Source organism: Trachypithecus francoisi, unplaced genomic scaffold, assembly GCF_009764315.1.
Source record: "Trachypithecus francoisi isolate TF-2019V2 unplaced genomic scaffold, Tfra_2.0 Lachesis_group15, whole genome shotgun sequence".
Lineage (NCBI taxonomy): Eukaryota > Metazoa > Chordata > Mammalia > Primates > Cercopithecidae > Trachypithecus > Trachypithecus francoisi.
In genome coordinates this window covers 29,208,495-29,280,583 of record NW_022681460.1, presented here as the reverse complement: position 1 = coordinate 29,280,583, position 72,089 = coordinate 29,208,495, and the positions used below count along the sequence as shown (strand labels likewise).

General features: G+C 39.2%; 2 pseudogenes across 1 annotated transcript; both read right to left on the bottom strand.

Annotated features, from left to right (window-relative positions):
* Positions 1–42,473: 42,473 nt before the first annotated feature.
* Positions 42,474–43,004, bottom strand: LOC117097999 (annotated as a pseudogene).
* Positions 43,005–67,953: 24,949 nt separating this feature from the next.
* Positions 67,954–69,640, bottom strand: LOC117097049 (annotated as a pseudogene). Its single transcript, XR_004442786.1, has one exon. The product of XR_004442786.1 is annotated as a keratin, type II cytoskeletal 8-like (transcript).
* Positions 69,641–72,089: the final 2,449 nt, after the last annotated feature.

Below are 72,089 nucleotides of genomic sequence, written 5' to 3'. Positions count from 1 at the left end.
CTTTGTAGACTGTGGATATTAGCCCTTTGTCAGATGGATAGATTGCAAAATTTTTCTCCCATTCCGTAGGTTGCCTGTTCACTCTGATGGTAGTTTCTTTTGCTATGCAGAAGCTCTTTAGCTTAATTAGATTCCATTTGTCTATTTTAGCTCTTGTTGTCATTGCTTTTGGTGTTTTAGTCATGAAGTCTTTGCCCATGCCTATGTCCTCAATGGTATTGTCTAGGTTTTCTTCTAGGGTTTTTATGATTTGAGGTCTAATATTTAAGTCTTTAATCCATCTTGAATTAATTTTTGTATAAGATGTAAGGAGGTGATCCAGTTTCAGCTTTCTACATATGGCTAGCCAGTTTTTCCAGCACCATTTATTAAAGAGGGAATACTTTCCCCATTGTTTGTTTTTGTCAGGTGTGTCAAAGATCAGATGGTTGTAGATGTGTGGTGTTATTTCTGAGGGCTCTGTTCTGTTCCATTGGTCTATCTCTCTGTTTTAGTACCAGTACCATGCTGTTCTGGTTACTGTAGCCTTGTAGTATAGTTTGAAGTCAGGTAGTGTGATGCCTCCAGTTTCGTTCTTTTTGCTTAGGATTGTCTTGGCAATGCAGGCTCTTTCTTGCTTCCATGTGAACATTAAAGTAGTTTTTTCCAATTCTGTGAAGAAAGTCATTGGTAACTTCATGGGTATGGCATTGAATCTATAAATTACCTTGGGCAGTATGGCCAGTTTCACAATATTGATTCTTCCTATCCATGAGAATGGAATGTTCTTCCATTTGTTTGTGTCCTCTTTTATTTCCTTGAGCAGTGGTTTGTAGGTCTACTTGAAGAGGTCCTTCACATCCCTTGTAAGTTGGATTCCTAGGTTTTTATTCCCATGGTAGCAATTATGAATGGGAGTTCACTCATGATTTGGCTGTCTGTCTGTTATTGGTGTATAGGAATGCTTGTGATTTTTGCACACTGATTTTGTATCCTGAGACTTTGCTGAAGTTGCAAAGCTTAAGAAGATACTGGGCTGAGATGATGAGGTTTTCTAAATATACAATTATGTCATCTGAAAACAGGGACAATTTGACTTCCTCTTTTCCTAATTGAATACACTTTATTTCTTTCTCTTGCCTGATTACACTGGTCAGAACTTCCAGCACTGTGTTGAATAGGAGTGGTGAGAGAGGGCATCCCTGTCTTGTGCCCATTTTCAAAGGGAATGCTTCCAATTTTTGCCCATTCAGTATGATACTGGCAGTGGGTTTGTCATAAATAGCTCTTATTATTTTGAGATATGTTCCCTCAATACCTAGTTTATTGAGAGTTTTTAGCATGAAATGCTGTTGAATTTTGTCAAATGCCTCTTTTGCACCTATTGAGATAATCATGTGGTTTTTGTCATTGGTTCTGTTTATGTGATGGATTGTGTTTATTAATTTGCATATGTTGAACCAGCCTTGCATCCCGGAGATGAAGCCAGCTTGATTGTGGTGGATAAACTTTTTGATGTGCTGCTGGATTCAGTTTGCCAGTATTTTCTTGAACATTTTTGCATCGATGTTCATGAGGGATATTGGTCTAAAATTCTCTTTTTTTGTTGTACCTCTGCCAGTGTTTGGTATCAGGACGATGCTGGCCTCATAAAATGAGTTAGGGAGGATTCCCTCTTTTTCTGTTGATTGGAATAGTTTCAGAAGGAATGGTACCAGCTCCTCTTTGTACCTCTGGTAAAATTCAGCGGTGAATCCGTCTGGTTCTGGAATTTTTTTAGTTGGTAGGCTATTAATTATTGCCTCAATTTCAGAGCCTGCTATTGGTCTATTCAATTTCTTCCTGGTTTAATCTTGAGAGGGTGCTTGTGTCCAGAAATTTATCCATTTCTTCTAGATTTTCTAGATTATTTGTGTAGAGGTGTTTAGAGCATTCTCTGATGGTAGTTTGTATTTCTGTGGGGTCAGTGGTGATACCCCCTTTATCATTTTTTATTGCATCTATTTGATTCTTCTCTTGTCTTCTGTATTAGTCTTCCTGACAATCTATCGATTTTGTTGATCTTTTCAAAAAACCAGCTCCTGGATTCATTGATTTTTTGAAGAGGTTTTTGTGTCTCTATCTCCTTCAGTTCTGCTCTGATCTTAGTTATTTCTTGCCTTCTGCTAGCTTTTGAATTTGTTTGCTCTTGCTTCGCTAGCTCTTTTAATTGTGACGTTAGAGTGTCGATTTTAGATCTTTCCTGCTTTCTCTTGTGGGCATTTAGTGCTGTAAATTTCCCTCTACACACTGCTTAAATGTGTCCCAGAGATTCTGGTACATTGTGTCTTTGTTCTTATTGATTTCAGAGAACATCTTTATTTCTGCCTTCATTTCGTTATGTACCCAGTAGTCATTCAGAATCAGGGTGTTCAGTTTCCACGTAGTTGTGCAGTTTTGAGTGAATTTCTTAATCCTGAGTTCAAATTTGTTTGCACTGTGGTCTTAGAGACAGTTTGTTGTGATTTCTGTTATTGTACGTTTGCTGAGGAGTGCTTTACTTCCAACTATGTACTCCATTTTGGAATAAGTGTGATGTGGTGCTGAGAAGAATGTATATTCTGTTGATTTGGGGTGGAGAGTTCTGTAGATGTCTATTAGGTCCACTTGGTGCAGAGCTGAGTTCAAGTCCTGGATATATTTGTTTACTTTCTGTCTCATTGACCTGTCTAATATGACAATGGGGTGTTAAAGTCTCCCATTATTATTGTGTGGGAGTCTAAGTCTCTTTGTAGTTATCTAAGGACTTGCTTTATTAATCTGAGTGTTTTTGTATTGGGTGCATATATATTTAGGATAGTTAGCTCTTCTTGTTGAATTGATCCCTTTACCATTATGTAATGTCCTTCTTTGTCTCTTTTGATCTTTGTTGGTTTAAAGTCTGTTTTATCAGAGACTAGGATTGCAACCCATGCTTTTTTTCAATTTCCATTTACTTGGTAGATCTTCCTCCATCCCTTTATTTTGAGCCCACAAGTGTCTCTGCACGTGAGATGGGTCTCCTGAATACAGCACTCTGATGGGTCTTGAGTCTTTATCCAATTTGCCAGTCTGTGTCTTTTAATTGGGGCATTTAGCCTATTTACATTTAAGGTTAATATTGTTATATGTGAATTTGATCCTGTCATTGTGATGTTTACTAGTTATTTTGCCTGTTAATTGATCCAGTTTCTTCATAGCATTGATGGTCTTTAGAATTTGGCATGTTTTTGCAGTGGCTGATACCGGTTGTTCCTTTCCATGTTTAGTGCTTTCTTCAGGAGCTCTTGTAAAGCAGGCCTGGTGGTGACAAAATCTCTCAGCTTTTTCTGTAAAGGACTTTATCGCTCCTTCACTTATGAAGCTTAGTTTGGCTGAATATGAAATTCTGGGTTGAAAATTCTTTTCTTTAAGAATGTTGAATATTGCCCCCACTCTCTTCTTGCTTGTAGGGTTTCTGCTGAGAAATCCACTGTTAGTCTAATGGGCTTCCTTTTGTGAGTACCTCGCCTTTTCTCTCTGGCTTCCCTTAGCACTTTTTCCTGCATTTCAACCTTGGTGAATCTGACAATTATGTGTCTTGGGGTTGCTCTTCTTGGGGAGTATCTTTGTGGTGTTCTGTGTATCTCCTGAATTTGAATGTTGGCCTGCCTTGCTCAGTGGGCTGCACCCACTGTCCAACCAGGCCCAGTGAGATGAACCAGGTACCTCAGTTGGAAATGTAGAAATCACCCATCTTCTGCATCAATCACACTGGGAGCTGCACACCGGAGCTGCTCCTATTTGGCCATCTTGGAACCTACTTGAGCTTTTTATCTTTTAAAAGCAACTTATTTTCCCTAATAAAGTATTATACTTTAAGATACATATCTTTGTAATAGACAAACAGCGAGCCAAATTATGAGTGAACTCCCATCATAATTGCTACAAAGAGAATAAAATACCTAGGAATACAACTTACAAGGTAAGTGAAGGACCTCTTCATGGAGAACTACAAACCGCTGATCAAGGAAATAAAACAGGGCACAAACAAATGGAAAAACATTCCATGATCATGGATAGGATGAATCAATATGAAAATGGCCATATTGCCCAAAGTAATTAATAGATTCAATGCTATCCTCATCAAGTTACCATTAATTTTCTTCACAGAATTAGAAAAAACTTCTTTAAATTTCATATGGAACTGAAAAAGAGACCATATAGTCAAGGCAATCTTAGGCAAAAAGAACAAAGTTGGAGTCATCACACTACCTGCCTTCAAACTATACTACAAGGCTACAGTAACCAAAACAGCATGGTACTGGTACCAAAACAGATATATAGACCAATGGAACAGAACAGAGACCTCAGAAATAACACCACACATCTACAACCATCTGATCTTTGACAAACCTGACAAAAACAAGAAATGGGAAAGGATTCCCTATTTGATAAATGGTGCTGGAAAAACGGGCTAGCCATATGCAGAAAACTGAAACTGAATCCCTTCCTTATACCTTATACAAAAATTAACTCAAGATGGATTAAAGATTTAAACATAAGACCTAAAACCATAAAAACCTAGAAGAAAACCTAGGCAACACCATTCAGGACATAGGCATGGGCAAAGACTTCATGACTAAAACACCAAAAGCAATGGCAACAATAGCCATGATTGATAAATGGGATCTAATTAAGCTAAAGAGCTTCTGCACAGCCAAAGAAACTATCATCAGAGTGAACAGGCATCCTACAGAATGGGAGAAAATGTTTGCAATCTATTCATCTGACAAAGGGCTAATATCTAGAACCCACAAGGGACTCAAACAAATTTACAAGTAAAAAACAAACAACCCCATCAAAAAGTGGGCAAATGATATGAAGAGACACTTCTCAAAAGAAGACATTTATGCAGCCAATAATAATGTGAAAAAAAAGTTCATCATCACTGGTCATTAGAGAAATGCAAAACAAAACCACAATGAGATACCATCTCATGCCAGTTAGAATGGTGATCATTAAAAAGTCAGGAAACAACAGATGCTGGAGAGGAGGTGGAGAAATACGAATGCTTTTACACTGTTGGTGGGAGTGTAAATTAGTTCAACCATTGTGGAAGACAGTATGGCGATTCCTCAAGGATCTAGAACCAGAAATATCATTTGATCTGGCAATCCCATTACTGGATATATACCCAAAGGATTATAAATCATTAACTATAAAGACACATGTACATGTATGTGTGGGAACCATCATTCTCACCAAACTAACACAGGAATAGAAAACCAAACACCCTATGTTCTCAGTCATAAGTGGGAGTTGAAAAATGAGAACACATGGACACAGTGAGGGGAACATCACACACTGGGGCCTGTTGGGAGGTGGGGGACTAGGGGAGGGATTGCTTTAGGAGAAATACGTAATATAGATGATGGGTTGATGGGTGCAGCAAACCACCATGGCATGTTTATACTTATGTAACAAACCTGCACATTCTACACATGGATCCCAGAACTTAAAGTATGAAAAAAAAAAAAAGATGCATACCTTATAAACATTTTCATTAGTAAAAGTTTATTGTGGTTTCTTTTAGGCAAGTCTTGATTTCTCTTCCTAGGTGATTTTTGCCTTCATCTTGGCACTGTAGAAAATCATTTGTCTAATCTAAAATTATTCTTCCAGTATGAATAATAGTATTCAGATCTACTGCTCCCTCAATAGCTGAAGGACTTGGGATTTCCTAAATAATGTCTTACAATGAAGGCTTTAAAGCTCAGAATATGTACTAACCAACTTTACACAAGTTTAACACATACTGGATAGACTTACAGAGATTACATTATTCAACGGTGTCCTGAATATAGCTTGCGACTTTTATCCAAAACATATTTTCAGAATTCAAGGTCCTTCAAAAAAACTGTTGTGAGAAACAAATCAGATAATCTCTGCAAGATAGATTAGAAATCATACTATAATGAAGTTACTGATATTGTGAAAATATTAAATACAACAGTAGGCTTCACCATCAATAGTAATAGTGGTGATACATTTGTATTCCTATTGTTAATAATAATAGCATGGCTAGCACTTACTGAGCACTTACCATGGACTGGGACTATGCTAAATTCTTAACAGAAACTAATACAATTAATACTCACAACAACTTTTTGAGTAGGTAATACTGTTATACCTATTTTAGAGGCAAAGAAACTAATGCAGAGAAACATTACATAACTTTCTGATTAAGGGTCATAGTGCTAAAAAATAAAGTAATATGCCATGAGAAAAGATAAGGGTAAAGGGGCACATCAGGGAACTACTGCTGTGGGATTAGACTGTACCAGACGTAACTGGTATCTGTGTCAATTTCCCCTCTGCTACTCTGTGTTCAGGAAGCAGTTATGGGTTCTGTGTGGGTTTAGACTAAGCTCTACTACTAGCATCCTGCTTCAAACCTGGGCTTCTTATCTTTTCGCATTCTGTCCCAGCATCTTCTCCCAGGCTGTCTGAGGTCATTAGGTTCTCTTCCTACGGCAGCAGAGAAGTTAATACTCTTAGGGAGAAACCGCAACCAGTGGAAGACAGAACTGGCAGACAAATGCTCTGGCCACCATCTTTCAGGTGGCCAATCTGGAAGGCTTTCTGTACATTCCAGAGGTCCCAGGAGGATCAAACCTTGTGGCCTACCACAGAGACAGGTAAGCTACTATAACCAGTTATTCCTCCTTCCCTGCCTCACTTTGCCTACTCTCTTACTCCCGTTTTCTGAATTACCTCCCAAATAAACTACCTCTCCCGCAGGTGCTTATCCCAGGCTCTGCTTTGGAGGATCCCAAACTATGAAACATTTAACCCTCTTAACTAAATGATGTAGGATACCTAAACATACAGGTTTAATCCTTTCACTTTATCGAAATTACGTGGCATTCTCATTATATGGTGCTGATAATTTTTAATAATTTGTTTTTTAAATCCTAGGAATGAGCAGATATATTGTGAGGCTTTAAAAGAGACTATTTTTTAGTACTTGCTGAAATGTTTCACACTACAGAGAAAATCCTTTCACTCAACAAGATGCTGATTAGCTCTTCAGGTAACTGTTCCTATAGCAACACTTTACTCTGCAATACACTATTATTTTTCAAGTCCATCTTCTCAACCAGAGAGTAGAGTTCATTACACATAGCCATCTTTTCCAACTCTGCCACTCAGTGACATGCTTCCCATTTTTTAGCTTATTTCACAAGTTTTCTTTATTTCTTTTATTTCAATAGTAAATTTAACTAATTGAAAACAATTCACTAAAGCTAGTCTGTATATTCTATATCTTGGTATAAGATGTTTAATGACACAAAAGTAACAATAATAGCCATTTCTTAGAAACCAAATATTCAACAAATATTGTACAAATGTGTTCCAACCTACCTCTACTGGTAGAGAGGGTGAAGAATGTGACAACTCACAGGAGTGGAAGGCTCTCTACCCAGGATGATCAATTCATACATTCATTTATTCAGTAAATATTACTAAGCACTAAGTGTATTCCAGTCAAAGTGGTAACATCCAGTAGGAAGTTGGATATATAGTTCTAACGCTTTGGTTTCTCTTTAGAACAAATAAATAAATACTTCACATTTTACTAAAGACATATAGGTCTGGAGTTCAGAGGAGAAATCTGGGCCAAAGATGCAAATTGTGAAAGTGACAATATATAGATGCCAACTACAGTCATGGGAAGGAGTGGCACCCTGAGGGAAATGCATAACATGAGTCAGAGCCCACAGAAAAATAAACACAGCATAGGAAACATGTTCTCCTCTCTCAGTCCTCAGTTTCTCCACCTACAAAATGGAGAAAATAATACTCCCTAGCTGATAAAGTATTCTAAGAATTAAATCAGATTATTCAATTTAAATGTTCATGTAAATATTTAGCACATTATCTAGTATAGAGAGAGGGATAAGTAAATGTTTCCTGTTTTCATCAACCTTGGGGTTGAAAACAGCATGTGGCACTATGCACAGTGGCTAACGCCTATAATCCCAGAACTTTGGGAGGCCAGGGCGGGTGGATCACTTTGAGCTCAGGAGTTTGAGAACAGTCTGGGCACATGACAAAACTCCATCACTACAAAAAAAAAAGTACAAAATTTAGCTAGGTATAGTGGCCTGAACTTCTAGTCCCAGCTAACTGGGAGGCTGAGGTGGGAGAATAGCTTGAGCCCAGGAGGCAGAGGCTGCAGTGAACTGAGATCATGCATTGCACTCCAGCCTGGGAGACAGAGTGAGATTCTGTCTCAAAACTCAATAAATAAATAAATATAAAACAGCATGCGACATCATAAAAACTAAGGAAAGAGAACATTTCAAGAAGAGAGGTGTTATTTACAATGTGGAGAGTGGCTAATAATTAAAGTTCTGTATGAGTCCTGCAAAAACCTCAAAGAAACAGATTTTGTCCCCCTTAATGCCTTCCTTTAGTCTTCTGTCAATGCTGGATGCTCCTGACAACACAGCTGGTACATGGACCACTTATGTGTTTCCTGGGCAGTGCAGTATCCTGACTGTAAGTGGAAAGGCAGAAGTGGAAACAGCCTCAGAATATTTGCTTGGCTGATTTGACTGCCTAGTTTGCAATGAATTCCCCTCCTCTTGCAAATAACTGTCTCCCAGCATGTGAAATAATCTAATTAAAGGGGCCCAGAATCTAATTAAAGTAAGGCACTTTAAAGTAAAGGCACTCCTATGGCCTTGTGATTGCCACAACCAGTGAGCAACTGACCCCATGTTTGACCAATTAGTGTCCTATTCCCAACAACTTAAAATTGAAGTGAGAATGAGGAGCGGTTGCTCTTTCTGGAGGCAGGAAACTTGAGCTGTAAGATATACTTGTGTGCTGTTAGCAACTGTGAACCCCGAAAATTTGAGACCGGTCTCAGTTAATTTAGAAAGTTTATTTTGCCAAGGTTGAGGATCCACACCTGTGATACAGCATCAGGAAGTTCTGACGACATGTAAACAAGGTGATCGGGGCACAGCTCTGTTTTATACATTTTAGGGAGACATGAGACATCAATCAATATATGTAAAAAGTACATTAGTTTCATCCAAACAGGTGGGCACAAGTCAAAGAAATCCCCCCCTCCCCGGGGGGCTTCCAGGTCACAGGTAGGTGAGAGACAAATGTTTGCATTCTTTTGAGTTTCTGATAAGACTTTCCAAAGGAGGCAATCAGACTATGCATCTATCTCTGTGAGCAGAGAGATGACTTTGAACAGAATAGGAAGCAGGTTTGCCCTGAGCAATTTTCAGCTTGAATTTTAGCTTCATGATTTTGAGGGCCCAAGATATTTTCCTTTCACATATCCCATCCCCCGGCAACCATTTCTTTTTTAAAATGTTTTGGAGAAAGTATTTTAGAAGAAAATGAGTCTCTGGTCTCAGGTTTTACCTGATCTATCATAGTTAGGATGGTTTATTCCTAGATGGGTTAGGTCCCAAGGTTTTTAGCAGGTTGTGAAGTGTCATGTCATATGAAGAGAAAATAGTGGGAAGAAGGGAGAAAAACAACAGCAAACAAAAGAACAGTCCTGGAAAAATTGATACAGGCCACATTACTCTGGAGTCCGTGCATTAATAGGCAGGTATGAAGTCTCACATGTATGTAAATAGGTTGCTGTTATTTTCTTCTGAAGTTTAAGTTGTCTGGCTTCGGTTCACAGGGCTTTAAGAAAGCACAGCTTAGTTTTCAGTGACTCCAAATTAGGAAAAATGGGGAAAAAAGAAGAAAAAACCTTTATTTTGAAGATGTGTAGCCAAGAAAAATTAAAATTTGCTCAAAAAAACCAGAAAATAATAAAAATTGAAAACAAAATTAGACAAAACTAGAATCTACCAACAGGTGTACTATATTTTGAAACATAATTTTTCTCTCTCCAGTTTCCCATTTTTACTAAAGACAAATTATGATAGGACTGGTTTGCTTTATTATACTTGGCCTAATTATTTCTATACAGTGCAGCCAGAATACTTTACATAGGCTTTCAAAATTGGCTTTGGTGGAACTTTTTCTGTAAGAAGAATCTCAGATAAGACTTAAAACTGAGCCTAGCCATGAATTTGTGTCATCAAATATCTATGAGTTGGGTGAATTTCTTCTCCTCTTGAGGTTTCAAGATAAGCTTGGGGCTTCTGGGCCCATCAGAAAGTGACATTCTTTACTTACTGCAGGTTAGAAACCCTGTACAGGGACTGTGCACACAAAATATGAGGCCAGTTTTTCCAAGGGCTTTATTGGCTACATAAGTCAAGTTTGATTCCTTAAATGAAAGCACACCATTTCAGTCAAAGCTTTGGTAAAATAACCAATTTATCTGATTGTATCCTGTCACAAATGGAAACATTCTTACTGCACTTATGCAAATAACTGTATTGCCATAAGTTAAGAATATCCACAGATAGTTTCCAAATTCTGGAGAAATCAGGCAAAGGGAAAAAGTCTGCTCCAAATTTTGTTCATGGGAGTATACTAAATTGTTAAAAGCTGTGAATAACTCAAAAGAAGTTTCAAGACTCTAAAACAACAAAACAAAGGATTAGCAACATTTAAAGCAAAAGTCAAAAAGATTGATTGAGTCTTCTATCAGTTCAGTTTAGGCAGTTAACTCCTGTTTTGTTTGATATTCATAAACATTTCAGCTCTCCATGAGTCCTGAAAGTTTTTTCCCTCTATTCTAATGTCACAATCTCCAAAGTTATCAGAAACTTGCATTTCAGAACACTTGTCAGAGTTCTGTAGCTGATTATAGAACCACCTCATAAAGAGGACCAAAACAAGACAACAATTGTCCATGGATGAAAAGTTTTAGGGCAGCCATAGTCAAAGACACAATTGACAAGGAAATCTGTTACCTCTGTGGCACACAATAATTATCATAACAATTATAATTATTACTAACAATGTAAACTAAGTTATATCAGAATTATAGGAGTTTCCCATAATTCTGGAACACATATCAATGACATCTGTACAAATACAGCCCAAAGAAAATCAAACACAATTTTATATTTGACAATGCTTCCTATATAATTTTTGTACCCAATAAGCCAACTTGTGTCATCTTTGGACTTTAGGGAATGTGATATCTTAAAACATTAATTAGGTCAGAAAATAATTTATAACTTAATTTTGGAAAGTTTGTCAAATATCAAAGGCTTAAAACACAATATCACAAAATAGGATCACAGGTCATTGCAAAATAAGTCATTCATTTAATCAATGTGATAACGCAAGGATTTTAAAAATAATGTGAAAACCTTCATTCTTTGAGAGAGGAGACTTGATTTTCCAAACAATAAGCCCTAATAAAAACAGCATGAAGCCAATAAAATTTGTTTTTCAAAATTTTATAAACAATCTGCAAAATTTTGATCTTGACCATAAGATACATCTTCCATTATATAAAAGTTTTTGTGTTTTTTAATAAATCCTCTTATTGTGACTTACACCGACCATTCATGACATGCTTGGACTTTCTGGTTTGACCTGAATATCCCGGCATCTTAAACAAACACTCATTTTATTTTAGGACTAAATTTATCATACAAAATTATCTCTCTCTCTTTTTTTTTTTTTGAGACAGAGTACCCCTCTCATTACCCTGGTTGTAGTGCAATGGCACAATCTCAGCTTATTGTAATCTCTGACTCCCAAGCTCAAGCTATTCTCCTGCCTCAGCCTCCCAAGTAGCTGGGACTACTGGAGCCTGACACCACACCCAGCTAATTTTTTGTGTTTTTAGTAGAGACAAGGTTTCACCACGTTGGCCAGGCTGGTCTCAAACTCCTGACCTCAGGTGATCCACCCACCTCAGCCTTCCAAAGTCTTGGGATTACAGGAATGAGCCAGCACACCTGGCCACAAGATTCTTTCTCATATATAATTATTTGTCTTTAAGCTTTCTTACCACACCACACCCAAAAATACCTCTTTATTTTTGTAAGTTTCTTTACATCTCTTTTATTTCCTGGTTCCTTTAACCTTGTTTTATACATAAGCTTATATAACTTTGAATTCGACAGAACTTGTTCACCTTTTCTAAAAGGACTTTTTTTTTTAGCAAGAATGTTTTCCTACAATATATATTTATTGGAAAATAGTCAAATAATAAATATCTGTTATTTAATTTAACTTTAGATTCTAAATTATGACGGTTTGTCTACAAATATTTATCCCATTACATTTATCTAATTATTTTAATTGTCTACCTAGATTATTAATGAAAACTGTGATAGCCATGATTTAAAGTTATGAAATTGCCATTGCAAAAATATAACTGAGACAATAATAAAGATGTGACCTAACTGACTCCATCTTGCTTTTAACCTCCAAGCTATTCCAGTTCATTCCTGAACTTTGGGAGGAACATAGTTTATAGTTTAACTTTGAAACAAAGTTGATAACTAGTCCTTTTCCCAAAACAAACCTCCTTACTGCCTGTGGACCAGACTGCTGAAAGCTACAAGACTAGAAGTTTTGGTAATTTTATTAAATAATTCAAGGTGCAGCTATTTTCATTAAACCAATATCAATGTCTTATTTATTAAAGATTACATGAGCCAAGATCATTCTGTCTTGGGGTGAGTATATAGTTTTGTAATCCCTGTGCCAAATTGTGATACCTTATAGTATTTGGCAGGCATAAGGATGAAATTGCTTGATTAATAAATGCAAACAAAAAATGTATGTTGGCAATTTTTAAGACATTTCTAATATTACTTTACCAATAATTTTAAGGCTAGCTTATTTATTAACAATTTTACTTAAGTTACATAAACTTGAAAAAGCATCTGACTAGCCTTTTTGGTGCCTGATTTCAGTGCTTTTATTTTATTTTTTAAGCCAACAAATAGAGCTCTTTTATAGATTCTTAGTAGTGAAATATTGTGTACATAACACAAAAATACATAGATGCATTAGGCATGCCAATAGAAGTACATTTTATAGATTCATAAAAACCTTTTTTTCTCTTAGACTTTCAGATTCTTGATAACCTGTTTTACCACCCTGAGCAGTTGTCAGCTAAATAGCGTTAAATTTGCATATTAAAGGAAACAACTCAGGTGAAAGTCAAATAAAATTTACATTATAAGGTGCAGAGAGAAAAATTTTGGTGTACTAGAGGGAAATTAAGATAGATTTAATTGCCAATTAAACATAAAATTATAGAAATTATAAAGGCCTTTTGAATATATACATATACACATACAGAGAGAGAGAGAGAGAGAGATCCTATAGCTTTTACTTCAGAACTTTTAGCCACGAGATAAATACCAATTCACCAGGTTGCAGAAAGAACTCATTGGATCTAAACAGCGATTTTTTTATCTTAATAGAAAAATAACAGCAGATTTAGAGCAGGCAGAAAAGAAAAAGAAAAATAGAGAAAAAGAGGAGTTAGGAATTCTATAGTTTGCAGACTGACCTTAGGGCTCTTTTTCCTTAATGTAAGTGTGCACAAAACCCATATTATTTCCATTTTACATAAACTTTAGCAAGTAGAGGTGCCATAAAACTTCCTGAGTGCTCAAAAGGGGGTCATTCTCCTTGTTTTCTCCAAATTATTAGATTATTTGTTTCCTGCTTTTTTTTTTTTTTTTTTTTTTTTTTTTTTTTTTTTTTTAAGGAGGAACTGAGCTGTAACCTAGAGCTTTTGTATGGTGGATCAATATGTGCTGCTTGTGGGCAGGACTGCACAGTGTATCACCACTGAGTCATTTCCAACCTCTTACATATCTCAGGTTCCCTCTCCAAAGGTCTATGACCTCAGAGAAGGCTGAAAATGCCAGGTGATTAGCTCTTATATGTGTTGTCTGAACAAGCCATTTTTAAAATTAATTTTTGTTTAGGATTTCCATGCAGAGACGCTGCAAGTCAGGGGGACTCAACCCCTCAGACACTCTGACAAGGCCCTTGGTCACACAGGAGCACCTTTCAGGTGGGAGGAGTAATCAATTTCTCTTCAGAGCTGAGAAAACTCAGTTTTTCATCAACATATGAAAATAGCAGTTCAGTTCCTCACACAAATGCACACAGACAAACCGAATTAAGATAAGATTTGAGAGAAAAAGAAATAAAGAAGATCCTTTAGAATGCATCTCCATACTAGAATTAGGATCCTTAAACAACAACTTCAGACCAGAACAAACAATAACACAACAAAAAACTCCAACACATAATCACTGAGCATTCTATTGGTAAGGACAAAATAAGACCAGCTTGCTGTTAACCTTAACTTTATCCGAGACAAACCTTAATTCAGTTAAGGTTACCTAGGGATTGGTCTCAGGCTGAAAACTTCTCTCTACCATCCTAGAAGCAGGAAAAAAAAAAAAAAATCTTTCCTATTGGAAGTGAGCTCAAACTCCATAAAAGAGTTACCTACCTTCCACTGTCACGGAAGCAGGAAAAAAAAACATGTCTTCCTTGTGTTGGAAGCAAGTGAAACTCCAAAACAAGATGAGTTGTACAGCAAAATAAATTGTAGGTCTCAACCAAATTTGGGGAGATCAGGGATTCTCTGGAGGGGGTGCTTTCAGACCTCAGCAAATTGTCCTATTGGTTTGAGCCATAAAGTTACCTCATGCTGGTACCAAGCACCAATAAGAGATTTGTCAAAGGTCAGGGGCATCTCCACTCAGAATCCCCCATGGTTGCCAAAATGTGAACCTCCAACATTTGAGACAGATCTCAGTTAATTTAGAAAGCTTATTTTGCCAAGGTTGAGTATGCACGCCCATGATAAAGCATCAGGAAGTCCTAATGACATGTGCCCAGGGTGGTCAGCACACAACTTGGTTTTATACATTTAAGGGAGACATGAGACATCGATCAATATATGTAAGATGTACATTAGTTCTGTCCAGAAAGGCAGGGGCAACTCAGAGAAAGTCCCCCCATGGGGGGCTTCCAGGTCACAGGTAAGTCAGAAACAAATGGTTGCATTCTTTTGAGTTTCTGATAAGCCTTTCTAAAGGAGGCAATCAGAATATGCATCTATCTCTGTGAGCAGAGGGATGACTTTGAATAGAATGGAGGGTCCAGCTTGAATTTTCCTTTTAGCTTAATGGTTTTGGGAGCCCAAGATATTTTCCTTTCACACAGCCATATTTTCATTTTTCATTTGGACCAAAAGTCAGAGGAAGTCAGTCAGCAACCAGAGAAAAGAATGAGGTAGTCAAACAGGAGCAAAGAAAAACGGTTCTTAGGGTGTCTAATTTCTGGTTCCAGTTCTAACTTAAGGCGTGGGTGCAGACATGTTCTTGTAATCCATAAGTCACTTTTGTGTCCTTTCTTACTAAAGTAGTGGAAAGAGTTTATTAGTTCACCAAAAGAGTCTAACCTAACACAGGAGCTCCAGGAAAGAATAAATCTACAGCGAAGAAATAATTCCTTCTAACATTTGCTTTGATAAATCCTAGATTTAGTATCAGATAGTTTCTACATACAAAAAAGTGCTGGGAGCTGTTTTCTAGGGCTTCAGGCACCAAGAACTGGTTTGTTATGAATTGCAATTAGTAGTTTGTTTGAGGGGAGGAGAATTAGAAGTGAACTAAGGAAATTAGATTAGGGAATTGTAAAAAACAAAGTGAGGAAATTATTGTCCCAATTTATTTCCTCCCAGTTTACTCTTCATCAACAATTCCAAAGTAGCACCTCAAGTATAATCATTCTCAGGTCATTTCTTCAGGCTGCACTATATCACTTCTTGGAAATCAGTTATTTTGTGATTTTCAGAGAAACATGATTTATTAATAAAAAATGAAAAACCAAGAGGTCCTCTCAATCTTCTCTGCAATGAATATTCAAAACAAATAAACATAATAAAGATAATGTCCTACTATACTATCAACACCACAACAGAGCTGAAGGAAGCCAATTCATAAAGACAGTTGAAGCTCCCATTTCTGTCACTCGCTTACAATGTTATTCAATACAGGGCTTAAATTCTCTAGAACTAGTTTTTTTCATATTTAAAATGAAAGTTGGATTAGATAATCTTTTAAGGTACCTTCAAGCAATAAAAATTACATTCTACTTAAACTCATTAGTCAAACATCAGTGTCACACACTGTGTTCCTAGAGAAGCTAATAATGATAGAGTGTTGACACATAGAATATGCTTTATCACAAGAACCTCATTACTCCAGTCAGGCTGCCCCACATGGTGGACAATGCAAGATGAGATTTTGGTGGGGACATAGAGTCAAACCATATTGGTGCAATGTATGCACAATAGGAATGCAAGAGGTAAAAGAAAAAAACAGAGAGAGAGCAGGAGGAAGGAATGAAGGAATATTTTGATTCATGTACATGAAAGTGACGGGGAGAACGAAACCAAGTTAGAAAACACTCTTCAGGACATTATCCAGGAAAACTTCCCCAATGTAGCAAGTCAGGCCAACATTCCAATTCAGAAAATACAGAGAACACCACTAAGATACTTCTCAAGAAGAGCAACCCCAAGACACGTAATCATCAGAATCACCAAGGTGGAAAGGAAGGAAAAAATGTTAAGCACAGCCAGAGAGAAAGATCAGATTACTAACAAAACGAAGCCCATGAAACTGATAGCAGATCTCTCTGCAGGAACCCTACAAGCCAGAAGAGTGTGGGGTTCAATATTCAACATTCATAAAGAAAAAATTTTTTCAACCCAGAATCTCATATCCAGCCAAATTAAGCTTCATAAGCAAAGAAGAAATAAAATCCTTTACACATAAGCAAATGCTGAGAGATTTTGTCATAAACAGACCTACCATACAAGAGTGCCTGAAGGAAGCACTAAACATGGAAAAGAAAAACCAGGACCAGCCACTGTAAAAACATACCAAATTGTAAAGACCATAGAAACTATGAAGAAACTGCATCAAGTAACAGGCAAAATAACCAGCTAGCATCATAATGATAGGATGAAATTCACGCATTTGGTTACCTTTAAGGTTAACCTTAAATGTAAATGGGCTAAATGCCCCCATTTAAAAGATACAGATTGGAAAATTGGAAAAAAAGAATCAAGACCCATCCCTGTGCTATATGCAGGAGACACATCTCATGTGCAAAGACATACATAGGCTCAAAATAAAGGGATGGAGGGATATTTATGAAGCAAATGGAAAGCAACAAAAAAAAACAGGAGTTGCAATCCTAACTCTGATAAAATGGACATTAAACCAACAAAGATCAAAAAAAGACAAAGAAGGGCATTACGTAAATGGTAAAGGGATCAATGAAACAAGAAGAGGTAACTCTCCTAAATACACATGCACCCAGTACAGGAGCACCCAGATTCATAAAGCAAGTTCTTAGAGATCTACAAAGAGACTTAGACTCCCAAACAATAATAGCGGGAGACTTTAACACCCAACTGTCAATATTAGACAGATCAACGAGACAGAATATTAACAAGGATATTCAGAACTTGAACTCAGCTCGGAACCAAGTGGACCTAATAGACATCTACAGAACTCTCCACTCCAAATCAACAGAATATACATTCTAATCAGCAGCTCATCACATTTATTCTAAAATTGACCACATAATTGGAAGTAAAACACCCTTCAGCAAATGCAAAAGAACTGAAATTATGACAAATAGTCTCTCAGACCACAGTGCAATCAAATTAGAACTCAGGATTAAGAAACTCACACAAAAAGGCACAACTACATTGAAACTGAACAACCTGCTCCTGAATGACTACTGGGTAAATAACGAAATGAAAGCAGAAATACAAAATGTTCTTTGAAACCAATGAGAATGAAGACACAACATACCAGAATCTCTGGGACACAGCTACAGCAGTGTGTAGAGGGAAATTTATAGAACTAAATGCCCACAAGAGAAAGCAGGAAAGATCTAAAATTGGCACCCTAACACCACAATAAAAGACCTAGAGAAGCAACAGCAACAAATTCAAAAGTTAGCAGAAGACAAGAAATAACTATGATCAGAGCAGAACTGAAGGAGATAGAGACACAAAAAATCCTTCAAAAAAAATCAATAAATCCAGGAGCTGCTTCCTTGAAAAGATCAACAAAATAGATAGACCACTAGCCAGACTAATAAAGAAGAAAAGAGAGAAGAATCACATATATGCAATAAAAAAATATAGGGGATATAATTACTGATCCCACAGAAATACAAACAAACATCAGGGAATACTATAAACACCTCTACACAAATATACTAGAAAATCTAGAAGAAATGGATAAATTTCTGGACACATACACCCTCCCAAGTCTAAACCAGGAAGAAGTTGAATCCCTGAATTGACAAATAACAAGATCTGAAATTGAGGAAGTAATTAATAGTCTACCAACGAAAAAAAGTCCAGGACCAGATGGATTCACAGCCAAATTTTACCAGAGGTACAAAGAGGAGCTGGCACCATTCCTTCTAAAACTATTCCAATCAAAAGAAAGAATCCTCCCTAACTCACTTTATGCGGCCAGCATCATCCTGATACCAAAGCCTGGCAGAGACACACACAAAAAAGAAAATTTTAGGCCAATATCCCCAATGAACATCAATGCGAAAATTCTCAATAAAATACTGGCAAACCGAATGCAGCAGCACATCAAAAAGCTTACCCACCACAACCAAGTAGGCTTCATCCCTGGGATGCAAGGCTGATTAAATATATGCAAATCAATAAACGTAATACATCACATAAACAGAACCAAAGTCAAAAACCACATGATTATCTCAATAGACGGAGAAAAGGCCTTCAACAAAATTCAACAGCCCTTCATGCTAAAAACTGTCAACAAACTAGGTATCAATGGAACATATCTCAAAATAATAAAAGCTATTTATGACAACCCCACAGCCAATATCATACTGAATGGACAAAAACTGGAAGCATTCCCTTTGAAAACTGGCACAAGACAAGGATGCCCTCTCTCACCACTCCTATTCAACATAGTATTGGGCTTTCTGGCCAGGGCAATCAAGCAAGAGAAAGAAATAAAGGGTATTCAAATAGGAAGACAGGAAGTCAAATTGTCTCTGTTTGCAGATGCCATGATTGTATATTTAGAAAACTCCATCGTCTCAGCCCAAAATCTCCTTAAGCTGATAAGCAACTTCAGCAAAGTCTCAGGACAAAAAACCAATGTTCAAAAATCACAAACATCCTATACAACAAAAACAGACAGAGAGCCAAATGATGAGTGAACTCCCATTCACAACTGCTACTAAGAGAAGAAAACGCCTAGGAATCCAACTTATAAGGGATGTGAAGGACCTCTTCAAGTAGAACTACAAACCACCTCTCAAGGAAATAAGAGAGGACACAAACAAATGGAAAAACATTCCATGCTCATGGATAGGAAGAATCAATATCATGAAAATGGACGTACTGACTAAAGTAATGTATGGATTCAGTGCTATCCCCGTCAAGTTACTATTGACTTTCTTCCCAAAATTGGAAAAAACTACTCTAAATTTCATATGGAACCAAAAAAGAGCCTGCATAGTCAAGAAAATTTTAAGCAAAAAGAACAAAGCTGAAGGCATAATGCTACCTGACCTCAAATTATACTACAAGGCTATGGTAAGCAAAACAGCATAGTACTGGTACCAAAACAGATGTATAAACCAATGGAACAGAACAGATACCTCAGAAATAACAACACACATCTAAAAGCATCTGATCTTTGACAAACATGACGAAAACAAGCAATGGGGAAATGATTCCCTATTTAATAAATGGTGCTGCGAAAACTGGATACACATGCAGGAAACTGAAACTGGACAACTTCTTTACACTTTATACAAAAATTAACTCAAGATGGATTAAAGATTTGAATGTAAGAACTAAAACCATAAAAACCCTAGAAGAAAACCTAGGCAATAACATTCAGGGCATAGGCATGGGCAAAGACTTCATGACTGAAACACCAAAAGCAATGTCAACAAAATCCAAAATTGACAAATGGGATCTAATTAAGTTAAAGGGCTTCTGCACAGCTAAAGAAACTATCATCAGAGTGAACAGGCAACCTACAGAATGGGAGAAAATTTTTGCAATCTATCCATCTGACAAGGGGCTAATATCCAGAATCTACAAAGAACTTAAACAAATTTACAAGAAAATAACAAACAACCCCATTCAAAAAGTGGGCAAAGGATATGAGCAGTCACTTCTCAAAAAGAACACATTTATGAAGCCAACAAACATGAAAAAAAAGCTCATCATCACTGGTCATTTGAGAAATGCAAATCAAAACCACAATGAGATCATTAAAAAGTCAAGGAACAACAGATGCTGGAGAGGATGTGGAGAAATAGGAACACTTTTACAGTCTTGATGGGAGTGTAAACTAGCCCACTATTGTGGAAGACAGTGTGCCAATTCCTCAGGATCTAGACTCAGAAATACCATTTGACCCAGAAATCCCATTACTGAGTATATACCCAAAGGATTGTAAATCATTCTACTGTAAAGACACATGCACACATAGGTTTATTGCGGCACTATTTATAATAGCAAAGACTTGGAACCAACCCAAATTCCCATCAATGATAGACTGGATAAAGAAAATGTGGCACATATACACCCTGGAGTGCTATGTAGCCAAAAAAAAAAGGATGAGTTTACGTCCTTTGCAAGGACATGGATGAAGCTGGAAACCTTCATTCTCAGCAAACTATCACAAGAACAGAATACCAAACATCACATGTTCTCACTCATAAGTTAGAGTGGAACAATGGCAACACATGGACACATGTAGGGGAACATCACACACCAGGGCCTGTTGTGGGGTGGGAGGCTAGGGGAGTGATAGCATTAGTAGAAATCACTAATGTAGGTGACGAACTGATTGGTGCAGCAAACCACCATGGCACGGGTATACCTATGTAACAAAACTACACCTTCTGGACATGTACCCCAGAACTTAAGTATAATAAAGAATAAAAATAAAAATAAATGGATAAATAAAATGTGGTGTGTGCATACACACACACACACACACACACACACAATGAAATATTATTCATCTTAAAAAAAGAAAGAAATCCTGCCTTTTTTGTGACAACATGGATGAGCCTAGAGGACCTGATACTGAAGAAATAAGCCAGGCACAGAAAGACAAATACTATATGATCTCACACATGGAATTTAAAATAATCAAACTCACATAAGCAGAGAGCAGAATAGTGGTTGCCAAGGGCTAAAGGAGGGAGTAATGAGGTGATGTTGGTCAAAGGTGATTAAGTTTCAGTTATGCCAGTTGAATAATTTCTGGAGATCTAATGTAGAGCATGGTGACTGTAGTCAACAATACAGTGTTGTATATTTGAAATTCACTAAGAGGGTAGATCTTAAGTGTTCTCTTCCAAAAAATAAAAACAGAAGAAAAGGAAATCTTAGCTATGTGAGGTGATTGTACTAGATTGTACTAGTCCATTTTGCATTGCTGTTATTTATATTATTTATATTATTTAAGCTGAGTAATTTATATTATTTGAAAAATAGGCTTATTTGGCTTACAGTTCTGCCAACTGCATAAAAACACCATCATCTGCCTCTGGTGAGGGCCTCAGGAGCTTACAATCATGACAGAAGGTGATGGGGCAACAGGCATGTCACATGGTGACAGAGGGAGCAAGAGAGATGCCATACTCTTTTAAACGACCAGCTCTTGAGTGAACTAACAGAGTCAGAACTCACTCATTATCATGGGGAGGGCACCAAGCCATTCATGAGGAATCCATCCTCATGATCCAAACACCTCCCACTAGGCCCCACCTCCAACAATGGGGATCACATCTGAACATGAGATTTGGAGAGGGACAAACATGCAAGCTACATCAGTGATGCATATGTTAATTAGCTTGATTATGATCATTTAACAATGTACACATATATCAAAATTTCAAGTTGTATACCTTAAATAAATACCATTCTATTTGGCAATTATACCTCAAAATCTGGGGGGGGGGGGAAGCATCTTAGATTTGACAAATAATGTAGTAATTAATCCTGCTTGGACCTACACCCAAAATAAGGGCTTCTAACCACCACGTCTCAAGTTTATATCTTAGAAATTCACGTGAAGAGTTGGGAGTATGGAGTAGACCCATTCTCAGCCACCTAGAAGTTGTGGTCCAAATTACACAACGAAGAAAGAGCCTCCCAAAGACTAAGCCCATCTTCTAATGCAGCAGCTTCCTCCCACATGTGAGTTCCAGTGATTTACAGGTTCTCCCATTTCACCAACCAGATGAATCACTGCCCTCAAGGGGTGAGGCAAGCCAAGGGGTGAAGAGAATGAAGGAGGATACATCCCTAAAACATTCTAAAAGATAAAATGAAAAGAAAAACATTTCCATTCCATACTATAAAGTAGGTACTGCTGAGAGAAAAGATACAGCACTCACTGTAAAGATCATACTCAACATCAGGAAATTATTTCCTTGGAGTTGCTAAATGAGATGAGTGACAGGAAATGATCCCGATGTAGAGAAGTCACATTTAATCAGAAAAAATATTGGAAAAGGGCAAACAAAAACAAGAACCTGGGCAGAAGTCCTCGTCAAACTGCCCTTTATGGATCAGATTATTAATTGCCAAATATTTATTGAGCAAATTCTGAACATTTGAGTGTTCTGAAAGACCATAGAATACAAAACTAAAGACATGTGCACTATGGGAAAAAGATAATGAAGTTAGGGATTAAGGCAAGTATTTCCCATATAATGAAGTAAAGATAAAAAAGTATAAAGAAAGTGTTTAATAGCACTATATTGATAGTATGATACCAAACAAAATTTTGCCCTTAAGGGATATCATTGGTCATGTTATTACTTTTAAAGTTATTTTTATTTAGTTTGTACATTAATACATATATTTTAGGAATAATTTGTGATATGACTCAATTTGTTTAGTCTTTAAAATCACATTTTAATAAGGTGTCACTGTACTGCACAGATCATCTTTTAACTAAGATCTAAAAATTCACCTTTACTTATCAAGTTAATTGTGGTATAAAAATAAACTATTGTTGAAATATATGTGCATAAGGACTTGATATGATCTGTTGAGAAGTAAAGTAACTACTTCAAGTTAAAAATACACAAAGTAGTCAGATAGCAAGTTCTTAATAAGTAACTGTTGAGTTAAATACATCTAACATGAAAACATTGATAAGATTTATGAGTACCTAAGACACATGAATAAAAATTGAAGCATTATATCAAAAATTGACAGTCAAAATGTTTGGGTACCCCTTAAATACGATTCTCAGGCCAACAATTATATTAAAATGGCTTTTGCAGAAGACAGCAATTGACTCTTTACGCATCTTTTTAATATATAAATAGCCTGCTATTGACAGCTCTGTATTACTGAAACTCTCCTCCTTTACTTTCTCCAATTACTGTCTCCTGGTTCCTCTCCTATTTTACAAATAATTTGCAATTTTGCCATAGGCCAACTTCTATATATTACTCTACAAACTCTTCCTGAGCCAGTTCTTCATTCTTCACGGTTTCAATGCTCTCCTACATGCTGATCACTCCCAAAGACCAACCTCTTTCCCAAGCCCTCCATATCTCCAACTACCTATCAGATGTCTTACATACATGGTAACACATATAAAACACAGTGTCTTGCTGTCTAGTCTGCTCCTCTCCCCCTGTATCATCCACTGGCTCTTTATTCTGCTTAGCAAAAACTAAAGATTACCTTTACTTATCCCATTTTAACCCATAGAGATAAATGTTTTCATTCTCTGAATTTAGAAAAGGGAAAGATGGAGTATATTTTGGTCAAAGGAAGAAGTAATATTAGAATCAGTTTTAATCTCATTCCAATCAATCAGTGACAACCTCACTTCAGAAACCACACTCCCAAAAGTAGGGCATTCAGTGACAGCTTCTCAAAGTCACCAATCAGTGACAGCTTCACTCCAGTAACCATGCCTACCTGGCTAACAGGCAACCAATCTCTAAAATTCCTACCAATAAGAAGTTCACAATTCATGATTTCCATGCTTCCTTAAAAGTCATTTGCTTGCTTAGAAAGACTGTATACAAGCACAGCAACCTCTTCCTTAATAAGTAATAAATTAATCTTTTTGTTTTAGGTACTAAATGGTGGATTCTTCCTTTGACCCCCCTAATTCAGTCTCTGAACTCCATTAATTCTACTCACAAACTATTTCTCAGTTTCTTCTCCATTACTCCAAATTTATTATCTATACACTATTCAATCCCCCTCCCAATATTTACCTTAAATACAATTTGTGAATGCGGTTCCTCTGCTTAAATTCACTCAGTGTTCTGTTATTGTATATATAAAACACTTCCTTTCTAATCTCACCACTTCTTTTTACTTTTTAATGTCACTTACAGTTGACAGTCTCTGCCTCTCCAAAATGCCCTTCTCCGTTTAGGTAAATTATTTTCAGCCTTCAAAATCCATTCATTTTTTTCATTCCTATGAATGTTTAACCCCCTAGACAATTTACCTACATCTGTGCTCCCTTTCCTCTATGAGTCTTTGTTTCTTTTTGATTGTTTGTTTGTTTGAACCAGTCTATATTTCTTTGTTTCTTTTTGGTTGGTTGTTTGTTGGTTTGTTTGAACCAGTATCTCCCCATGCCTCTACCCTCCAGCCTCTGGCAACTGTCATTGTACTCTTTGCTTCTCTGCTTTTGACTTTTCCTCTGTGTCTGTATTAAAGCACTTGTCACATTCGTTTGAAATAATTTGTTTATAAAACTGTTTCTCCCACACTCTCCATTGCTTCAGACTCCAGCCCAGAATAGGGTCTCAGTAAATGAATGACTAAGGTAGGACTGAAAAATTAATTTTTAGAAGTATATCCTCTTGATTTTCCTTCTTTCATAAGAAACTTCCTTCTTTTCATAAGAAAACTTTTTGAAACTATGGAAATATTCAAGAAAGACTATTTAAGGATATTTAAATATTCAAGAAAGGTTATTTAAGGATATTTAAATTAAATCCCTAAAATCTTTTTTGAATCTTATAATTTTAACTATCACTTTGATGATAGAAATCTTCCATTTAAGGAAAAAATTATTTTACTGATAATGTAATATGAATTTAACTAATTAAGAAAAAAGTTTACTTCATTTGAAAGCCTGGGTCATCTAAACGTAAGTCCGGAAGCTATTTGAATCATGAGAAGGCTACATTTAAAGTTCTTTTTCATCAATTCTTAATTTGAGAAATTTTGTTTGTTTATTGGCTGGTTTTTTTTTTTTTTTTTTTTTTTTGGATATGGAATTTTGCTCTGTTGCCCAGGCTAGAGTCCAGTGCCACAATCTTTGCTCACTGCAACCTCCACCTTCTGGGTTCAAGTGATTCTCCTGCCTCAGCCTCCCGAGTAGCTGGGATTACATGTGCCCACCACCACACTTAGCTAACTTTTGTATTTTTTAGTAGAGATGGGATTTCACCATGTCAACCAGCTTGGTCTTGAACTCCTGGCCTCAAGTGATCCACCTGCCTCAGCCTCCCAAAGTGCTGGAATTACAGGAGTAAGCCACCATGCCCGACGATAATGTTTTTAATATAGTCTGAGAGCAAATTAAGTATCAACTAAAATTTCAAGTATTTACGTTTAAGTTTTACCTTATTTTTTTTAAAGTCAGATTTTTTATAAGATTTTGTTTCCCAAAACAGCCTTAACACTCCAAGTTAGCCACCTGATTGTTTACTCTAATTCTAAAGCCAACTTCATCTGTTGATGATTTGGAAACAGTACTGTTGAAGAAATAATTCAGGGTTGGTTCTTCATAAGGATAAAGGATGACATTGTCATCACGGACGTGCCAGCTTGGGAAAGCTCGACTTAATTTTTGGAACAAATAGAGATCCCATTGTACAGGCATGCAAAAGTGGCTCAACAATTCAACAACAACTCAAAACAATTAAGTAGAGACCAACCAAGTTGTAAGATTGCATGTCCCTCATAGCTCAGAGAAAAATAATTTTATGAGAGAAATGAGAACAATTAGTCCTGAATATATTGCATTCAAGGATCCCTGTTGGCATATCAGTCAATACCCTCAAACTAAAAGGAAAAAAACTTAATAAGAAAAAGATAAAAAGAAAAATAAACAAGCCAAAATGACTAGAGTTTAAATTTACCAGTATTGTATTTAAAAAGGTAACAATAGTTGAAATTGGAGGAAAAGAGGGAGGTGGTGGATAGAGTGGAAACTTTGTTCTTCAATTATTATGAAAGTAGTACTAATTTTAATTTTTAAATATAAAAGCTGAGATCCTCCAACATGTAAATGTTGGCCCCAATGGCACAAAGTTAAATTTGAGTCCTAATCAAATGTTTCACTATAGATTCTGTGTTGTATATCATGTTTTCAAAAAGGGCCACAGCAATATTTCCAGGGCTACATGCTCTCTCAGAACATTGCTACTCTCCTTGAATCTAGATAGAAATTTATAATTGCCTCAATGAATGGGATGCAACAAAAATGATGCAGCATGACTCTTGAGGCCTAGCTATTGTAAGGAACCCCACCCAAACTAGCACCGCAGAGAGATCACATGAAGAGGCACACATGGAGAGGAGCTCAGGTCCCAGGACAACAGCCGGCATTAAATATGAAAATTGGAACATCAAGCATGTCATATTAGTTGTCTACTGCTGCATAATAAACTACCCCAAAATTTTATTTCATACAGCTTCTATTGGTCAGGAATCCAGGGATGCCTTAGCTGGGTGGTTCTAGTTCAGAATCTGTCATGAAGTTGCAATCAAGATGTCAGTTGGAGTTCAATCATCTGAAGTTTTGACTGGAGCTGAAGGATTTTCTTCCAATGTGGCATACTCACATGCCTAACAAATCAGTGCTAGATGTTGGCAGAGGGCTTTTAGTTCCTTACATATGTATCTCTTTTCACAGAACTACTTGAGTATCCTCACAACACAACAGTTGGCTTACTCTGGGCAAATGATTCAAGAAGGAGCAAGGTGGAAGTTTCAATGTCCGTTATGACTTATCCTCAGAAGGCATATTTTATCATTTTTACAATATCTTATTAATTAAACTGGCCATCCTATTGTTGTTGGAGGGAACTGCCCAAGGACATGAATATCAAGACTCGAGAATCATGGGGTGCCATTTTGGAAGCTGGCTATGACAGAGGTTTAACATCTGAGTAATAGGAATCCTTGCAAAAGAGAAGAGAGGAAGTAAATCATCAGAGAAATAATACAAGAAAAAAAATACAAGGAAATTTTCCAAAACTGAAAACAAAGAATTTACAGATTGAAATGACCCACCAACCACCCATCATAATAGAGCGAAAATTTCAGGACACTGAAAGCAAAAACAAGCTTACAGGAGAAAGAAAAAATATCACCTACAAAAGATCAGGAAGCACAACGGCTTCATACTGATCTATAGCAACACTGAAAACTAAAAGGAATTGTGATCAAAATTATCAAGGAAAATTATTTTCAACCTAGAATCCTATACCTAGTCAAACTCTCAAAATAAATGTAAAGTAAAATAAAGACATTCAAATTCTTTAAAAAATTATCTCCATTGCACTGTTTCTCAGAAAACTACCCGAAGAGGTATCTCTACTAAAATGAGGAATTAAAATAGGAAAGAGCATTGTGGAGATATACAAAATAATAGCAAAACAAGCAAAAGGATTCCCAAGGACAATGGCAAAAGAAGATCTCAGATGAAACTCTCTATCAGACATAAAGGAGATGTGAATTGGTGGGGGACAGGGGGAGAAGAGCATTAAAGCTTCATTTTCTACTGTGAGAAATCAATACATAGTGTCTGAAAACTTAAAGAAGCAGTGATATAAACATGTTTTTTAGATACATGAAGGTAAATAGCAAAATAGGAATCATCTTGAGGAGATGAAAAGTATAGCAACCTTTGAGGAAAGGGAATAATGGGGAGGAAATCAGCTTACTGTTACTTATAAGAGCTGTGAAATTATTTGATTCTTTAAACTACAAATATATTGTCATGCACCACATAATAACATTTTAGTCAACAACAGACGACATATACAGCAGCGGTCTCAAAAGATGATAGTAGAGCATATAAAAAACCTGATCTATTGCACTTGATTTTGGCATCACATATCAAGTAGGGGAAATGACTGATACTTAGTAATGATGCTAGAAATTTGGTTTTCCAGATAAAAATATATTTATAAATAAAAATTTATATATACAACCTAGGCTTGTGTAAGTACATTCTATCATGTTCAACAATGACAAAATCTCCACATGACACATTTCTCAGAATGTAGCCTCATTGTTAAGCAATTCAAAACAGTATATTTAACTGGTAATGTTTTTAATAACTGCTAATTTTAAGAGACAGAGATATGAAGAAAAGATGGCCCCTTTTCTGTCTCTAGTTATCATTGGATTTTAAGAATAAATATAAAGATATAGTATATACTGTACCAAAGATTCGAGACTTCTTTTTCAAAAATTATAATGGGATGAAGACTTGATGGACTGGTAGAGAAAGAAAAGAGGAAAAAAAAGTTCAAAATCCTAACTTTAAAAGGTTTGTTATTCATAAGATAAACATGTCAAGCTATTTATTCAGAAAGAAAGAAAAACAATTTATGCTTGTAATTATAGCTATAAACTCAGGTATTCCCTTAGTCAATGAAAATCACAGTGTTCAGATATTATTAATTAAAATTCTTTTTAAATTTCCTCATGAATAATTTCATATGTCTAAGAGTTTCTCACTGCATCACTCTGTTCTTCTTTCACTTGAAATTATTTAAATACAACTCATTTTTCCCCTGCTACATTTTTCCACTGCATGGAAGGTAAGGCCAGAAGACCACTAATCAAAGCTGATAATCAATGCCTTGCCATGAGATTTGTTTTAACTATATTAAGTGTTTCACATATTATAATATTCCATTATTACTTTATGTACTCACTAGTTGTCTGGTTCTCTAATTAGTGGAATGTCAACCAGGTTTTTATTTTGCCATCAAAATGTTTGCTTATTTAGTTCATCATCTTGTTACTTTGCACACAAAGCTAACAAATGGGTACAGTTCATATTTTTCTCTCAAATTTCTGGGGAAAAAAGTGTGCTTTTATTAGAATTGTTAGCAAGGCAAATTTTCTTTTAGTTGATTTGGTGTCTTTTGACAGTTTAATGTGAAATCAGTCTTCTCAGAATGGAGGACAGAATAAATCTGAAGAGATTACTTGAAAATATTTGGTTAATTTTTAATTAACTACTATATCACATCATACATACCAAATGTATCAGTCCAGTTGGAGTCCATTTGTAATACTGGTATAAGAAATAATGACAGTTAATCATCTAACATATAATAAACTGGAGATAGTTGGTTCTAGATTTAGTACAATAGTTCAGCAATGTCATTAAGGGACTTTCACTGTGGTATCTTCGATGTGTTGATTTTTAGGCTTTTAGAGTTTAACACTTATAGATTGTAAACTCAGAGTTCCAAAATGGCTGCTACAGGTTCAAACATCACATTCTCAAATCAATGTCGTGAGCAGGAGATAAAGGATAAATGGATAAATCATAAAAGAACATTTTTTCTCAACAACCCCAGGCTGACTTTCTTTTATGCCAAGTCACATGACAACACATAGCTGTAAGGAAAGCTTGGCAAATGTCAGTGGAATTTCCACAATTGGTTTAGATTAATTGTGATTTATCTTCTAGGGCTATGCATTAGTTTCCTATTGCTACTGTAACAAATTACCATGAATGTAGTGAACTAAAACAACACAAAGTTATTGGCTGACAATTCTGGAAGTCAAAGTCCAAAATGAGTTTCACAGGACTAAAATCAAGGTGTTGCAAGGGCTGAGTTCCTTCTGAAGGCTCTAGTGGAGAATTTCCTTGTGTGTTCCATCTTTTAGAGGCTGCCTGCATTTCTTGGTTCATGATCCCTTTTTCACATTGCTCTAACCTCTGCTTCCATCATCATATCTCCTCTGACTTTCTTGCCTCCCGTTTTCCCTTAAAAAGACTTTGCAATTACATTGGGTCAACCCAGATAATCCACAATTATCTCCCAATTTCAAGATCCTTAATCACATCTGTAAAAGACCCTTTTGTCATAAACAAAAACATATCCACAAGTTCCCAGGACTAGAAAGTAGTGTTCTTGGTGGGGGATGTGGGGGTGGGGAGAGGGCAGTGAGCATTATTCTGCCTACCACAAGCTGATCACATTGCAAATCAAAAAAATAAAGAGATTCTGTTATCAAGGCAAAAGCTTACTGGATAAAAATCTATCAATGTCTGCAACCTTCCACCTGTACTATACTCATCCCTCATCATGTTCATTTCTCTCCTCTACAACAAGTGTTAGATAGAAAAGAATAATAAGCATTTTGCTTGTATTTAGTCATGAATAAATATTTTCTTCCAGATGCTAACGTGGAATATAATTTCATTGCAGCACAGCTACAAGTCAAAAGTCAGAATTTCAAATGTGTTATTTGATAGTGCTATCACAAATGTATTAAAATGTAGAGAAGCACATTGGCTACCAAGATGGCCAAATGGAAACAGCACAAGTCTGCAGCTCCCAGCAAGATCAATGCAGAAGGCGGGTGATTTCTACATTTCCAACTCAGGTACCCAGCTCATCTCATTGGGACTATTTCGACAGTGGGTGCAGCCCATAGAGAGCAAGCAGAAGTGGGGTGGGGCATCACCTCACCCACGAAGTTCAAGACATCAGGGAACTCCCTCCCCTAGTCAAGAAAAGCCATGAAGGACTATGCTGTGAGAGACAGTACACTCTGGCCCAGATACTACACTATTCCCAAGGTCTTCAAAACCTGGGGACCAGAAGACTCCCTTGGGTGTCTGTGCCACCAGCCCCTGAATTTCAAGCAAAAAACTGGGCAGCTATTTGGGCAGGTACTGAGCTAGCTGCAGGAGTTTTTTTGTGTTTTTTTTTTTTATTTGTTTTTTTCATACTCCAGTGGTACCTGGAACACCAACAAGAGAGAACTGTTCACTCCCCTGGAAAGGGGGCTGAAGCCAGGGAGCCAAGAGGTCTAGCTCAGTGGATCCTACCCCCATGGAGCAAAGCAAGCTAAGATCCATTGGTTTGAAATTCTCACTGCCAGCACAGCAGTCTGAAATCGACCTGGGACACTTGAGCTTGGTTGGGGGAGTGGTGTCCACCATTACTGAGGCTTAAGTAGGGGGCTCTCCTTTCACAGTGTAGACAAACGCCCCAAGAATTTTGACTGGGGTGGAGCCCCCTGCAGCTAAGCAAAGCCACTGTAGCCAGCCTGCCTCTTTAGATTCCTCCTCTCTGGGCAGAGAATCTCTGAAAGAAAGGCAGCAGCCCCAGTCAGAGGCTTGTAGATAAAACCCCCATCTCTCTGGGACAGAGCACCTCGGGGAAGGAGCGGTGGTGGGCACAGCTTCAGCAGACTTAAACGCCCCTGCCTGCTGGCTCTGTAGAGAGCAGCGAACTTCCCAGCACAGCATTTGACCTCTGCTAAGGAATAGACTGCCTCCTCAAGTGGGTCCCTGAATCCCGCACCTCCTGACTTGGATACACCTCCCAGCAGGGGTCAACAAACACCTCATACAGGAGAGCTCCAGCTGGCATGTGGCGGGTGCCCATCTGAGACAAAGCTTCCAGAAAAAGGAACAGGCTTTGCTGTTCTGCAGCCTCCGCTGGTGATACCCAGGCAGACAGGGTCTGGAGTGGACCTCCAGCAAACTCCAGCAGACCTGCAGCAGAGGGGCCTGTTACAAGGAAAACTAACAAACAGAAAGGAATAGCATCAACAACAACAAAAAGGACGTCCACTCGGAAACCCCATTCTTGCTACCAGCAGAGCAACCTGAAGACAACCTGGAACACTGGAGCTTGGTGCGGAGAGGGGTGTCTACCATTACTGAGGCTTGAGTAGGCAGCTCTCCTTTCACAGTGTAAACAAACCCACCAGGAAGTCTGACTGGGGTGGAGCCCACCACAGCTAAGCAAAGCCACTATAGCCAGACTGCCTCTCTAAATTCCTCCTCTCTGTGCAGGGAATCTCTGAAAAAAAGAAAAAAAGTAGCAGCCCCAGTCAGGGGCGTATAGATAAAACCCCTATCTCTCTGGGACAGAGCACCTGGGGGAAAGGGCGGCTGTGGGCACAGTTTCAGCAAACTTGAATGTCCCTGTCTGCTGGCTCTGAAGAGAGCAGCAAACCTCCCAGCACAGCATTTAACCTCTGCTATGAAACAGATGGCTTCCTCAAGTGGATCCTTGACCCCCACATCTCCTAACTGGGAGACACCTCCCAGCAGGGGTCAACAGACACCTTATATAGGAGAGCTCCAGCTGGCATCTGACAGATGTCCATCTGAGACAAACCTTCCAGAGGGAGGAATAGGTGTTTCTGTTCTGCAGCCTCCGCTGGTGATGTCCAAGCAAACAGGGTCTGGAGTGGACCTCCAGCAAACTCCAGAGAGCTGCAGCAGACAGGTCTGACTGTTAGAAGGAAACCTAACAAAAAGAAAGGAATAGCATTAACATAAGCAAAAAGGACATCCACTCAGAAACCCTATTCAATGATCACCAACATCAAAGACCAAAGGTACATAAATTCACAAAGATGAGAAAAAACAGAGCAAAAAGGCTGAAAATTCCAAAAACAAGAACACCCCTTCTCTTCCTAAGGATCACAACTCCTTGCCAGCAAGAAAACAAAACTGGACAGAGAATGAGTTTGATGAATTGAAAGAAGTAGGCTTCAGAAGGTGGATAATAACAAACTCCTCCGAGCTAAAGAAGCATGTTCTGACCTAATGCAAGGAAGCTAAGAATCTTGAAAAAAGGTTACATGAATTGCTAACTAGAGTAACCAGTTAAGAGAAGAACATAAATGATCTGATGGAGCTGACAAACACAGTACAAGAACTTTGTGAAGCATACACAAGTATCAACAGCCAAATCAATCAAGTGGAAGAAAGGATATCAGAGATTGAAGATCAACTTAATGAAACAAAGTGTGAAGAGAAGATTAGAGAAAAGAGAATGAAAAGGAACAAACAAAGCCTCCAAAACACATGGGACTATGTAAAAAGACCAAACTTACATTTGATTGATATACGTGAAAGTGACAGAGAGAATGGACCAAGTTGGAAAACACTCCTCAGGATATTATCCAGGAGAACTTCCCCAACCTAGCAAGACAGACCAACATTCAAATTCAGGAAATACAGAGAACACCACAAAGATACTCCTCTAGAAAAGCAACCCCAAGACACATAATTGTCCGATTAACCAATGTTGAAATGAAGGAAAAAAAATGTTAAGGGCAGTCAGAGAGAAAGGTCGGATTGCCCACGAAAGGAAGCCCATCAGACTAACAGCAGATCTCTTGGGAGAAACACTAAAAGCCAGAACACAGCAGGGGGCAATAATCAACATCCTTAAAGAAAAGAATTTTCAACCCAGAATTTCATATCTGGGCAAACTAAGCTTCATAAACAAAGGAGAAATAAAATCATTTACAGACAAGCAAATGCTGAGAGATTTTGTCACCACCAGACCTGTCCTACAAAAGTCCCTGAAAGAAGCACTAAACATGGAAAGAAACAATCGGTACCAGCCCCTGCAAAACATACCAAATTGTAAAGACCAATGACACTATGAAGAAACTGCATCAACTAATGGACAAAATAACCAGGATCAAATACACACATATCAATATTAACCTTAAATGTAAATGTGCTAAATGTCCTTATTAAAAGACACAAACTAGAAAATTAAATAGAGTCAAGACCCATCCATGTGCTATATTCAGGAGACACATCTCATGTGCAAAGACACACATAGGTTTACAATAAAAAATGGAGGAATATTTATGAAGCAAATGGAAACCAAAAAAAGCAGGGGTTGCAATCCTAGTATCTGATAAAACAGACTTTAAACAAAGATCAAAAGAAACAAAGAAGAGTATTATAAAATGGTAAAGGGATCAATGCAACAAGAAAAGTGAACTATTCAAAAACTATGTAGGCCAGACGCGGTAGCTCAAGCCTGTAATCCCAGCACTTTGGGAGGCCGAGACGGGCGGATCACGAGGTCAGGAGATCAAGACCATCCTGGCTAACACAGTAAAACCCCATCTCTACTAAAAATACAAAAAAAAAAAAAAAAAAAAAAAACTAGCCGGGCGAGGTGACGGTCTCCTGTAGTTCCAGCTACTCAGGAGGCTGAGACAGGAAAATGGCGTAAACCCGGGAGGCGGAGCTTGCAGTGAGCTGAGATCTGGCCACTGCACTCCAACCTGGGTGGCAGAGCAAGACAACGTCTCAAAAAAAAAAAAAAAACAAAAACTATGTGTACCCAATACAGAAGCACCCAGATTCATAAAGCAAGTTCTTAGAGACCTACAAAGGGACTTAGACTCCCACACAATAATAGTGGGAGACCTTAACACCCCACTGTCAATATTAGACAGATCAAAGAGACAGAATATTAACAAGGATACTCAGGACTTGAACTCAGCTCTGGACCAAGCAGACCTAATAGACATCTACAGAACTCTCCAACTGAATTCAACAGAATATGCACCAGCAGACCTAATAGACATCTACAGAACTCTCCAACTGAATTCAACAGAATATGCATTCTTCTCAGCACCACATTGCACTTATTCTAAAATTGACCACATAATTGAAAGAAAACTCGTCAGCAAATGCAAAAGAATGAAAACCATAGCAGTCTCTCAGACCAGAGCGCAATCAAATTAGAACTCGAAATTAAGAAACTCACTCAAAACCACACAACTGCATGAAAACTGAACAACCTGCTCCTGAATGACTACTGGGTAAATAATGAAATTAAGGCAGAAATAAAGATGTTCTTTGAAACCAATGAGAACACAGACACAACATACCAGAATCTCTGGGACACAGCTAAAGCAGTGTTTAGAGAGAAATTTATAGCACTAAAGGCCCACAGGAGAAAGCAGAAAAAATCTAAAATTGACACCATAACATCACAACTAAAAGAACTAGAGAAGCAAATGCAAACAAATTCAAAAGCTAGCACAATACAAAAAAAGATAACTAAGATCAGAGTAGAACTAAAGGAGACAGAGACATGAAAAACCCTTCAAAAAAATCAGTGAATCCAGGAGTTGGTTTTTTGAAAAGATGAACAAAATATAGACTGCTAGCGAGCCTAATAAACAAGGATAGAGAGAAGAGTCAAATATACATAATAAAAAATGAAATAGGGGATATCACCACTGATCCTACAGAAATACAAACTCACATCACAGAATACTATAAACACCTCTATGCAAATTAACTAAAAAATCTAGAAGAAATGCATAAATGCCTGGACACATACACCCTCCCAAGTCTAAACCAGAAGTAAGTCAAATCCCTGAATAGCCAATAACAAGTTCTGAAATTGAGGAAGTAATTAATAGCCTAAGGAAAAAAAGAAGTCCAGTACCAGACAGATTAACAGCCGAATTCCACCAGCGGTACAAACAGGAGCTGGTACCATTCCTTCTAAAACTATTCCAAAAAATAGAAAAAGAGGGACTCCTCCATAACTGATCTGATGAGGCCAGCATCATCCAGTTACCAAAACCTGGCATAAACACGACAAGAAGAAGAAAATTTCAGGCCAATATCCCTGCTGAACATTGGTGTGAAAATCCTCAATAAAATACCGGCAACCTGAATCAAGCAGCACATTGAAAAGCTCGTAAACCACGATCAAGTCAGCTTCGTCACTGGGATGCAAGGCTGGTTTAACACACGCAAATCAAAAAATGTAATCCATCACATAAACAAACCAATGACAAAAAAAATGATTATTTCAGTAGATGCAGAGAAGACTTTCGATAAAATTCAACACCCCTTCATGCTAAAAACCCTCAATAAACTAGGTATGGATGAAACATACCTCAAAAAACTAAGAGCTATTTATCACAAACTCACAGCCAATATTATACTGAATGGGCAAAAGCTGGAAGCATTCCCTTTGAAAACCAGCACAACACAAGGATGCCCTCTCTCACTACTCCTATTCAACATAGTATTGGAAGTTCTGGCCAGGGCAATCAGGCAAGAAAAAGAAACAAATGGTATACAAATAGAAAGAGAGAAAGTCAAATTGTCTCTGTTTACATTACAGATGACATAACTGTATGTTTAGAAAACCCCATCATGTCAGCCCAAAATCTCCTTAAGCTGATAAGCAACTTTAGTAAGTCTCAGGATACAAAATCAATGTGCAAAAATTACAAGCATTCCTATACACCAATAATAGACAAACAGTCAAATCATGAGTGAACCCCTATTCACAACTGCTACAAAGAGAATAAAATACCTAGGAATACAACTCACAAAAGATGTGAAGGATCTCTTCAAGGAGAACTACAAACCACTGCTCAAGGAAATAAGAGAGGACACAAACAAATGGAAAAACATTTCATGTTCATGGATAGGAAAAATCAGTATCCTGAAAATGGACATAATGCCCAAAGTAATTTATAGATTCAATGCTATCCCTATCAAGCTACCATTGACTTTCTTCGCAGAATGAAAAGAAACTACTTTAAAGTTCATATGGAACCAAAAAAGAGTCCACATAGCCAAGACAATCCTAAGCAAAAAGAACAAAGCTGGATGCATCATGCTACCTGACTTCAAATTATACTACAAGGCTACAGTAACCAAAAGAGCATGGTACTGGTACCAAAACAGATATATAGACCAATGGAACAGAACAGAAACACCAGAAATAACACCACACATCTACAACCATATGATCTTTGACAAACCTGACAAAAACAATCAATGGGGAAATGATTTCCTATTAATAAATGGTGTTGGGAGAATTGGCTAGCCATATGCAGAAAACTGAAACTGGACCCCTTCCTTACTCCTTATACAAAAATCAACTCTAGATGGGTTAAAGATTTAAACATCAAACCTAAAACCATAAAAATCCTAGAAGAAAACCTAGGCAATACCATTCAAGACATACTAGGCAAAGTCTTCAAGACTAAAACACCAAAAGCAATGGCAACAGAAGCCAGAATTGACAAATGGGATCTAATTAAACTGAAGAGCTTCTGCACAGCAAAAGAAATTATCATCAGAGTGAACAGGCAACCTACAGAATGGGAGAAAAATTTTGCAATCTATCCATCTGACAAAGGACTAATATCCAGAATCTGGAAAGAAGTTAAACAAATTTACAAGAGAAACACAAACATCCCCATCAAAAAGTGGGCAGAGTATATGAACAGACACTTCTCAAAAGAAGACATTTATGCAGCCAAGAAACATAGGAAAAAAAGCTTATTATCACTGTTCATTAGAGAAATGTAAATCAAAACCACAATGAGATACTATTTCACATCAGTTAGAATGGCGATCATTAAAAAGTCAGGAAACAACAGATGCTGGAGAGATGTGGAAAAATAGGCATGCTTTTACACTGTTGGTGGGAGTGTAAATTAGTTCAACCACTGTGGAAAACAGTGTGGCAATTCCTCAAGGATCTAGAACCAGAAATACCATTTGACCCAGCAATCCCATTACTGGGTATACAGTCAAGGATTATAAATCATTCTACTATAAAGGCACATGCACACATATGTTTACTGTGGCACTGTTCACAATAGCAAAGACTTGGTACCAACCCAAATGCCCATTACTGATAGACTGAATAAAGAAAATGTGGCACATATACACTGTGGAATACTATGCAGCCATAAAAAAGGATGAGCTCATGTTCTTTGCAGGGACATGGATGAAACTAGAAAACAACATTTTCAGTAAACTAACACAAGAACAGAAAACCAAACACCACCTTGTTCTCACTTATTGGTGGGAGTTGAACAATGAGTATACACGGACACAGAGAGGGGAACATCACACACTGGGGCTTGTCAGGGTGTGTGGGGCTAGGGGAGGGATAACATTAGGAGAAATACCTAACGTAGATGGTGGGTTGATGGGTGTAGCAAACCACTACGGCACGTGTATACCTATGTAACAAACCTGCACGTTCTGCACATGTGTCCCAGAACTTAAAGTAAAATAAATAAATAAATAAATAAATAAATACTTAGAGATAAATGAAAATAAAGAAAACAGCCAGGTGCAGTGACTCATGCCTGTAATCCCAGCACTTTGGAAGTCCAAGGTAGGTGGTCTGCTTGAGCCCAGAAGTTCCAGATCAGCCTGGGCAATGTGACAAAACCTCTTCTCTACAAAAACATACAAAAATTACTTGAGCCGGGCGCGGTGGCTCAAGCCTGTAATCCCAGCACTGTGGGAGGCTGAGACGGGCGGATCACGAGGTCAGGAGATCGAGACCATCCTGGCTAACACGGTAAAACCCCGTCTCTACTAAAAAAACACAAAAAAACTAGCCAGGTGAGGTGGCGGGCGCCTGTAGTCCCAGCTACTCGGGAGGCTGAGGCAGGAGAATGGCGTAAACCCGGGAAGCGGAGCTTGCAGTGAGCTGAGATCCGGCCACTGCACTCCAGCCTGGGTGACAGAGCCAGACTCCCTCTCAAAAAAAAAAAAAAAAAAATTACTTGAGTGTGGTAGAATATGCCTGCAGTCCCTGCTAGTTGGAAGGCTGAGGTGGCATGATCACCTAAGCCCAGTGAGTTTGAGGCTGCAGTTAGCAGTGATTGCACCACTGCACTCCAGTTTGGATGACAGAGACCCTGAGAAAGAAAGAGAAAAGAAAAGAAAAGAAAAGAAAAGAAAAGAAAAGAGAAGAAAAGAAAAGAGGATAAGGAAAAGGAAAGGAAAGGAAAGGAAAAGAAAGAAAAGAAAGGAAGGAAAGGAGAGAAAAGAAAGGAGAGAAAGGAAGGAGAGAGAAAGGAAGGAGAGAGAAAGGAAGGAGAAAAGGAAGCAGAGAGAGACAGGAAGGAAGGAAGGAAGGAAGGAAGGAAGGAAGGAAGGAAGGGCCAAAACTTATGAAACACAGCAAAAGCAGTGCCAAAAGAGAAATTTATGGCTATAAATGCTTACATTAAAAAACAAGAAAGATCTGAAATAAAAAACCTAACTTTACAATTTAAGAGGCCAGAAAAAGGAGAAAAACTAAACTCAAAGCTAGCAGAAGGAAGGTAATAATAAAGAATAGAGCATAGATAAACAAAATAGAGAATGGAAAAATAATAGAAAATCAACAAACCGAAAGTTGGCTCTTTAAAAAAAAGTTTAAAAAAAAAAAGACACAATTTTCACTGTATGGACTAGGAAAAAAAAAAGTAGGCTGAAATTACTAAAATCAGAAATAATAGAAAGGAGATTACTACTCATTCTATAGAAATAAAATGGAATATGAGAGTACTATGAACAATTTTAGGAGAACAAATTGGATAACCCAAATGAAATGAACAAGTCCCTGGAAACAAAACCTACCAACTAAGAAATGAAGAAACAAAAAAATCTGAATAGCTCTATAAATAGTAAGAAAATTGAATAAGTAATCAAATACCTCTTAACAAAGAAAGATCATGAACCTAATGGCTTCACTGGTAAATTATACCAAACATTAAAGAACTGATGCCAATCTTTCTCAAGTGTTTTCAAAAAAAAATTGAAGAGGAGAAAATGCTCCTCTTTTTAAGAGGCCAGCATTAATCTAACACCAAAGCCAGATAAAGACACTATAAAAACTACAGATATCCCATATAAACATTAATGCAAAAATCCCCAATAAATGCCAGCAAACCAAATTGAGCATATTAAAAGGATTGTACACCATAATCAAGTGAAATTTATTTCTTGAATGAAAGGATGGTTCAACATATGAAAACTGATCAGTGTAATCAATCACATCAACAAAATGAAGGGAAAAAAACACATAATCTCAAAGCAGAAAAATTACAAAATTTAATGCCCTTTTTATCATAGAAACACTCAACAAACTAGGAATAGAAGGAAGCTATCTCAATATAATACAAGCCTATATTAAAAACATACAGCAAAGCAAGGGTGTCTGCTTTCACCACTTCTATTCAACATAGCAATGGAAGTCCTAGCCAGACCAAGTAAGCAAGAAAAATGAAAGTCATCCAAATCAGAAAGGAAACAAAATTATCTCTGTTCATGGATGATAGAATCTTATATGTAGAAAGACCCAAAGATTCAACAAAAAAAATTTAGAAGTAATTAAACTAATTCAGCAAAGTAGTAGAATACAGAGAACACACCAAAATCTGTGTGTTACAAATTCTATACACTAACAATGAACAATTTGAAAAGGATATTAAGAAAACAATTCTAGGCCGGGCGCGGTGGCTCAAGCCTGTAATCCCAGCACTTTGGGAGGCCGAGGCGGGCGGATCACGAGGTCAGGAGATCGAGACCATCCTGGCGAACACGGTGAAACCCCGTCTCTACTAAAAAATACAAAAAACTAGCCGGGCGAGGTGGCGGGCGTCTGTAGTCCCAGCTACTCCGGAGGCTGAGGCAGGAGAATGGCATGAACCCGGGAGGCGGAGCTTGCAGTGAGCTGAGATCCGGCCACTGCACTCCAGCCCCGGCGACAGAGCAAGACTCCGTCTCAAAAAAAAAAAAAAGAAAACAATTCTATTTCCAGTAGCATCAAAAAGAATAAAGTACTTCATGTGGAGAAATAGGAACACTTTTACACTGTTGGTGGGATTGTAAACTAGTTCAACCATTATGGAAAACAGTATGGCAATTCCTCAAGGATCTAGAACTAGATGTACCATATGACCCAGCCATCCCACTACTGGGTATATACCCAAAGGATTATAAATCATGCTGCTATAAAGACACATGCACACGTATGTTTATTGCGGCACTATTCACAATAGCAAAGACTTGGAATCAACCCAAATGTCCATTTGTGACAGACTGGATGAAGAAAATGTGGCACATATACACCATGGAATACTATGCAGCCATAAAAAAGGATGAGTTTGCGTCCTTTGTAGGGACATGGATGCAGCTGGAAACCATCATTCTCAGCAAACTATCACAAGAACAGAAAACCAAACACCACATGTTCTCACTCATAGGTGGGAACTGAACAATGAGATCACTTGGACTCGGGAAGGGGAACATCACACACTGGGGACTATCATGGGGAGGGGGGAGGGGGGTGGGATTGCATTGGGAGTTATACCTGATATAAATGATGAACTGATGGGTGCTGACGAGTTGATGGGTGCAGCACACCAACATGGCACAAGCATACATATGTAACAAACCTGCACGTTATGCACATGTACCCTAGAACTTAAAGTATAATAAAAAATAAATAAATAAATAAATAAATAAATAAAATGACAACGCAGAAAACTAAAAAAAAAAAAAGAATAAAGTACTTCAAAATTAACTTAATCAAGAAAGTCAAGAACTGTAAAATATTTCCAAAGAAATTAAAGGAAACATAAATGAATGGAACAATATCCTATGTTCATGAACTGGAAGACTAAATATTGTTAAGATCTCAAAACTACCATAGCAATCTACAATTTTAATACAATCTCTGTCAAAATCCCAATGACTTTTTGGCAGAAATAGAAAAATCCATTCTAAAATTTACGAGGAATTTCAAGAGGCTCTGAATAGCCTAAACAATCATGTAAAGGAACAAACTCAGAGGATTTACCTGAGTTCAAAACTTACTACAAAGCTAAGGTAAATTAAAAGTGTATGTCTACGCAATGAGTCAGTAAAAAAAGAAAACAAAAAGAAAAAAGAAACACTGTAATATTGGCATAAAGATAGATATGTAGAGCAATCAAATAAAAGAGGAAACCCATAAATAAACTCTCACATTTATGGTCTAATAATTTTCACAAGGGTGCCAAGACCTTCAAGAGAGAAAAGACAGTCTTTTCAACAAATGCTGCTTAGAAAACTGGATATCCACTTGCAAAAGAATGACGTTGCACTTTTACCTAATACCATATATAAAAAATAACTCAAAATCGATCAAAGATTTTGTAACACCTAAAACTATAAACTCTTAGAAAAAAAATCGTAAGACAAAAGCTTCATGGCACTGGATTTGGCAACAATTTCTTGGAGATGACACCAAAAGCACAAAAAACTAAAGAAAAAATAGGCAAAATTCATGACTTTTTTTTCAATTTTAGGACTACAGTTTAATAGAATGTGAATCTAAACTCCTGCATTTACAACAAGCAAACCCTTAAAACTACTGATTGATTCAAAATGGTTTTATGGAAAAATTAATTTGTAACAAAAACTTGGCACTAGGTGCAAAGGCTCCACAGGTTTTTTTGTGCTTTGGGGTTTTTAGTTGTTGTTTTGTTTTATTTATTGGGTTTTTGTTTTCTTTTCTTTTCTTTTCTTTTGCTGTTTTTTAACAAAAGTTCCAAGGGACAGGACAAGGGGCTCGGATACCGACAACAGTAGGCATTTTCTCTTCCACTACTTCAAGGGAGGTCGGGGGAAAATTGCTTGGATAGCTTCATCAAACACTATCTTGAGGCCTGGCTGAAGACTCCAGGTATTTTACAGCACCTAAACCCTGTGGTTAGGTGATAGAAGCCTGCTTCTTCTCCTTCAGTGTTTCAATTTTGTCTTCTCTCCCTAAGATCAAGTTTCGTTCCCACAAGGACGATGGGAGTGCTGTGACAATGGTGCTGCACTTCAGGACACAACTTGGCACGGACATTTTCTAATGATGCAGGACTCACAAGGGAAAAGCAAATTAAGAATACATCTGTTTGTGGATAGGAACGGGGTTGGGGGTCGTAATCTGTCCACCTGTGTAATCTTCTTGTACACTTGTATCTCATAAACCCAGATTCGCCAGTTTCCTATTTAACATAACACTGGCATACTGATTGTCAAAGACAATAGGGATATATTCTCCAGGTTGTATAGCTGATCACTGATGAGTTGGTAAGTTTTCCCTACAGCTCCATCTCCCACCACCGCACACTTGATGGCCTACATCTCGGCCGCTGGTTGGGCTGGCCATGGCAGAAATAGTGGGCTCAAGGTGCTGTGGGTGGGACACAGATGCAGGCTACCAGCACTGGGTGCATGGCCACTGTTGGCAATGCCTCACCCTCCTCCAGCTGGAAGTAGAAGCCTAGCAGCTTCCATCAGCCAAAGCTGAGGGAAACTGCCCAAGAATAATTTTAAATGTCTTTAAATCAAAAGACTATACTAACAAAGTACAGGGGTAATGTACACAATGAGAGGAAATATTTGCAACTCATGTATCTAATATGGGATTAATATCCAGAATATATAGAGAACTAGTAAAACTCAACAGCGGTAAAAGAAAACAAATAACCTTACTCAAAAGTAGACAAAGGATTTGCATGGACATTTCTCCAAAGGAGACATACAAATAGCCAAGATGTTCAACATCATTAATCATTAGGGAAATGCACGTCAAAACTGCAAGATACCACTTCACTTCCATTAGGGTTGTTAATACTAAAAAGGAAAAGAAAATAACAAATATTAGTGAGAAAGTGGAAAAGCTGAAACCCTTGTGCACTGCTGCTCAGAAAGTAAAATAGTACAGCCACTGTGGAAAACAGTATGGCAGTAACTTCGAAAAATCAAAAACAGAGTTACCATGTAATCCAGTGAATCCATTTCTGGCTATATATTCAAAAAAATGAAAGCAGGGATTCTGAGAGATATTTGTACTTCCATGTTAATAGCAGTATTATTCTAAATAGCTAAAACATAGAAACAAGCCAAGTGTCTATTGGGTAATAAATGGATAAGCAAAATGTGGTACATGCATACAACTGAATATTATTCAGCCTCAAGGAGGCAAATTCTGATACATGCTACAACTTGGATGCACCTTGAGGACATTATGCTAAGTGAAATAAGCCAGTTACAAAGAGACAAATACTTTATGATTCCCCTTATAGGAGGTGTCTAGAGTAGTCAAATTCATAGATACAGAAAGCATAGTAGTTGCCATGAGGCAGAAATTTAAAATAATAATAATAATAAGTACTGCATTTATTCACTCCAAGAAAAGTAAAAGCTAAGGCCCAGAATGTGGCAAGGCAAAGGTTAAAAAGAAAAGAACAAGTTTTCCTCTGCCTAGCAGCTCACTTCAAGGACAGTTAGAAGATAATGCTGTCCGAATAGCCAAGGCCAAAAATATAGACTCCAGACACACCCCCTCCCATCCAGAGCATGGTTGAAAGAAAATAAAGAGAAAGACAGGTTCTTTTACTGTTACTCTTTTCCCAGGCTTCTTAAGCATGATTAGCATGATTGTGTTTCACAAATGTCTGTATTTAGCCAGTTCTTGTTTTTCTTTTAATGCAGCTACAAGGCCACAGGCTAGGTCACAAGTTAATGTTATGCTATAGATTATGTGACCTATTACTGTATGATTAACTGCTTTTATTTTGCTTCTGTAAGGCCACTTATAAAAACCCAACTCTGTCTTTGTTCAGGGCTCAGCTTTTGGATGTGAATCCTCTGAGCCAGTGTGTTCCTAAAATAAACAAATCCTCCTGTACTCCATATTGGTCTCTCTGTTCCTCAGTTTACCGCAACATTTTTGGTGACCACGAAGGGACTGGAGACAGCAGGCTTACAGCCTCCTTTGTCTCTGGGGGCTGGAGCATGGGCCTCGGGAAACCTGTGACCCCAGGCACTGCCGGAAGAACTTCAGCCCAGAGGGGAGATCAGCTCTGCCCTGACCCGGCACCCCTACCCAGCAGCGCCACAGAACCTAAAGAGAGGCTACACAATGATTTCAAAAACAGCATGCTTCAGGAACTGCAGTAAGGTTTTGGAGGCCCAAGGTAGGACCCATGCCTTGGACAAAAGGGGAGCCTGATCACCTCCTGGGGTGTGCTGAATAGTTCGACCCACAGGGGCTGGGAGCGACTAGAGTGGCTTGCCAATTCGGATGAAACTCACACCCACCCCACTGACACAGGATGCAAGAGTGGATGCAAGTCAGGAATCCTAGCTAAGTCAGCTAGGAATCTGGAGATGGCAAGAGTGGCTTGCCACCCCAACTGAGAACTGGAGGTGGCAACAGAGGCTTGCCACCCCAACTGCAAAACTAGAGGGGGCAAGAGTGGCTCGCCACCCCAATTATGAACATGGGAACTAAGTGTGTGAGTGTGTGAAGGGAGGGGCTTAATTAGGCTCATCAGCTGCGAAATGGGGAGTCACAGATCTTAACGTGGACTGTGTGCTCCAAGAAACTGTGGGGCCGACTAAGACTAGTGGCAATCTGCATACAGCTAATGGGAGCTACCCTACAGCTCAGAGTTGTAGTAGGAGTAAGGACCTCTCCAAAGCCAAGCAGCATCTGAAAACTCCCATAATAGGAGACGGTGTAGTCGGACAAAACGAGAGAAGAGTGTCTAAGAGTGAATGTGCTGTGTCGTAAAGGGAGGAATGGGAGGAAAGTCATAAAAACATCAAAACTTACTCTATTGGAGTGCATGTTACAGAACCTTAAGAAAAGTTTTGCAGGGGATTATAGAGTTAAGTTAACCTCCCAGAGGTTGAGAACTGTCTGTGAATTAGAATGGCCCCCTTTCTGTGTTGGATGGCCAACCGAAGGAACTATAGACAGGAAACAATTGGCCATGTATTTAAGGTGGTGACAGGGGTCAGAGGACAGCCAGTGTACTCAGATCAAATTCCTTTATATTGACTTATGGTTAAATATAATATAGACAAAACTGGCATAGATCCAGCCCAATTCAATGGCTTATTGCAAAAAAGCCAAAACTGAAAGTAAGAGCAGCTTCGCCAGCAGACACAGAGTTAAAGGGAGAATCCCAGAGAGAGCAAGAGAAGCCAGTTTTGCAGGAGCCTCCAGAGGTAACAGAAATTCTTTCTCCATATGTCCTAGCCTATCCCCCCTTTTACCAAGACTAACAGCCCCCCAGGAACCAGATTCAGGAGCTAACACCCCCCAGATCTCACCTCAAAAGGGAGGATCAGAGCCTTGAGAGGTTAGGGAAAGAAGTCAAGAAAATCAAGCGGGCTGTCTTAGATCTGGCCGTACTCGAGCTACGCAAATGCCTCTGAGGGAGATGCAAAGACTTATCTATGATGATGACCAGTATCCCAACTGGGACCCAGAGGATGCAACTCAGCTTCAGCATTGCAGAGGTACCAAGAGGCACTTCTGCAGGAGCTAAGAGTTGGTAGAAGGAAAGCAATTAATATAAGGAAGATTTCAGAAGTGCTTCAGGGAGCTGACCAGAGCCTAAGTCAGTTGTATGAGTTACTCTGTGAAGCATTCTGGCTTTACACCCCATTTAACTCTGGGGCTGCTGTACATCAGCACATGGTGAATACTTCATTTGTAGGGCAAGCCCAGGGTGACATCAAGCAGAAGTTGCAGGCATGAATACCAGTCTATAAAAGTGGCCACAAAGGTGGATGTTAACTGTGACCAGGGAACAAAACAGGAAAGAGCAAAAGCAACAAGAGCAGCAGCTAGGCATGCCAAGGGTTAAGTCCCTCTCCCCAGCCCGGCTCTATCTGGAAAAAGAGAGGGCCAGGGACTGATGCCAGAAGAAGAGCAAAGAAGAAGGAAAGGAGAAAGTAAGAGTAAGTGTGAGAAAGGAAAGAAGAAAGTAAAAAGGAAATCAGAAAGAAACAGGAGAGAGATGGCAGTGCTCAGGGGCAGGGCCCATGCCATTGCCCAGCCCTGCGGGCTGGCTGCAGGAGCAGGAGAACTCAGGAAGCAAAAAGGAAAGTAAATCGAAGGCTTAAGAAAAACGTCAATCTGTTGGCAACAGCTCTTATAGAAAGAGAGATTAGCAATGTGAGAGAACATAGCGGACACAGACGTAGATGTGGAAGAATTCAAGTTAGGCAAGGATTCAAGAGCCGGACAAGGCTAGAAAGAGATTAATGTGCGAGATGCAAAAAGAAAGGACACTGGAAGGATGAATGTTCAGAAGGCAATGGCCAAGGCTGCGAGACAAAGAGGCCATCGGCCAAGGGCTACCACACCTTGGAGGAACCAAATACTGATCTGATCAGGCTGGCAGGAGCTGAAGGATGTAAGGATTTGGACAGACTGGGCACCTTCTCATTAGGCTTCCAGAAGCCCATGGTCACATTAGACGTTAAAGGCAGCAGGATTCTGACATATCTGGATTGCAATTTCTCACTGATGGCTAAGCCACTAGATGGAGTTACAAAGGGAGGAGAAAAAGAACCCCTCCTCTGGGAAACTGAACAGGAGAAGGAGCCATGCCTTGTGAAAACTTGTTTACAGACTTTACAGAACTTCCCCGTGCCGGCTATCAGTACATGCTAGTGCTTGATTGCACCTTTTAGGGTAGGTTGAAGCTTTCCCCATCAGGACAGAAAAAGTATGAGAAGCAACTGAAGTACTGTTAAAAGACATTATCCCCAGGTTTGGACTGCCCCTAACTTTAGAGTCAGACAATAGGCCGGCATTTGTAGCTGAAATAGTGCAAAATTTAACAAGACTGTTAAAAATAAAATGAAAGTTACATACAGTCTATCATCCGCAAAGTTCAGGAAAAGGTAAAACGCATGAACCAGACACTCAAGCAGCTACTGAAGAAATATTTCCAGGAAATTCTTTAGACATAGAATCAGGTTTTTGCCTATGGTCCTCCTCCGAGTCAGGTGCACCCCCACCAAACAAACTGGGTATTTGCCCTATAAGATTGTGTTCAGTGAGCCACCCCCAAATCATAGGTCGAATTAAAGGTGACTTCCAGGAACTAGGGGAATTAACCTTAAGAAAGCAAATGCAGGCTTTAGGAATAGCTATACAAATGTTCATAATTAGGTACATGAAAATGCCTATAAGCCTCACACCCCTTTAAATCTGGTGACTCTGTTTAGGTTAAAAAGTAGAATCTAATTTCTCTAGGATCCATATAGGGTGGGCCCTATATTGTAACCCTGTCCACTCCCACTGCTGTTAAAGTTGCAGGTGTTGTGTCTTGGATCCACCACAGTCAGCTAAAACCAGCAGCTCAGGACAAGTGAACCAGCTAGCAGAACCCAGATCATCCAACCCAGCTGATCCCAAGATGAGACCAAGCTGCTGCTGAGGGTGACAACCCTGCTCTGGTCACTCCGGAGGCTGACTAGTCTATACACAACTGAAACTTGAGGAAACAACAAGCCCTGCTCTAGTCACACACCGGAAGCTGACTAGTCTATGCACGGCCGAAGCTTAAGGACTCATCAAGCAAGTAATGTAGTTAGAAATCTTAGGACTAGTGGTTTTCCTGTATACTAACTTTTTTATTATTGTTTTGTCACTATGCTCAACCCTTTTCCCAGGTAAGGACCTCTTTTGTCCTTGCTGGATATGAATATAGTGTACATTGTTTTGTTGTTGTTACCACCCTTAACCATGCTAGAAGGAACACCTATAGAGAGGTGTCTCCACTGTACACACACTACTTCGTCAAGGAACAGTATAACTAGAACCCTATTGTACTATACTTACTATGAGTGTACAAGGACTCACTTAGGAGCTTGTGCTTATAATCAGACCACCTATTCAATTTCTGACCCAGGAAATGGCCAGCCTTTTATATGCTATGACCCTAAGTCTCCACCTGGGACTTAGTTTGAGATTCATACCAAGTCAAAAGGAGAAAGTCTTATAAGTCAAACCCAAGCCTCTCTTTCCGGAGGGGGCGCTATATCCATATACTTTGATATTTGTCAGTTAACATCCACAAACCCAACCTATTTCACAATCTCTGGTCCTACAAGGTACCATACAAATTGCCAGTACAAAATTGTATGTGCATTCCCTGTTTATTCTTCCATTGCCTGCTTACCAGAACTGCACAACGCAGTTCATTGACACACCATCACCAAAGTCAAAGCCAATCTTGCTCATCAAAGTACCAGCAAAACCAGATTGTAAGACAAGCACTTGCAATCCTGTAAATCTTACCATCTTAAAGCCAGATCTACCTATATGGACTACAGGTTACTTCATGGCTTTACAAAGCTATGGTCACTCGGGCGGAGCAAGATGGCCGAATAGGAACAGTTCCAGTCTCCAACTCCCAGCGCGAGTGACACAGAAGACCGGTGATTTCTGCATTTTCAACTGAGGTACTGGGGTCATCTCTCTAGGGAGTGCCGGACAATCGGTGCTGGTCAGCTGCTGCAGCCTGACCAGCGTGAGCTGAAGCAGGGCGAGGCATCGCCTCACCTGGAAGCGCAAGGGGGAAGGAAATCCGTTTTCCTAGCCAGGGGAACTGAGACACAAACACCTGGAAAATCGGGTAACTCCCACCCCAATACTGCGCTTTAAGGAAACAGGCACACCAGGAGAATATATCCCACACCTGGCCGGGAGGGTCCCACGCCCACAGAGCCTCCCTCACTGCTAACACAGCAGTCTGTGGCTATCTATCCCCAAGGTAGCAGCGAGGCTGGGGGAGGGGCGCCCTCCATTGCTGAGGCTTAAGTAGGTAAACAAAGCCGCTGGGAAGCTCGAACTGGGTGGAGCTCACAGCAGCTCAAGGAAACCTGCCTGTCTCTGTAGACTCCACCTCTGGGGACAGCCACAGCTGAGGTCCAATAGGGAAAGCAGCGGGGGCCGGTGCAGAGGCAACGACTCTGTCTGACAGCTTTGGGGAGAGCCGTGGATCCCAACGCGGAGGTTGAGATCCGAGAACGGACAGACTGCCTGCTCAGGTGGGTCCCTGACCCCTGAGTAGCCTAGCTGGGAGACATCCCCCACTAGGGGCAGTCTGACACCCCACACCTCACAGGGTGGAGTCATCCCTGAGAGGAAACTTCCAAAGGAAGAATCAGACAGGTACACTCGCTGTTCAGCAATATTCTATCTTCGGCAACCTCTGCTGCTGATACCCAGGCAAACAGGGTCTGGAGTGGACCTCAAGCAATCTCCAACAGACCAACAGACAGTCCTTCTGACTGTCAGACGGAAAACTATCAAACAGGAAGGACACCTACCCCAAAACCCCATCAGTACGTCACCATCATCAAAGACCAGAGACAGATAAAACCACAAAGATGGGGAAGAAGCAGGGCAGAAAAGCTGGAAATTCAAAAAATAAGAGCGCATCTCCCCTGCAAAGGAGCACAGCCCATCGCCAGCACGGATCAAAGCTGGTCAGAGAATGACTTTGACGAGATGAGAGAAGAAGGCTTCAGTCCATCAAACTTCTCAGAGCTAAAGGAGGAATTACGTACCCAGCGCAAAGAAACTAAAAATCTTGAAAAAGAGTGGAAGAATTGACAGCTAGACTAATTAATGCAGAGAAGATTATAAACGAAATGACAGAGATGAAAACCATGACACGAGAAATACGTGACAAATGCACAAGCTTCAGTAACCGACTCGATCAACTGGAAGAAAGAGTATCAGCGATTGAGGATCAAATGAATGAAATGAAGCAAGAAGAGAAACCAAAAGAAAAAAGAAGAAAAAGAAATGAACAAAGCCTGCAAGAAGTATGGGATTATGTAAAAAGACCAAATCTACGTCTGATTGGGGTGCCTGAAAGTGAGGGGGAAAGTGGAACCAAGTTGGAAAACACTCTTCAGGATATCATCCAGGAGAACTTCCCCAACCTAGTAGGCAGGCCAACATTCAAATTCAGGAAATACAGAGAACGCCACAAAGATACTCCTCCAGAAGAGCAACTCCAAGACACATAATTGCCAGATTCACCAAAGTTGAAATGAAGGAAAAAATCTTAAGGGCAGCCAGAGAGAAAGGTCGGGTTACCCACAAAGGGAAGCCCATCAGACTAACAGCAGATCTCTCGGCAGAAACTCTACAAGCCAGAAGAGAGTGGGGGCCAATATTCAACGTTCTTAAAGAAAAGAATTTTCAACCCAGAATTTCATATCCAGCCAAACTAAGTTTCATCAGTGAAGGAGAAATAAAATCCTTTACAGATAAGCAAATGCTTAGAGATTTTGTCACCACCAGGCCTGCCTTACAAGAGACCCTGAAGAAGCCCTAAACATGGAAAGGAACAAACGGTACCAGCCATTGCAAAAACATGCCAAAATGTAAAGACCATCGAGGCTAGGAAGAAACTGCATCAACTAACGAGCAAAATAACCAGTTAATATCATAATGACAGGATCAAGTTCACACATAACAATATTAACCTTAAATGTCAATGGACTAAATGCTCCAATTAAAAGACACAGACTGGCAAACTGGATCAAGAGTCAAGACCCATCAGTCTGCTGTATTCAGGAGACCCATCTCACATGCAGAGACATACATAGGCTCAAAATAAAGGGATGGAGGAAGATCTACCAAGCAAATGGAGAACAAAAAAAAGCAGGGGTTGCAATCCTAGTCTCTGATAAAACAGACTTTAAACCATCAAAGATCAAAAGAGACAAAGAAGGCCATTACATAATGGTAAAGGGATCAATTCAACAGGAAGAGCTAACTCTCCTAAATAATATGCACCCAATACAGGAGCACCCAGATTCATAAAGCAAGTCCTTAGAGACCTACAAAGAGACTTAGACTCCCATACAATAATAATGGGAGATTTCAACACTCCACTGTCAACATTAGACAGATCAACGAGACAGAAAGTTAACAAGGATATCCAGGAATTGAACTCATCTCTGCACCAAGCGGACCTAATAGACATCTATAGAACTCTCCACCCCAAATCAACAGAATATACATTCTTCTCAGCACCACATCGCACTTATTCCAAAATTGACCACATAATTGGAAGTAAAGCACTCCTCAGCAAATGTACAAGAACAGAAATTATAACAAACTGTCTCTCAGACCACAGTGCAATCAAACTAGAACTCAGGACTAAGAAACTCAATCAAAACCGCTCAACTACATGGAACTGAACAACCTGCTCCTGAATGACTACTGGGTACATAACGAAATGAAAGCAGAAATAAAGATGTTCTTTGAAACCAATGAGAACAAAGATACAACATACCAGAATCTCTGGGACACATTTAAAGCAGTGTGTAGAGGGAAATTTATAGCACTAAATGCCCACAAGAGAAAGCAGGAAAGATCTAAAATTGACACTCTAACATCACAATTAAAAGAACTAGAGAGGCAAGAGCAAAACATTCAAAAGCTAGCAGAAGGCAAGAAATAACTAAGATCAGAGCAGAACTGAAGGAGATAGAGTCACAAAAAACCCTCCAAAAATCAATGAATCCAGGAGTTGGTTTTTTGAAAAGATCAACAAAATGACAGACCGCTAGCTAGACTAATAAAGAAGAAAAGAGGGGGAATCAAATAGACGCAATAAAAAATGATAAAGGGGATATCACCACCGACCCCACAGAAATACAAACAACCATCAGAGAATACTATAAAGCCTCTACGCAAATCAACTAGAAAATCTAGAAGAAATGGATAATTTCCTGGACACTTACACTCTCCCAAGACTGAACCAGGAAGAAGTTGAATCCCTGAATAGACCAATAACAGGCTCTGAAATTGAGGCAACAATTAATAGCCTACCCACGAAAAAAGTCCAGGACCAGATGGATTCACAGCTGAATTCTACCAGAGGTACAAGGAGGAGCTGGTACCATTCCTTCTGAAACTCTTCCAATCAATAGAAAAAGAGGGAATCCTCCCTAACTCATTTTATGAGGCCAACATCATCCTGATACCAAAGCCTGGCAGAGACACAACAAAAAAAGAGAATTTTAGACCAATATCCCTGATGAACATCGATGCAAAAATTCTCAATAAAATACTGGCAAACCGGATTCAGCAGCACATCAAAAAGCTTATCCACCATGATCAAGTGGGCTTCATCCCTGGGATGCAAGGCTGGTTCAACATTCGCAAATCAATAAACGTAATCCAGCATATAAACAGAACCAAAGACAAGAACCACATGATTATCTCAATAGATGCAGAAAAGGCTTTTGACAAAATTCAACAGCCCTTTATGCTAAAAACGCTCAATAAATTCGGTATTGATGGAACGTACCTCAAAATAATAAGAGCTATTTACGACAACCCACAGCTAATATCATACTGAATGGGCAAAAACTGGAAAAATTCCCTTTGAAAACTGGCACAAGACAGGGATGCCCTCTCTCACCACTCTTATTCAACATAGTGTTGGAAGTTCTGGCTAGGGCAATCAGGCAAGAGAAAGAAATCAAGGGTATCCAGTTAGGAAAAGAAGAAGTCAAATTGTCCCTGTTTGCAGATGACATGATTGTATATTTAGAAAACCCCATCGTCTCAGCCCAAAATCTCCTGAAGCTGATAAGCAACTTCAGCAAAGTCTCAGGATACAAAATTAATGTGCAAAAATCACAAGCATTCTATACACCAGTAACAGACAAGCAGAGAGCCAAATCAGGAATGAACTTCCATTCACAATTGCTTCAAAGAGAATAAAATACCTAGGAATCCAGCTTACAAGGGATGTAAAGGACCTCTTCAAGGAGAACTACAAACCACTGCTCAGTGAAATCAAAGAGGACACAAACAAATGGAAGAACATACCATGCTCATGGATAGGAAGAATCAATATCGTGAAAATGGCCATACTGCCCAAGGTTTTTATAGATTCAATGCCATCCCCATCAAGCTACCAATGACTTTCTTCACAGAATTGGAAAAAACTGCTTTAAAGTTCATATGGAACCAAAAAAGAGCCCGCATTGCCAAGACAATCCTAGGTCAAAAGACAAAGCTGGAGGCGTCACGCTACCTGACTTCAAACTATACTACAAGGCTACAGTAACCAAAACAGCATGGTACTGGTACCACAACAGAGAAATAGACCAATGGAACAGAACAGAGTCCTCAGAAATAATACCACACATCTACAGCCATCTGATCTTTGACAAACCTGAGAGAAACAAGAAAGGGGAAAGGATTCCCTATTTAATAAATGGTGCTGGGAAAATTGGCTAGCCATAAGTAGAAAGCTGAAACTGGATCCTTTCCTTACCCCTTATACGAAAATTAATTCAAGATGGATTAGAGACTTAAATGTTAGACCTAATACCATAAAAAACCTAGAAGAAAATCTAGGTAGTACCATTCAGGACATAGGCATGGGCAAGGACTTCATGTCTAAAACACCAAAAGCAACGGCAGCAAAAGCAAAATTGACACATGGGATCTAATTAAACTAAAGAGCTTCTGCACAGCAAAAGAAACTACCATCAGAGTGAACAGGCAACCTACAGAATGGGAGAAAATTTTTGCAACCTATTCATCTGACAAAGGGCTAATATCCAGAATCTACAAAGAACTCAAACAAATATACAAGAAAAAAACAAACAACCCCATCAAAAAGTGGGCAAAGGATATGAACAGACATTTCTCAAAAGAAGACATCCATACAGCCAACAGACACATGAAAAAATGCTCGTCATCACTCGCCATCAGAGAAATGCAAATCAAAACCACAATGAGATACCATCTCACACCAGTTAGAATGGCAATCATTAAGAAGTCAGGAAACAATAGATGTTGGAGAGGATGTGGAGAAATAGGAACACTTTTACACTGTTGGTGGGATTGTAAACTAGTTCAACCATTATGGAAAACAGTATGGCAATTCCTCAAGGATCTAGAACTAGATGTACCATATGACCCAGCCATCCCACTACTGGGTATATACCCAAAGGATTATAAATTACTCTACTACAAAGACACATGCACACGTATGTTTATTGCGGCACTATTCACAATAGCAAAGACTTGGAATCAACCCAAATGTCCATCTGTGACAGACTGGATGAAGAAAATGTGGCACATATACACCATGGAATACTATGCAGCCATCAAAAAGGATGAGTTTGTGTCCTTTGTAGGGACATGGATGCAGCTGGAAACCATCATTCTTAGCAAACTATCACAAGAAGAGAAAACCAAACACCGCATGTTCTCACTCATAGGTGGGAACTGAACAATGAGATCACTTGGACTCGGGAAGGGGAACATCACACACTGGGGCCTATCAGGGGGAGGGGGGAGGAGGGAGGGATTGCATTGGGGAGTTATACATGATATAAACGTTATGCACATGTACCCTAGAACTTAAAGTATAATAAAATAATAAATAAATAAATAAAATAAAATAAAAAATAAATAAAATAAAAAAAAGAAAATTCAAAATATTATAACTATAAAAAAAAAAAAAAGCTATGGTCAAAAAGCTAAAATAACTTTGTATATTCTAAAGAGGACTCGAACCAAGCAGTCAGCCCAGCAACAATTCCGAGTCTTTAAGTCATTCTTTGAGCATATAACCAGAAGTTACCAGAGCCTCCTCCTTTAGCCAAAAACCTATTTGCTCAGCTGGCTGAAAACATTGCTGGCAGCCTGGGCATTTCCCCATGTTATGTTTGTGGAAGTACTAACATAGGGACCAATGACCTTGGGAAGCAAAAAAGTTAATGTCCCAAGATAACTTTACTGTGACTGACTATTTCCCCAAATAGATGCCCACAAGTTCAAGCATCTGGCTCTTAAAAACTTCTATTATTAGGAGATACTGTGTTGCTCGCTGGGGAAAGGCTTTTACAGATCCAATAGGAGAACTAAACTGCTTAGAACAGCAGTATTATAATGAAACATTAAGGAAAACTTTGTGGCAGGGCAGAGATGACTACAAAGTACCTCATCCAAATCCATTCTCCTGTTTCTCTTCTCTAAACCACACTTGGTATCAACTTTAAGCTCCAAATACTTGGCAAGTACCCCCCAGTCTTTATTGGATCTGTGGGCTATGGGCATATAGACAGTTGCCAATTAAATGGGCAGGTGCCTGTGTGCTTAGAACAATTAGACCATCTTTCTTCCTAGTCCCACTGCAACAGAGAAAAACTTTAGGGTATCCTGTGTATGATGAACTTAGAAGAAGAAACAAAAGAGATGCAGACATAAAGAGAGATATAAAAATAGGAGATTAAAAAGACACAGATGAGCCCCCTGAAAAAATAATTCAATACTATGGGCCAGCTACCTGGGCACAAGTTGGGTCATAGGGATACCACACTCCTATTTACATGCTTCACCACATCATAAGGTTGCAGGCAGTACTTGAAATCATCACTAATGAAACAGCAAATGTATTAGATTTACTGGCCCAGCAAACCACAAAAATGAGAAATGCTATCTATCAGAACAGACTACCTCCTAGCCCAGGAAGGAGGAGTACGTGGAAAGTTCAGTCTCACTAATTATTGTCTGGAAATCAATGACAATGGAAAAGCAATTATGGAAATAACTGCAAGAATGAGAGAATTAGCCCATGTTCCAGTTCAAACCTGGAAAAGGTGGTCCCCAGATTCTCTCTTTGGAGGCCAGTTTTCATTTTTCAGAAGGTTCAATACTTTAATAGGAGTGGTTCTGGCCATGCTAGGAAGTTGCCTAATACTCCCTTGTCTCTTACCTCTCCTTGTTAGAAGCATTCAATCAATTATAGAGGCAATAGTAGCTAGGCAAACTACCTCTCAGCTAATGGCTCTGTGTAAATATCAACCTCTGTCTAAAGAAGAAAACTTGTCTCTTCAGGCGGAACTAAGTGATAGTGATGCCTTTTATTAAACTTCTTTTATAAAAGGCATCAAAGAGGGAAAAACTGAGGCAGAAATTTAAAATAATAATAATAAGTACTGCATTTATTCACTCCAGGAAAAGTAAAAGCTAAGGCCCAGAATGTGGTAAGGCAAAGGTTAAAAAGAAAAGAACGGCCGGGCGCGGTGGCTCAAGCCTGTAATCCCAGCACTTTGGGAGGCCGAGACGGGCGGATCACGAGGTCAGGAGATCGAGACCATCCTGGCTAACATGGTGAAACCCCGTCTCTACTAAAAATACAAAAAACTAGCTGGGCGAGGTGGCGGGCGCCTGTAGTCCCAGCTACTTGGGAGGCTGAGGCAGGAGAATGGCGTGAACCCGGGAGGCGGAGCTTGCAGTGAGCCGAGATTGCGCCACTGCACTCCAGCCTGGGCGACAGAGCGAGACTCCGCCTCAAAAAAAAAAAAAAAAAAAAGAAAAGAACAAGTTTTCCTCTGCCTAGCAGCTCACTTCAAGGACAGTTAGAAGATAATGCTGTCCGAATAGCCAAAGCCAAAAAAATAGGCTGCAGACACACTCCTCCCTTCCAGAGTAAGGTTGAAAGAAAATAAAGAGAAAGACAAGTTCTTTTACCGTTATTCTTTTCCCAGGCTTCTTAAGCATGATTAGCATGATTGTGTTTCACAGATGTCTGTATTTAGCCAGTTCTTGTTTTTCTTTTAATGCAGCTACAAGGCCACTGGCTAGGTCACAAATTATGTTATGCTATAGATTATGTGACCTATGGCCGGGCGCGGTGGCTCAAGCCTGTAATCCCAGCACTTTGGGAGGCCGAGACGGGCGGATCACGAGATCAGGAGATCGAGACCATCCTGGCTAACACGGTGAAACCCCGTCTCCACTAAAAAAAAAAAAAAAAATACAAAAAAAACTAGTCGGGCGAGGTGGCGGGCGTCTGTAGTCCCAGCTACTCGGGAGGCTGAGGCAGGAGAATGGCGTGAACCCGAGAGGCGGAGCTTGCAGTGAGCCAAGATAGCACCACTGCACTCCAGCCTGGGCGACAAAGCGAGACTCCGTCTCAAAAAAAAAAAAAAAATTATGTGACCTATTACTGTATGATTAACTGCTTTTATTTTGCTTCTGCAACGCCGCTTATAAAAACCCAACTCTGTCTTTGTTCAGCGCTCAGCTTTTGGATATGAATCTTCTGAGCTGAAGCGTACCTAAAATAAACAAATCCTCCTGTACTCTGTATTGGTCTCTCGGTTCCTCAGTTTACTGCAACAGCCATGACCTGGGGGAAGGGTAAATGGGGAGTTATTGTTAAATAAATGTATTGTTTTAGTTTTGTAAGATGAAAAGTATTTTGGAAATGGATCATGGTGATGAAGGTTGTACAAAAATATGAATGTACTTAATACCACTGAATGTACACTTAAAATGATTAACAAAATACATACTGTGTAGTACATATTTTACCACAATAAAAACTTGGAACAGACGTGGCTGGCAAGATGGCTGAATAGGAACAGCTCTGGTCTGCAGCTCCCAGTGAGATCAATGCAGAAAGCCGGTGACTTCTGCATTTCCAACTGAGGAACCCAGCTCATCTCATTGGGACTGGTTAGACAATGGGTGCAGCCCACAGAGGGTGAGCAGAAGCAGGGTGGGGTGTCGCCTCACCCAGGAATCACAAGGGGTCGAGGAACCCCCTCCCTTAGCCAAGGGAAGCTGTGAGGGACTATGCCATGAGGAATGGTGCACTCTGGCCCAGATACTACGATTTTCCCATGATCTTCAAAACCCACAGACCAGAAGATTGCCTCGGGTGCCTTTGTTGATGCTGATGCTATTCCATCAGGGCCCAGGGTTTCAAGTACAAAATTGGGTGGCCATATGAACAGACACCAAGCTAGCTCCAGGAGTTTTTTTCGTATCCCAGTAGCATCGAGAATACCAGTGAGACAGAACTGTTCACTCCCCTGGAAAGGGGGCTGAAGCCAGGGAGCCAAGTGGTCTAGCTAAGCGGATCCAGCCTCATGGGATCCACTGGCTTGAAATTCCCACTGCCAGCACAGCAGTCTGAAGTTGACCTGGGATACTCAAGCTTGGCGTGGAGAGGGGCATCCACCATTAATGAGGCTTCAGTAGGAATTTTTTCCTCTCACAGTGTAAACAAAGACTCCCGGAAGTTCTAACTGGGCAGAGCCCACCGCAGCTTGGCAAAGATGCTGTAGCCAGACTGCCTTTCTAGATTGCTCCTCTCTGGGCAGGGCATCTCTGAAAAAAATGGTGGCAGCCCCAGTCAAAGGCTTATAGATCAAATTCCCATCTCTCTGGGAATGAACACCTTGGGGAAAGCGTGGATGTAGGCACAGCTTCAGCAGACTTAAACGTCCCTATCTGCTGGCTCTGAAGAGAACCGTGGAGCTCTCAGCACAGTCCTCGAGCTCTGCTAAGGGACAGACTGCCTCCTCAAGTAGGTCCCTGACCCCTCTGCTTCCTGACTGGGAGACACCTCCAAAGAGGGGTCAACAGACACCTCATACAGGAGAGCTACAGCTGGCATCTGGAGGTTGCCCCTCTAGGTATAAAGCTTTCAGAGGAAAAAATGGTCAGAAAGCTTTGCTATTCTGTAGCCTCTGCTGGTTATATCCAGACAAACAGGATCTGGAGTGGACCTCCAGCAAACTACAGCAGACATGCAGCAGAGGGGCCTGACTGTTAGAAGAAAAACTAAAAAACAGAAAAGGATAGCATCAACATCAACAAAGAGGATGTCCACACAGAAACCCCATCCAAAAGTCAGCAGCAACATCAAAGAGCAAAGGTAGATAAATCCATGAAAACGAGGAAAACCCAGCACAAAAGGACTGAAATTTTCAAAAATCAGATTGCCTCTTTTCTTCCAAAGGATCACAACTCCTCGCCAGCAAGGAAACAAAACTGGACAGGGAAAGAGTTTGATGAATTGAAAAAAAGTAGGCTTCAGAAGGTGGGAAATAACAAATTCTTCCGAGTTAAAGAAGCATATTCTAACCCAATGCAAGGAAGCTGAAAACCTTGAAAAAGGTTACAGGAATTGCTAACTGGAACACCCACTTTACAGACTAACATAAATGACCTGATGGAAATGAAAAACACAGCATGAGAACTTCGTGAAGCATACACAAGTATCAATAGCTGAATCAATCAAGCAAAAAAAACATGATATCAGAGATTGAAGATCAACTTAAGGAAATAAAGCATGAAGACAAGATTGGGGAAAAAATAATAAAAAGGAATGAACAAAGCCTCTAAGAAATATGGAATGATGTGACAAGACCAAACCTACATCTGATTGGTGTACCTGAAAGTGACGGAAAGAAGGAAACCAAGTTGGAAAACACTCTTCAAGATATTATCCAGGAGAACTTCCCCAACCTAGCCAGGCAGGCCAACATTCAAATTCAGGAAATACAGAGAATACCACAAAGACACTCCTCAAGACAAGCAACCCCAAGACACATAATCATCAGATTCACAAAGGTTGAAATGAAGAAAATAATGTTAAGGGCAGCCAGAGAGAAAGGTTGGGTTACCCACAAAGGGAAGCCCATCAAACTAACAGGGGATCTCTGCAGAAATGCTGCAAGCTAGAACACAGTGGGAGCCAATATTCAATATCTTTAAAGAAAAGAATTTTCAAGCCAGAATTTCATGTCCAGACAAACAAAGCTTCATAAGTGAAGGAGAAATAAAATTCTTTACAGACAAGCAAATGCTGAGAGATTTTGTCACAACCAGGCCTGCCATACAAGAGCCCCTGAAGGAAGCACTAAAAGAAAAACAGGTACCAGCCCCTGCAAAAACATACCAAATTGTAAAGACCATCAACACTATGAAGAAACTGCATCAACTAACAGGCAAAATAACCAGCTAGCATCATAATGACAGGATCAAATTCACACATAACAATATTAACCTTAAATGGAAATGTGCTAAGTGCCTCAACTAAAAGACACAGACTGGAAAATTGGATAAAGAGGCAAGACCCATCAGTCCTGTATTCAGGACGCCCATTTCATGTGCAAAGACGCACATAGGCTCAAAATAAAGAAATGGAGGAATATTTACCAAGCAAATAAAAAGCAAAAAAAGCAGGGGTTACAATACTAGTCTCTGATAAAACAGGTTTTAAATCAACAAAGATCAAAAAAGACAAAAAAGAGCATTACATAATGGTAGAGGGATCAATCCAACAAGAAGAGCTAACTATTCTAAAAATATGTGCACCCAGTGCAGGAGCACCCGGATTCATAAAGCAAGTTGTTAGAGACCTACAAAGAGATTTAAACACTCACACAATAATGGTGAAAGACTTTAACACCTCACTGTCTATATTAGACATATCAATGAGACAGAAAATTAACAAGGATATACAGGACTTGAACTCAGCTCTGGATCAAGCAGACCTAATAGAAATCTACGGAACTCTCCAACCGAATTCAACAGAATATACATTCTTCTCAGCACCACATCGCACTTATTCTAAAATTGACCACGTAATAAAACTCAGCAAATGCAAAAGAATGGAAATCATAACAGTCTCTCAGACCACAGTGCAATCAAACTAGAACTCAGGACTAAGAAACTCACTCAAAACCGCACACCTACATGGAAACTGAACAACCTCCTCCTGAATGACCACCAGGTAAATAACGAAATTAAGGCAGAAATAAATGAGTTCTTTAAAACCAATGAGAACACAGACAAAACGTACCAGAATCTCTGGGACACAGCTAAAGCAGTGTGTAGAGTAAAATGTACAGCACTAAATGCCCACAAAAGAAAGCAGGAAAGATCTAAAACTGATACCCTAACATCACAATTAAAAGAACTAGAGAAGCAAGAGCAAACAAATTCAAAAGCTAGCTGAAGACAAGAAATATCTAAGATCAGAGCAGAACTGAAGGAGATAGAGACACAAAAAACCCTTCAAAAAATCAATGAACCCAGGAGCTGGTTTCTTTAAAAGATCAACAAAATAGATAGACCACAAGTCAAACTAATAAAAAAGAAAAGAGAGAAGAATCAAAGAGACACACTAAAAAATGATAAAGAGGATATCACCACTGATCCCATAGGAACACAAATTATTATCAGAGAATACCATAAACACCTCTAAGCATTTACACTAGAATATTTAAAAGAAATGGATAAATTCCTGGACACATATACCCTACCAAGACTAAACCAGAATGAAGTCAAATTCCTGAATAGACCACTAAAAAATTCTGACAGTGAAGAAGTTAATTAAAACCCTGCCAATCAAAAAAGCCCAGTACCAGATGGATTCGTAGCTGAATTCTACCAGCAGTACAAAGAGGTGCTGGTACCATTCCTTCTGAAACTATTCCAACCCACAGAAAAACAAGAACTCCTCCCTAACTCATTTTATGAGGCCAGCATCATTCTGATACCAAAATCTGGCAGAGACACAAAAAATAAAGAAAAGTTCAGGACAATATCCCTGATGAACATCAATGCAAAAATCCTCAATAAAATACTGGCAAATCATATCCAGTAGCACATCAGAAAGCTTATCCACCGTGATCAAGTCAGCTTCATCCCTGGGATGCAAGCCTGGTTCAGCATACACATAAACAGAACCATCACATAAACAGAACCAATTACAAAAACCACCTGATTATCTCAATAGATGCAGAAAAGGATTCAATTAAATTCAACACCTCTTCATGCTAAAAACTCTCAATAAACAAGGTATTGATGGAACATATCTCAAAATAATAAGAGTTATTTATAACAAACCCACAGCCAATATCATACTGAATGGACAAAAACTGGAAGCATTCCCTTTGAAAACCAGCACAACACAAGGATGCCCTCTCTCAACACTCCTATTCAACATAGTATTGGAAGTTCTGGCCAAAGCAAACAGGTGAGAGGAAGAAATAAAGAGTATTCAAATAGAGAGGAAGTCAAATTGTCTCTATTTACAGATGACATAATTGTACATTTTGAAAACCCCATCATCTCAGCCCAAAATCTCCTTAAGCTGAGAAGCAATTTCAGCAGTCTCAGGATACAAAAATCAATGTGCAAAAATTACAAGCCTTCCTATACACCAGTAATAGACAAATAGAGAGCCAAATCATAAGTGAACTCCCATTCACAATCGCAGCAAAGAGAATAAAATACCTAGGAATACAACTTACAAGGGATGTGAAGGACCTCTTCAAGTATAACTATAAACCACCTCTCAAGGAAATAAGAGAGGACACAAACAAATGGAAAAACATTCCATGCTCATGGATAGGAAGAATCAATATCATAAAAACGACCATGCTGTCCAAAGTAATAGATTCAATGCTATCCCTATCAAGCTACCATTGACTTTCTTCACAGAATTAGAAGAAACTACTTTAAAGTTTATATGGAACCAAAAAAGAGCCCACATAGCCGACACAATCCTAAGCAAAAAGAACAAAGCTGGAGGCATCACGCTACCTGACTTCAAACTATACTACAAGGCTACAGTAACCAAAACAGCATAGTACTGGTACCAAAACAGATATAGAGACCAATGGAACAGAACAGATAACTCACAAATAACAACACACAACTAAAAGCATCTGATCTTTGACAAACATGACGAAAACAAGAAATGGGGAAATGATTCCCTATTTAATAAATGGTGCTGCGAAAACTGGATAGCCATATGCAGGAAACTGAAACTGGACAACTTCTTTACACTTTATACAAAAATTAACTCAAGATGGATTAAAGATTTGAATGTAAGAACTAAAACCATAAAAACCCTAGAAGAAAACCTAGGCAATAACATTCAGGGCATAGGCATGGGCAAAGACTTCATGACTGAAACACCAAAAGCAATGTCAACAAAATCCAAAATTGACAAATGGGATCTAATTAAGTTAAAGGGCTTCTGCACAGCTAAAGAAACTATCATCAGAATGAACAGGCAACCTACAGAATGGGAGAAAATTTTTGCAATCTATCCATCTGACAAGGGGCTAATATCCAGAATCTACAAAGAACTTAAACAAATTTACAAGAAAATAACAAACAACCCCATTCAAAAAGTGGGCAAAGGATATGAGTAGTCACTTCTCAAAAGAACACATTTATGCAGCCAACAAACATGAAAAAAAAAGCTCATCATCACTGGTCATTAGAGAAATGCAAATCAAAACCACAATGAGTTCATTAAAAAGTCAAGGAACAACAGATGCTGGAGAGGATGTGGAGAAATAGGAACACTTTTACACTGTTGGTGGGAGTGTAAATTAGTTCACCACTGTGGAAGACAGTGTGCCAATTCCTCAAGGATCTAGAATCAGAAATACTATTTGACCCAGAAATCCCATTACTGAGTATATACCCAAAGGATTATAAATCATTCTACTGTAAAGACACATGCACACATATGTTTATTGTGGCACTATTTACAATAGCAAACACCTGGAACCAACCCAAATCCCATCAATGATAGACTGGATAAAGAAAATGTGGCACATATGCACCATAGAATACTATACAGCCATAAAAGAGCATGAGTTCATGTCCTTTGCAGGGACATGGATAAAGCTGGAACCCATCATTCCTGGCAAACTAACACAAGAACAGAAAACCAAACATCGCATGTTCTCACTCATAAGTTGGAGTTGAACAATGAGAACACATGGACACAGGGAGGGGAATATCACACACTGGGGCCTGTTGGGGGTTTGTGGGGTGGGGCACTAGGGGAGGGATAGCATTAGGAGAAATACCTAATGTAGACGATGGGTTGATGGATGCAGCAAACCACCGTGATACGTGTATACCTACCTAACAAACCCATATGTCCTGCACATGTATCTCAGAACTTAAAGTTTGATAAGGAAGGAAGGAAGGAAAGAAAGAACACAGCATTGCTTCTGGGATATCCTTGCCAAAAATACATAGCCTGAATCTAATCATGAGACTCATCAGACCAATGTCCCATATTGAGGGGGAATCTATGAAATAACTCTCGCATAACCTTCAAAACATGTAAAGGTCATGAAAGTCAAAGAAAAATTGAAGAACTGCTCCAAATGAAGGAGACTAAAAGGACATGACAAGCAAATGCAAAGTGCAACTCTGAACCAGACTCTTTTGCTCTGAAAGGTATTTTGGAACAACTGACAAAACTTAAATAAAGTTTGAGAATTACATAGTGGTTGAATATTAATGCAATTTTCTGATTTTGATGGTTGTATTATGGTTATGTGCCCTTGTATGTAGAAAATATATCCTGAAGTATCCATGGGTGATGAAGCAGTAGATTGGAAACTTATTCTCAAATGGGTCAGGAAAAAAAGGGCATTTGAACTGTACTTGCAACTTTTCTGTAAGTTTGAGATGGTTTCAAAATAAAGAAAGCAAAAATAAGCATAAAAAGAAAAAAATTAAAAACTTGGAGAAAAGATATGGCAGCTCTATACAATTTTTCATCTATTTATACCTTTTCACCTAAGCAAAACAATCTCCAAAATATACTACCATATTAAAATTTTGTTTAAAAGAAAGATGCAGAACACTGGTTATCACATTCAATCAATAACTTTTTAAAAACAGAGAAATACACAGCTGCCCTTATATGCTTAGAACATCTCTAGAAAGATAAAAAACTGATATCAATGGTTACCTCATAGGAAGGGAACTGGTAGCTAGAACACAAAAATAGAAGGGAATATCACTTTTCATGTAGAATCCCTTAGTATCTTTAGAATTATGTACAAATGTATATATTTCATTGCCAAAGTAATCCATTAATTACCATTTGTTTATTTATTTATTTTTGTTTTGTTTTGTTTTTTGAGACAGAGTCTTGCTCAGTGGCCCAGGCTGGAGTGCAGTGGCATGATCTTGGCTCACTGCAAGCTCCGCCTCCAGGGTTCACGCCATTCTCCTGCCTCAGCCTCCCGAGTAGTTGGGACTACAGGTGCCCGCCACCGCGCCTGGCTAATTTTTTTTTTTTTTTTTTGTATTTTTAGTAGAGATGGGGTTTCACCATGTTAGCCAGGATGGTCTCGATCTCCTGACCTCATGATCCACCTGCCTCGGCCTCAGGAGAGTACCTTGACTCACCCAGTCCCTGAATCTAAGTTAGGAAGCAGAAGGGAGACTACAAGAGAGAACTGCACAGGAAATGTCATATGCCTTTTTGAGACCTAACCAGCTACTGTAAGATGTCATTCCTGATCCTAGCTCTTCACAAATTGCACATGGTCCTGGGATCCTGGAAGTCAGTGGTATCACTGTTAGCTGCTAAAAAAAATAAAAAAATAAAAAAATAAAAAACTCTAGAAGCATTTGCAGAACTGTGGCTTGAGTGGGAGTTGGGATCCCACAACAAAGTCTGAAAAGGGAACATGGTGTGGGCTCCAGCTACTGGTGCTGGAACCAGGCACCTCACCCCCTGGGACCTGTGCAGGAGGACAGTCTCTGCATAGGCTTGGTTTTGGGTTGGGCAGCAACTCATATGGTGCAAACTACTGGGATTAACTGAATAGCTGTGTTGGCTGAGACAACCAGTATTGGGAAGGGAAATTCACCAGGACTAAGGCATGAGGGTGACACAAGTCCCATTTCTGCCAATCAAAGCTTTGGCTGCTGGGACCACGCCCTCCTCCCCATGCTAAGACCTCAATACAGCAGCTATGGTCCCTCACCCAAGCATTTCATCAAGGCTGATGTATACACTCACTATTGGGGGACCTGAGCACAACATTGCCCACTGCATTGCCAAGCCTTGCCATGCTCCTTACAAGACAGAGCATGGAATCCAGGCTTCTGGATGTTCCACAACACAATTTACCACCTGGGATGCCCAAGCACTTTTCCTGAGGAACAAAAATGAGCATAAACATTATACCAATACCACCACAGCTGGATCTTGCCTGTAAGTGCCATCTACTGGTCTGGAGGTCAGCTCATACAGTCCACTGCAATCACTGCTAACACAAAAGTACAGCACTCAAGACTTTGAAGAACACATCACAATCACTGCTACTGCCATTGCCTGTGAACAGGCTGCTCAGAAGCCTACAGTTGATTTTTTGCTGTCCCATCCCATATACTGCTAACTGACATCAGAGAAAGTCAAAAAGAGGCCCAAACACAGCCTGCCTGAACTGCAAACACACATGCCAGCGTATGCTACTCCAGGTAGTAAGGATAAACATGTTAGCCCAACACTCCTACCCCTAAAACCTGAAGATGGACACATCTAGCATTCCAGTCCCCAACAACTTTACCACAGCCCCACAAACAACTAAACTGTAATACATAAAGGAAAACACAGATTGAACTAACACAATTTATAGCCTAAGAAATCATACAGAATCTTCACTACTGTATGCACTCAGAAACAAAATCAAAGGCTTCCACCAAACAAACAGAAAAGCACATTGCAGAAAGCACTGACCATGTCCCTACAGTCACAAGTTTAAGAAAACAGTCCCCTTCCCAAAAAAAAGTAAATTCAAAAATAAGAAGAAGCTACTCTTGCTCCAAATGCACAAAAATCAATGTTAAAAAAAAAAAAAAAAACAGGAAACATGCAAAAGCAAGGTGATGTAACACCTTCAAAGAAACACAATAATTCTTCAGCACTATATCCTAACCCAAAAGGAATCCTCAGTATGCTACATAAAGAATTCAAAATATTTTTCTTTTTTGTTAATAATTCAAAATATTGATTTTAAAGAAGTTCACTGAGATGCAAGACAAATCTGAAAAACAAAGAACTCAGAAAATCAGTCCAGGAAGTGAGCAAGAAATTTACCAAGGAGGCAGATTTTTTTTTTTAAAGAACCAAACAAAACCTGTGGAACTGAAAAACTTATTAAAGGAAATAGCAAATACATTATTTAAAAAGCTTTAATGATATAGGCTAGATCAAACAGAAAAAAACATTTTCAGAAGTTAAAGGTAGATCTTTTTTAAAAAAACTTTTATTTTAGATTTAGGGATACATGTACAGGTTTGTCATATAAGTAAATCACATGTCATAGGCATTTGGTGTATGGATTATTTTGTCACCCAGGTAAGAGAGATAGTACCCAATAGGTAGCTTTTTAAATCTTCACTCCCCTCCCACTCTTAACCCTCAAGTAGACCTGTGCCTTTTGTTCCCTTCTTCATGCCCTTGTGTACTCAATATTTATCCCACTTATAAAAGTGAGAACATGCAGTATTTTGTTTTCTGTTCCTGTGTTAGTTTGCTTAGGATAATGGCCTCCAGCTTTATCCATGTTGCTGCAAAGGACATGATTTATTCCTTTTTGTAAATGCATAGTATTCTGTTGTATATATGTACCACATTTTCTTTTCTTTTTTTTTTTTTTTTTTTTTGGCAGAGCTAGCTGAGGTTTTATTTTGGACCAATAAAAGAAGCAATTGAATTGTTTTATAGCTGGAGGCATGGGCAAGGGGAGTCCCCACGTAGTAAACTCCCCTGTGGGTGGGCTGAGGGCCCTCAGGTGGGTCTCCTGTTACCAGTGGTACCCTACATAGCGGTCTCCCTCCCAGGCTCTGGGGCAGCACAGGAGGGGTAGGCTGGGAGGGGCTGCCGCAGCTGTTCCCTTGGGCAGGAGGTCAGAGGACTCGGATACAAGCTTCCCATTGCGTGTCTTGATCTTCTTCACAACCACGGCCCTGGAGGAGCTGGTGCGTCTGAAGGAGCTGGAGCCCGCACCAGAGCCAAAACTGGAGCCCAGGCCGTAGCTGAGGCCCGGGCTTGTGAGGCCCCCATAGGTGGAGCTCAGACCACCTGCATACCCGCTGCTGGTCTTCGTATGAATACTCATGTTCTGCATCCCGGACTCCAGCCGGCTCTCCTTGCCCCCCAGCAGCTTCCTGTAGGTGGCGATCTCGATGTCCAGGGCCAGCTTGACGTTCATCAGCTCCTGGTCCTCACGCAGCTGCTGTGCCATGTCTTGCTTGGCCCGCTGCAGGGTGGCCTCCAGCTCGGACAACTTGGCGTTGGCATCCTTAATGGCCAGCTCTCCACGCTGCTCGGCCTCTGCAATAGCCGCCTCCAGGGAAGCCCTCTGGCCTTTGAGGCCCTCAATCTCAGCCTGGAGCCGGCTGATGTTCCGGTTCATCTCGAAGATCTCAGTCTTGGTGCACCACAGGTCATCCCCATGCTTCCCAGCCAGGCTCTGCAGCTCCTCATACTTGATCTGGTACATGCTCTCAGCCTCAGCCCGGCTGCGGTCGGCGATCTCCTCGTACTGTGCCTTGACCTCAGCAACGATGCTGTCCACGTCCAGGGAGCTGCTGTTGTCCATGGACAGCACCATAGATGCGCCCCAGATCTGGGACTGCAGCTCCCGGATCTCCTCTTCATACAGCTGCCTGAGGAAGTTGATCTCATCAGTCAGCCCTTCCAGGCGAGACTCCAGCTCTACCTTGTTCATGTAAGCTTCATCCACATCCTTCTTGATGAGGACAAATTCATTCTCCATCTCTGTACGCTTATTGATCTCATCCTCATACTTGTTCTTGAAGTTCTCCACCAGCCCCTGCATGTTGCCAAGCTCCGCCTCCAGCTTCAGCTTCTCCTGGCCCAGAGTCTCCAGCTGCCGCCTAAGGTTGTTGATGTAACTCTCGAACATGTTGTCCACCTGGTCTCCAGCATCTTGTTCTGCTGCTCCAGGAACCATACCTTGTCTATGAAGGAGGCAAACTTGTTGTTGAGGGTCTTGATCTGATCCTTCTCCTGGGTGTGCACGGCCTGGATGTTGGGGTCTACCTCCAGGTTAAGGGGGCTAAGCAGGCTCCGGTTGACCGTGACTGTGGTGATGGCTCCCATGCTGCTGGCCCCACCATAGCCGCCACCCAGACCACCCCAAAAGCTGCTGCTTCCCACTCGGGAGAAGCTCGAGGAGCTGATGAGGGCACCGGGCCCACTCGTGTATGAGCCGCTGCTGAAGGCCCAGGGGCCAGAGGTGGACACCTTGTAGGACTTCTGGGTCACCCTGATGGACATAGTGGAGGCAGGAGTGGAGGCAGGCGGGCCGAACCTAGAAGGAGCAGAGAATGTACCACATTTTCTTTATCCAGTCTACCACTGATGAGAATTTAGGTTGATTCCAAAAAAAAAACAGATCTTTCAAAAAAAATCAAGTGAGACAAAAATAATAAAGAGGAAGAAAGAATAAGCAAAGACTACCCAAGAAAAGAGGAGAGAAGACCCAAATAAACAAAACCAGAGACGAAAAAGGAGACATTACAATTGATACCTATGCCAAAACCAGACAAGGACACAACAACAGCAACAAAAAAAAAAATTCCAGACCAATATCCCTGATAAATATAGATGCATAAATATTCAGAAAATACTAGCAAACTAAATCCAATAGCACATCAAGAAGATAATACACTACAATCAAGTGGGTTTTATATTATGGATGCAAGGATAGTTATGCACACGCAAATAAACAAATGTAATACATCTCAATATGATCATCTCAATAGATGCATAAAAAGCATATGATAAAACTCAACATACATTTATAATAAATACCCTCAACAAACTAGGAATAGAATGAACATACCCCAAGATATTAAAGGCTATATATCACAAAACCACAGCTAACATCATACTGAAAGGGAGAAAGTTGAAGGCATTTTCTCTAAGAACTGGAACAAGACAAGGACACCCACTCTTACTCAACATAGTACTGGAAGTACTTAGATAAGTAATTAGGCAAAAGAAAGAAATAAAAGGCACCCAAATTGGAATTAGGAAGTCAAATTATCCCTGTTCGCCGATGATATAATCTTATAGCTAGAAACATCTAAGGACTCCACCAAAAAACTTTTGGACTTGATGAATGAATTCAGTAAAGTTTCAGGATAAAAAATTAATATACAAAAATAAGAAGTATTTTTATGCACCAATAATAATCTAGCCAATAATGAAATTCAGAAGGCAACCCCATTTACATAACTACAAGAAAAACTAGGAATATATTTAATCAAAGAGGCAAAAGATCTCTACAAGGAAAACTACAAAATACTGATGAAATAAATTGTAGATGACAAAAGAAGTCGGAAAATATCCCATGTTAATTAATAGAAAAAATTAATATTATTAAAATGACCATACTGCCCAAAGCAATCTACAGATTAAATGCATTCCTATTAAAACATCAACCTCATTTATTGCATAATTAGAAAAAAACCGTCTTAAAATGTATACGGAACACAAAAAGAACCCAAATAGCCAAAGCAGTCCTAAGCAAGAACAAAGCTGGAGGCATCACAATACCTCACTTCAAATTATATTACAAGGCCATAGTAACCAAAACAACATGATGCTGGTATAAAAATAGACATGTAGATCACTGGAACAGAATTAAAAACCCAGAAATAAAGCCACATATTTATAGCTAACTGACCCTTCACGAAGCTGACAAGAACATACATTATGAAAAGGATAGCCTCTTTAATTTTAATAAATAGTGCTTTCAAAATGGTATTGCCATATGCAGAAAATGAAATTAGACCCATATCTCTCATTATTTATAAAAATTAACTCAAGATGGATTAAAGTCTTAAACATAATAACCAAAACTATAAAAATACAAGAAGAAAACCTAGGCAAAGCTCTTCTGGACATTGAATTTATGACTAAAACCTTAAAAGCACAGACAATTAAAAAAAACACACACACAAATGGAACATAATTAAACTAAAAACTTCTGCACAGCAAAAGATATAATCAACAGAGGCAACAGACAACATGCAAAATAGGAGAAAAGATTTGTAAACTCTGCATCCAACAAGAAACTAATACACAGAATTTACAAAGCTCTCAAACAACTACAAAAACCACCACTTAAAAACACCAATTAATCCCATTAAAAAAGTGGGCAAAAGACATGAATAGACATTTTTCAAAAGAAGACATACAAATGATCAGAAAGTGAAAAAATTCTCAGCATCACTAATTATCAGAGAAATGCAAACCAGAACCACAATGTGATATCATCTTAGCCCAGTGAGAATGGCTATTACTATTTTAACTCGTATTTTAGGCTTGGCGATACATGTGAAGCTTTATTGCATAGGTAAACTCATGTCATGGCAGTTTGTTATACAGATTATTTTATCACCTGGGTATTAAACCCAGTACTCAATAGTTATATTTTCTGCTCCTCTCCCTTCTCCCACCCTCTACCCTCAAGTAAACCCCAGTATCTATTGTTTCCTTCTTTGTGTTCATGAGTTATTTTCTAGCTCCCACTTATAAGTGAGAACATGTGGTATTTGGTTTCCTGATCCTGACTTAGTGTGCTAAGGATAATAGCCTCTGGCTCCCTCCATGTTCCCACACAAAAAAATTATCTTTCTTTTTTATGTCTGCATAGTATTCCATGGTGTGTATGTACTACATTTTCTTTATCCAATCTGCCATTGATGGGCATTTAGGTTGATTCTATGTATTTGCTATTGTGAAT